The 71,870-nt window shown below is 47.5% G+C and overlaps 1 protein-coding gene across 1 annotated transcript; it reads right to left on the reverse strand.

Moving 5' to 3' along the window:
- Nucleotides 1-12,689: 12,689 nt before the first annotated feature.
- On the reverse strand, nt 12,690-56,635 carry HSPA4 (heat shock protein family A (Hsp70) member 4). The gene is made up of 19 exons (XM_058677310.1): nt 56,203-56,635; nt 43,159-43,216; nt 39,245-39,385; nt 34,681-34,803; nt 31,189-31,288; nt 30,195-30,328; nt 29,446-29,690; nt 27,099-27,175; nt 25,357-25,508; nt 24,797-24,903; nt 24,345-24,478; nt 23,234-23,415; nt 21,890-21,982; nt 18,112-18,264; nt 17,114-17,239; nt 16,268-16,375; nt 14,342-14,461; nt 13,086-13,247; nt 12,690-12,934 (listed from the first exon to the last, which is right to left on the reverse strand). The coding sequence occupies exons 1-19, from the start codon at nt 56,307-56,309 to the stop codon at nt 12,731-12,733; spliced, it is 2,526 nt and encodes an 841-aa protein (XP_058533293.1). The 5' UTR covers nt 56,310-56,635; the 3' UTR covers nt 12,690-12,730.
- Nucleotides 56,636-71,870: the final 15,235 nt, after the last annotated feature.

Below are 71,870 nucleotides of genomic sequence, written 5' to 3' on the forward strand. Positions count from 1 at the left end.
GCGATTCCCACAAACTAGCAAGCCACGGTCGGCTGCTGGGCCGCATTAAGTCTCTTCACAGCGGCCTCCCCAAACTGCTGAGCCAGGTTCCGGAACACAACATGGCCACTGCCCTCTGACCCGGAACTCAATCTCGCTGGGGCCTCCAAAAGCTTGCGGAGAGTGAGATCACACTGGACACAAGTGGAGGGCATTACGAGGAATCTATTTGCCCAGCGTAGTGTCGGCAGCTCCTGCAACACTCCAGGAACCACCACACCACATGGTCGAAGCCAGGGGTTTTTAAGCTCTCATTAACACACAGCAGCCAGGGATTTCAAATCAACTCCGGTGTTACAAATCAATCAGCTTGCCTCTTAGGTCAATCAGGTACACAGAGCAGATAGCTGTGCTTGCTATGCTTGGAGCCCAGTGCTGCCTTGGGGTGCTGTGAACCAGCTGCGCCCCACTACAGACTCACCTCTCAAACTCAGCCTGCCTTTCCATGGTACATCACTGTAAATTTTTTCCCCTTTAATGTCAAAGTTTTCATTATTTAATCAGAAAAAGCACAGTGGGACCAGTGTTGCAGCACGACAGGTTAGACTGCCACCTACCACACTGGTCTCCAACACGGCCAGCAGTTCAAGTTCCAGCCTTCCACTTCTTTTTGTTGTTGTTGTTAATTTTTTAATTATTATTATTGCAAACTCAGATATAAAGAAAGGAGGAGAGACACAGAGGAAGATCCTCTTTGTTGATTCACTCCCCAAGTGGCCGCAACGGCCGTAGCTGTGCTGATCTGAAGCCGGAGCCACATCCAGTCCTTGCACATGGGTACAGGGTCCCAAAGCTTCAGGCCGTCCTCAACTGCTTTACCAGGTCACAAGCAGGGAGCTGGATGGGAAACGTGGCCACCAGGATTAGAACCGACACCCATAAGGGATCCTGGCACATGTAAGGCGAGGACTTTAGCTGCCAAGCTAGCGCGCTAGGCCCGCCCCTCCACTCCTGATCCAGCTCCCTAATATTGTGCTGGGAAAGCAGCAGAACGTGGCCCAAGTGGCTGAGTTCTTGCATCCATGTGGGAAGCCCACAGAGGAAGCTCCTGGCTCCTGGCTTCAATCTGGCCCAACCTTGGCTGCTAAAGCCATCTGGGGATGAACCAGCAAATGGAAAGTCTCTGTTTCTCCTCCCCAAGTTTTCTGCCTCTAAGAAATACACAATTGTCTGCAGATGAAGAGGAGTAAAACACAGGTTGGCTGTGACTCGGGCTGCGTGAGTGCAGATCGTAAGCCACCTGGAGAAATTGCCTCCCCCTCCACTGACGGAAGTAGCCGGGGGTGTGACAGGCTGTTCTGGAAAGAAGTTGCAAAGCTGTGGAGCTGCAGACACAAAGACCTGAGCAGAGGGGAGTTCAAAGGGCTGCCAGGAGGCTGGCTTAGCAGGGGCAGTGCGAGGTGGAAAGATTGAGCAAGAGCCATGAATGCGATGCAGGAAAGAAGCAGATGTGGGGCTGTGGACACCATGACGGGAGCTGTAGCTCTCCCCCGATGTCGGGCACATCACAGCAGGTTCTGAGCAGAGAAGTAAAACGGCCCAGGTCACCCCGTGACAGGGCCGATTCCCTGCTGGGCTCAAGGCCAGGACACTCAGGAAAGGGCTGAGGAACCACAAGGAGCCTATCCTCTATGCACTCCACACTAAGGACGGAAGGTTCCAGACTGCGTGCAACTTTACAAGGCAGCCCTGAAGACTCTCCATCTGAAGTCACTAGCCCTTCCTGAGACGCTGTCAGACGGGCACATTCTTGCCAAGTAGATGTCAAAGAGCTTTCATCTCCACTTTGGTCGGAAATGACCCATTCCCTTCCTAATGCAGAGAGATGGTTTCCGTACCTCACATCTGCCCGGTCAGATGCACCGCACATCATTAGTCATTGTGAGACGCTTACAAGCAGAGCCATAAATCGGTGCGTCGACAGGACAGGGCGGCCGACCCCCACCCCAACATGGTGTAATGGGTTATTAGCAATACCGCCTAACTGCAGCTTTTCTCCCCTCAAAGCTATTTACTAATTATAGTTGTTTACCCAGCGATCATTTCTGAGGGTTTATGGAATGGGGCCACATTAGTTTGTGATGGGAACATCATTACACCCATTAAAGTTATTTGTGTAGTTTTTAACCTTCTGCCAGGAAGCAAGGATGCCAGGCCGGGCTCCATCTCCTCCTCCGCAACACTCTTCCCGCAGCTTTTTTTCTCACCAGAAACTTACACTCGTCCTTTAGCTCATCCGCAGCCCCAGGACAGCAGGTGCCTGAGGACCATCCCTACCGCACACCCCTCACCCTGCAACTCAGGCCGCGGCCCTTGGTCTCAGCCATCTCCCACCCGACCCATGGGCCCCTCTCACCAGCTGTTCACACTGCCAGCTCTCACAGCCCCACCAGCCGGCCTGGTCGTCTCCCCAGAAGTGTCTTCCTCAGAGTGACTGTGGCCTGACAGACAGCAGGCACTTATCCCTGTGTGGCCATCCAGGGGACCTGGGACAGGCAGAGAAGAGAAAGATAATATGGCTGGGTCCCTCAGCCCCAGGAAGAGTAGGTGGCCATGAACTTCTCCTACCTCTATGAGGCCTCCCCCAGAAAGGAAGCTTCCAGCAACTGTCCATTCCATCACCAAAAATTTATTTAAAGTAAAATGGCATGTCAAGAGACTGGCATGATAATTCGATGGCTAAATCCTCACCTTGCACACCTGGGATCCCATATTGGCACTGGTTCATGTCCCAGCTGCTCCATTTGCCATCCGGCTCCCTGCTTGTGGCCTGGGAAAGCAGTACAGCATTGCCCAAGGCTTTAGGAACCTGTGCCCACAAAAGAGAAGCAGAAGAAGCTCCTGGCCCCTGGCTTCGGGTGGGCTCAGCTCTGGCCATGGCGGCTACTTAGGGAGTGAACCAATGGACAGAAGATCTTTCTCTCTGATCTCTCCCTCCTTCTGTAAATCTCCCTTTCCAATAAAAATAAATATTAAAAAAAATACTTTCAAAACTTCACAAAAACCGGTTGTTACGAAAAACCATAGATTTCCAAAGTATCATGCTAGAACAAACTTGTTTAATTCCACACCTCATAGCATGAACTCACAGAATGATCCTGAAACAATAACACTCACAGATCACACTGGAATCTAAACATTCACCACCTGCATTTTTTTTTAAAGTGGCTAAATCCTTTCCTTGCCCGTCCCATGATCCCAAATGGGCATCAGTTCAAGTCCCAGCTGCTCCACTTCCCATCCAGCTCCCTGCTAATGCTCATGGGCAAACAGACGATCCAAGTGTGCAGGCCCCTGCCAACTCACACAGCAGATGCAGATGGAATTGCTGGCTTCTGGCTTCAGCCTGACCCAGCCCAACCATTGTGTGGCCACTCAAGGAGTCAACCAGCAGATATAAGACCTCTGCCTGTTCCTGTCACTCTGCCCTTCAAATAAATAAATCCTAAAAAAAAAAAAGAAGAAGAACCCTCGAGAGTCCTCCAGTTTCAGGGCTTCACACCCCCGATGGCTGGGTGATTCTGTTTCCTCGCAAGCATCCTGTCCTGGAAGGTTATTCATCAGTGTTTGGAAAAGGCAGGCTGGAGTAGATCTCACTGATGACATTAGCCCACGGAGAGACGGAGAGAATCCTGAAGGTGACAAGTTAAATCACTGCTCTGTAATTTACTAAAACAAAACTAACATCCAAAGAGATGCTTTCTCCCCCATTTTATAGCAATTTCACCATTAAGCTGTCTTTGATTGCAATTCATAACAATGAATAAAGCCAACGCAGAAGAGTATCCTTGGCTCTGCTGAATTTGTTCTAAACATTAACGACTCTCCTCCTAAGCCAAAGCACTGGACGTCATTTTCAGAGTGGACACAGCCTGCTCTAAATGATGAGCAGGCGGGGACAGGGCCATGGAGGACACCACCTTGCTCCCTCCTCCGCAGCGGAGCCACCCCAGGCTTGAGGCTGAAGCCAGGGCCTGGCTGCCCTTGCCCTGTCCTTTTGTTACCATGTACCTGCCAGGCACAGCAGCCTGGCTACCTCACATTCTCAGCCTTTCCCCCACATCCCTTGTCCAGAGCACACACCTGGTTGTATGAATGTTTTCCTAGGCAACCACACTGGCCTCTAAGCCCCATGGGCAGCTGTGGGCATCACTCCCCTTAAGTAAAGGATGGTCAGAGGTGGATAATGAGCGAGTGTTCAGGTTCCAGCGGCAAAGCATCCTTCCTCAAACGAAGCTCAGCTTCTCCTGCCTCAGCTCAGAGGGCAGCCCCGGGGAGCTTCCGAGATGGGCCCTTGATCCTACACATGCACGGCCCTCCTCCTCATGGAGGTGTGTGATGGCGACAGGACTGGTTTCAAAGCGCCCCCAGAGGGCTGGCAGAGTAGTATTGCTGGATGTAGATACACACACACACCCCTCAAACATCACAACTCAAGCTATCCAGCCCTTCAAATCCTGGGGTTTGCACCAGCAGAGCCTGGGTTTACAACTAAATATTTAGGAAAGCCTTCAGCTGTCCTGACTCGGAGGCGTAAGGGCTTGCTCATTTGTTTTAAGGTTGACTTACTTATTTGAAAGGCAGAGTCATAGAGAAAAAGGAAGACGCAGGTCTTCCATCTGCTGGTTCACTTCCCAGACAGCCACAACAGCCAGGGCTGGATCACATCAAAACCAGCAACCGGGAGCTTCTTCCGGTCTCCCACACAGATGCAGGAGCCTAAGGACTTGGGCCAACCTCTGCTGCCTTCCCAGGAGCATTAGCAGGAAACTGGATTGGAAGTGAAGCAGCCTGGACGTGAACCGACACTCAAATGGCATGCCAGCATTACAGGCAGTGGCTTAGCCACATACATCCCAAAGTCAACTCAAGGCTTTGGGGTTTTGACTGAGCCATGCTGCTGACTGCCCTAATTCTCCAGCTTGCTGATGTTGTCCTGAGGCTTTTGTGCTCTGTAATCACATGAATCAATTGCTTGGATAAAGCCCCTTTCATCTGTCCACCCATGCCTCCAATGAGCCAGCCACCCACCCTATTGCTCTGCCTCTCTAGAGAATCTTGGCTAATGTGCTGGCTCAGTGCTGCAGGCCCCTTGCCTGGGGACAGACACCCTAGCACTCTCCCAGGCACACCTTTCAAGCTGCCCTGAACATCACCACTGACTCAAGGATAGTCAGCATCGCCCTGCTGCTCTCCAGGAACTTTGGGGTCCACTACACCAGAGCCACCCGCCCACCGAAAGGCAGCTCCATCCTCCTTAGTCAGCTCTCACCCAACCTGCAGCCCTCAACATCCTTCATGCAAAGCCACAACCCTACGGCCCTGCAGGAAAAGCTACAAGCATGCGGCCTGGTAGGATGGGGCCCCTGCATATGCACCTGCTAAGACAGGAAGGTGACTGGCCCTAAAAGAAAGGGGGCCAGGCACAGTAAACTGGACCACAACACAAAACCTGGCAGTGAGAAAAGCCATTAGCCCACCTCCTAGTGACCATGCCTGGCAAGAAGGAAGTGAGAACAAGAGAACCACACCATCGCAGCACATTCCCAAGGCTTGGCTGACCACCTGGACGGCCCACACGGGGAAGAGAGGAAGGCGTCTGCCCTGTACCCCTAACCACTGCTCCAGGGAGAAAGAACAGGGCCCTTCTCAGTGGGGAAGTCAGCCCAGAGTCCCTGCTAGTTCTACACACATGCAGAATCCAAATGGTCCCCGAGATGTGGACCTTCTAAATCTACTTCCGGCAGACAGGTTTATGGATTATTATAAAATTGCTGAGAAGAGGTATGAACCAGGAGAATATTCAACATCCATCAGACAAATGAGGCTGCGGTCCCATTAGTCACACAGAGCCTTGGGCCCGAGCCAGCAGCACACCATGGGTGGCTGCTGGGCACACAGAGTGCACACAGAGCAGTGTGTGCAGGGCAGGCAAGGGCGAGGACCCGAGCTTCAGTCCATGGTGCTCCTGGCCAGGCCCGGCTCATGCCCTCTGCCCTTGGCCTTGAGGCTCAGAAACGCAGGAACCGAGTCCTCCTCACAACAGACTCTGAGTGAGGGTTAGCAAAGAGAATGATGGAAACCTGGGTCAGCGTGGGAGTAGCACTGGTGCCAGAAAGAGTAAGACAGAGAGGCAGACCCTACATGCATTTCACACACAGGGGACTGCGTGAGCTCAGAGCACCCGGGCGAACTCTGCCACCTGCCTCGCCACCTGCCCAGGGGACAGACCTCCCAGTGTCCACCCCTGGGGCCCGCTACCCCCGAGCCACTACTGCTCACCTTTTTTTTTTTAAAGATTTTTTTTTTTTTTTAATCGCAAAGTCAGATATACAGAGAGGAGAAGAGACAGAGAGGAAGGTGTTCCGTCCGATGATTCACTCCCCAAGTGAGCCACAACGGCTGGTGCTGCGCTGATCCGAAGCCAGGAACCAGGAACTTCCTCCAGGTTTCCCACATGAGTGCAGGATCCCAAGGCTTTGGGCCGTCCTCGACTGCTTTCCCAGGCCACAAGCAGGGAGCTGGATGGGAAGTGGAGCTGCTGGGATTAGAACTGGTGACCACATGGGATCCCGGCATGTTCAAGGCGAGGACTTTAGCCACTAGGCCACTGCGCTGGGCCCCATACTGCTCATCTTCTCTCTTCGCCCCTCCAACAAGCTAGGGGCTGCAGCCTGGAGCCGGATCCTGGCTGAACAGGGGAGGTTGGATGGCAAATGGACAGACCACGGCAGGTGCACTCAAAGCCAAATGAGCTACAGGTTCCGAGCCACTGAGCTGGGATGTGGACACCCAGTTCCCATCTCAGCATCTGCCAGGGAGGCACTGGCATGCCTGGAGCATTGGAGGAGAGCTGCTACTTCCGTTCACTGCTGATTGGCTGCCGGTGTGGATGCCCACGTACATGAGCAGTGAGCACACACCATGAAGGCAGCTGTAGGCCCTCTTGCCGCACTGCCACTGCCTATAGGGCCACTGTGCTCCAGCTCCCAGGTGAAGGGCTCCCCAAGGCAGCCAGTGCACTAACTCCTGACTGGGGCTTATTCTGAAACAGCTGGAGGATAGGCCGAATAGGTCTCTGTGGGAACCACTGCCCCTGGATTCAGTGAGGGAATGGAACTCACTAAATGGCTTCTAAATGACCACCCTCTGGCAGAGCTTACAGACACCTTACCTCCTCTCTTGCAGGCCATGGCAGCTGTGTCCCAGTCCTTCCTGCATCACCTAGCTGCACTCCACACACACCAGGCTTCTGTGAGCTCCCCAGGCTCCCTGTGCCTGGCAGCTTATCAGCCCCGACTCTGCTCAAAGCAAGAGTATTAACAAGGCCCCCGCAGGTGCATCCCGGGATGGCCTCACCTCAAAGCAGAGCCCAGGAGCCCACTGATTCCACGAGGAGTCTTCCCACCCACTCTTGCCTTCCCACTTCTCCCCATTCAGCATGACAGAAATCCAGAAGACACACCAGCCAAGCCAGTGGCAGCCCCATGGATGGGAACGCTTGGCAGGGGGGGAACCAGCCACACTTAAGGCCCAGGAAAAGCTGCCTCTCTGCTGGAGGGTTGAAACGGCCGCTCCCCTCTGCTGTGCCAGCAGGGCCAGCTGCTTCCTGGGAGACTGTGTTCCCTCCAGGGAGCCCAGCCCTGTGCAGGTGTCAGCTGTCTGTCCTTCTTCCGGACTACTCACAGGGTCACCCCGAGTCAGATGGAAAGGAGGCTGCTCCGTCTCCCCCTGCCCCCAGCGATCAGGGACGTCCACTCCGTAGGCTGCCCTTCACTGCTATCCTACTGAGGCCAGGCTACTGGCAGAGTAAGGACACAGACGCAGGTTCCTTTGCAGCCCTACAGGCAGTGGGAACTGCCCCTGACCTTGCTTGGGCAACCGCTCCTTGAAGCACATTTCAGTGGTTTTCACCCAGCCTGTCCTTGCTGGCCTCTCTTTGAAAAGGTCAGAGAGAGACAGGGGCAGATAAGAAATCTTCCATGTGCAGATTCACTCCCTAATGGCCGCAACAGCCAGGGTGGGGCCAGGCTGAATCCAGAGGCCTGGAACTCCATGCTGGTCTATTCCTGGGCAGCAGGAATCCAAGCACCTGAGGGTCATCTTCTGCTGCCTTCAAAGGTACATCGGTTGGACCGGAAACCAAACAGGCAGAACAGAAGTAGCACTCAGAGCTGGGAGCTGGCACCCCGAGCAGCAGCCTAATGTGCAGCACCACAATGCCAGCCCTTGAGCCTCTGCACACATGACGGGCAGGACGGTGCGCACTCACTGTTACAAGCAAGAATTTGTTCCTGGCAAGTCCATCGTCCCTGACCACTCACCTAGGAGCTTCCTATAAACACAGGCAGGGAGTCCTGCTCTTCCTGCTGAGCACAAATATGCATGTTCACAAGATCCCTGGGTGAGTCTGCAGGCCACAGGGCTGGGTATCAGAGCACCCAAGTCAGAGCAAACTGTTTCTTTGATAATCCGTTTCCACCCTGGGTGGTATCCAACAGGTGAGTAGCAAAAACCCATGCTAACTCGGGGCCTCTGCTTCCCAGCACCCAATCTGCTCTTGCAGCTCCCCAAGAGGAAATGACCGAATTCTCCAGACTTGTGGGAAGCCAGATTCACTGGGTGCTCTCCACCAGCAATCCAGCCAAGCAAAGAGCAATGGCGCCCTCTCGTGGCGGAACCAACTCCACAGCTCACGTAACGCAAAATCTGATCTGGCTGTAGTCAGGGGGTGTCAGGATCTTAGGGACACTCAAAAGATCCCTTTTATCCACTCTTCTGTGACTTCAGTTGCCAGTGGTCAACCACAGTTAAAAAATACCAACTGGAGAATTCCAAAGATAAATCACTGTTTAAAAAGTGTCATGTCATTCTGAGTACCGTGATGATACTGCCTTGTCCCACCCAATCCTGCTCAAGGTGCAAGGGCCCTCTTCCCACCTTGTCTGAGCTGTGCACACTACCTACCCGTTACTAACTTAATGGCCATCTCCGTTTTCTGGCCAACTGTTGCAGGAATCCCCTACTGGGCCTGATTTATAAAGGAAGCCTTTCCATAGGTATGTATGCCTGAGGAAAGTTTTTAGAGGTTGGTGCCACCCTTAGCTCCAGCATCCCCATGGGGTCTTGAAATATTCCACCCATGAGGCAGGGCTCTCTCTCTCTCTCTCTCTCTCTCTCTCTCTCTCTCACACACACACACACACACACACACACACCCAGACAGGTGTTGGTGCCAGTGTTGGTGCCATCCTCAGCTCCAGCATCCTCTTAGGCTCTTGAAACATTCCACCCGTAAGCTAGGGTGGAATGTTTTTCTAAGAATACACACACCCAACACTCTGGCCACTTGGCTTTCCGAATGACCCCTAGGAAACAGCTGCCTCTGCCCCCCACTTTCCCTCCCCCGGGAGGTGGGGGTGGGGGTAGATGCCAGGGGTTACAGTGCTGTGTTCTCCCCACTGTGACCACCCCCCTTTCTGCCTGTCACCCCTGGCTACCTGGCTCAGCCAGACTGTGGCACATGACTCACCCAGTCTGAGGCTCCCCACTTCCCCAGCTCATCTCCACCCAGTCCAGCTCACCTGTTCCTCCTGCCAACTTCACGAGGATCTTGGAGGTGGCCCCACTGACAGTGTGGGAAAGGCCAGACCACTGGCCCCATTCTCTGCTTAATCTACCTTCCGATCCTACTCAGCCTTCTGTTGTAACCATTTAAGCCTGAAAATAGAACACGTATACTAGTAAAAGTCAGGTCAAAGTCCAGGTCCTGTGGGCTACCTTCTTGTCACCCAGTAAAGGCTGACTCGCAGCACAGGTCCCACCAACTTTGTCCCTCCCTCCGTCCCAGCTATCACAGTTTGCTGCCCCCACCCTCACGGCTCATGTCCCACTAATGCTGCACTACCTCTAATCCTCCTAGATCTAAGCAAGCCTCCCAGAAACATCCTGTCACTCCTAGGTTGAGAGTTAACAGAGCAAGCTGCATTTCATTGTGCATACCAGCTTAACTTCTAAGTACAGCTTCCTACTAATACAGATCCTGGGAGGTAACAGGTAACAGCCAAGCTCCTGGGGTTCTAACACCCAACTAGGAGCCCTATATTGAGTTCCAACCTCTTGGATTCAGCCAGCCCCAGCCCCAACCTGAGCCCCAGCCATGGCCGGTATTTGGGACAGTGAACCAGCGTAGGCGCTTGCAAACCAATCAATTTTAAAATGGTGAACCCCTTGCATCAGCCCAACAGAATCCCAATCCTTTAGCCCCTCTGGCCACTTGTAAGAGCTTCCCTTACAAAACCCTTAGTGCTTGAAGAACATCTCAATACCAGCAGTCCGGTGGCTACTAGACCCTCCTCCACAGACAACTCACCACTGTGAGTTCCATCTGCAACACTGGGAAGCTCTTCCACCTTGGCAGGCACACTGGTACCCTCCTGGTAAGCCCAGGAGCCTCCCGTGTGCTCCTAGAGGAACGCTCTGTTCTCACCTTACTAGGGGTCCATTCCACTCCCACAGAGGCTTAGAAGGAAATGACTCACTGCAGGACCGGATAGATGCTGGCAGGTTAACCTGCTCTGGCCCACCAAAGGAACCAGGCCGGTGCTAAATGGCCGACCGCGGACAGCCAGGCCTCCTACCCACACCTGTCTCCTCCAATGACTTCACCCTCCTCCCCCACATTAACACCAGCACACACAGCCTGTGCACACACACCACACACCTGCTCCAAGATGTGCCCTGTGCTGGGCACAGTTATGAACCCTGATATCTCTATGAAAACCATCCACCCTCTGCCTAAGCTTTCAGTTAAGGCTTAGGCAGAGGAGCTAGATGAAGATCTCCTGACAGCAGAGGCCAATGGGGAGGCCAAGTGCGGGAGTGACCTCTACCCACCGCTGGGCAGAGCTTGAGACATGGCAAGCCGACTAGGGAACCCTCCTTGCACACACACACACTCTCAGGCCTGCGCGCGCATGTGTACTCAGCAGCCTTCATCACAAAAGGAAGGAAGCCATTCCTTAGTCTAAGACAGGTTTCTTTTTATTAGTTTTTCCTAAACTTGTCTCATGTTTACTGCATGTTTTTCTTAGTGTGAGAACGTGACCTGGAGTTTTTAACAGACCAATTGGGTAACGCAGCCGGGACAGATGCCTTGTGTTCACTCTGTGGCCTGGCACCCGTGGGAATCCATCTGGTCTGAAAGACTGGCTAGACAGACAGCAAGCAACCATCTCACCTCATTTCTAGGTATAATCTCCAAATTTATCCCATCCCAACACCCGAGCCCTCCCCCACAAACACACAACAAAACTTTAGCCTAAGAGTTGGCTTAACCCTGCAGCCGGCACGTCCCAACTGGCACCATGCCAACTGACACTCCAGAAGCCTGCCAGGTGAGTGCAGGCCTGGCCAGGGCCATGGCCCACACCCCACCTTCCTGTGTAGGCAGCTGTTCTCCATGGCACTTGAGGACTTGTGACACTCAGGAACATTTCTATGTGGACATGGACTGAAACAGAAACTATGCAAGGTATAGTCTCATTTCTAACAGAGCCCAACATCAACAGACACTCTGTTACACAGAGGAGTAGCCATTATCACAAAGATACAAAGCAAACCAACACAGTTGGAAAGGAGTTTCTAAGGCAGGTACGAGCTCGGGCCTCCGCTGCACGTGCCCCCAAAAGGCAGGCCGAGCTGCTGACATCAGGCCGCACTGCTTTCACACTCACTTCAGGCTCGGCCGGTGTGATGCGTGGCATCTTGGGTTTCTGTGTGATCTGTCTCAGCTGCTTCACACAGAAATGGGCAGACTCCTAACAGAAAGAATACTTAGCACACAGGGGACAGATGAGCTGAAGAGAACCTCTATTCTCCTGCTAGGAGTTCAAAATGTATCCGATACATACAGAACTTCTCCCACCTGAATGAACAGGCCATGACACAAGTCTTTATGCCATAATTAACAAGAACTTGACTGTGCCTACAGCAACTGTCCCTCCACACAAGGCTGCCTTTCTGCCAGAGGAACCCCAGGCCCCGAAGCTCTGGGCACAAGGAGCACTTTAAGAGGCGCAGGTCTCAGAGCTTCAGTCCCGGCCTGTTCTGGCGTGGGGCAGCACAGGGCATTGGGGTTGGGAGCTCTGTTGAGAGGAGTGGGGGAGGGAGAGGACAGGAGGCGTGGCCATAGCTCGAGAGCACACTTCTGCTCCACTGATTCCAGCCATGTGCTGGTCCAGGCCTCAGAGCCGAGGGGGACCCTGCCTCGTCCCCACGCCAAGCGGGGAGCCTTTGGGCAAGCTCCATAGCAGACTCTGAAAACGCAACTTGAGCTCCTGTCAGGCAGAGCATCGTGTAAGGGTTGCTCAACAGCTAGGTATAATTTTTGCGACAGCTCAACTTTCTAAAACAAATTTACCCTCGAAGAAGCATGATTCAACACAGAATGAGTGAAGCTTACGCGCAGGTACTCACTGGCTTCTAAATATGAAAGAGATACAATGCACTCACTCTGTATCTAACTATTTAGAAGTCAAAAGCTCCCTACATTCCTATATCCCTTTCCCCAAAGCCCCCCTAAAAACTGATTAAGAAATCTCCAGTTTCACTTGCTCTAGTTGCTAGTTAGAACAAAGTTGACAACTTAAAGCTTTATAATAGTCTGTTTTAATATAAACAAGTGTTGCAATCAATCAATGTCCATCTCAGGAAGCTTCTTGTCTGCATCGGAAGGCACAGCTCCGTCTGCACCCTGCTCGGCGGCCTGAGGGCCAGGGTTGTCACCTTGTCCGTCCACTGGTCCATTCTGCTCTGCATTTTTCTGCTCCTCTTTTGGAGGTTCCACTTTGGGTTTAGGCTTGGAAATTATAGGGTTACAGAAGCTCGTCAGCTCCTACAACAGCAAGAGAACAGTATGGTTCCTTACAAACGAACACCTCTCATGCCCCATGCTCTCCCCAGCTCCACCAGCCCTCATACCAGCAGCAAAGCTCCCTTCTCAAGGTCACCAGAAGACTGGTCAATATTTAAAAGACCCAAATTACCTTAATTTTAGCTTCAATCTCTTTTGTCTTGACCACGGGGTCCATGGTCAGGCTCTGCTTGTTCTGCAGATTCAGCTTGTTGTTCATCCATTCCATGGCCTCGTTTGTGCTCTTCTCCACCTTGGCCATGTCCGCAGCATCCAAATGCTCATACTGGTCCTCCTACACCCATCAGAGACAATGTCAAAAGACGGGACTCAGCCTCCCTGAAGCCGACTAGCTCATTACCATATTTCAAAGTGTTACAGCCTTCAAAAACTGAAGCACATGTAAAGTTTAATAGAAAAAAATTAACAAGTTTTTTAAACATTCATAAAAATTTGAAAATACATAATAAGGCAATTACATGGTTTCCAAAGTATAGGGCCCAACACGACGACTCAATTGGCTAATCCACCTCTATGCACCAGGATACCCCATATGGTCCCAAATGCTCCATTCCCATTCAGCTCCCTATTGTGGCCTGGGAAAGCAGCAGAGGATGGGCAAAACTTTGGCATGCTGCACCCACAAGCAGTTCCTGGTCCCGGCCTTTGGACTGACTCAGCTATGACCACTGTGACCATCTGAGGAATTAACCAGCAGATGTAAATCTGATCTGCTTTCCAATAAAACTGCATAAATCCAAAAGTGCAAATAAATGAAAAAAACCTACATTTTCATTAGCTATGGAAGCCAAGATTTATGCATGCTGGTCAGAACAACAATGAATACAATTTCTTAGAGAAGAACTTTAACAATCAAAATCTTTTTGCAAACTCTAAATATTGATCACTCCTGGGTTTCTTGCGTGATAATACATCAAGCACCTAGATGACGGCACACAGCAGAGTGAGCAGCACGCCACTGCTGGAGTCACGTGGCTGAACCCCAGCTCCTCAGGTTATTACTGAGTGCTGCACAAGGCCAAGGGAGAAGCTATCAGTGCCAATTCTACCAACCACCCTGTAAGCGCTGTGTGCCTTCCATGACAAATCTCACAACGCTCCAAAGCTGTCTTACTGCTGAGACAGAGCCCTTATGTGCACAAATGACCGACTCCGGGGCTAGGACATCTGGGCGTCAGCAACACTGCACACCATCGGGTGTCCTCTTTTCAAGACAAACAGCAAATTCTGTAGGTCCTCCAAGATTATATAAAGTACTACACACAATTAACATCCAAAATGACAACATAATTAAACAACTGTCAAGTAATAAAACTACATAAATGCTTCAAATTAACTACCAAAACAAAAAAATTACAGAACAGATACCTTGTTTTTGAAAGAACTGATTACTTTCATATATTGTTGGATTTGTTTCCCTAGTTCTTCAAATAATTTTGGTCTTTCTTCAGATTCCTGGAACCGTATCTTAATAGGTTGACCTAGATTCTTCACATGAGAGAGAACACAGAAATTTTTCACACATCTTAAACCACCAGAGGCACACTACACTGTTTCGGCCAGGACTGATGAGCACATTTGTTCTCCATGTGTTACTGTACAGTCAAGTAGGTTTCTCCAGTCCATCATCCACATGCAGTCACTGCAGTTTATCACCTAAGCCTGAGTTCTCAACACACAACTGGGAAGGGCAGGTGGGGACGGCAAGACACTAACTGGGCCCAGTGCAATAGCCTAGAGGCTAAAATCCTTGCCTTGCATGCACCGGGATCATACACGGGCACCAGTTCTAACCCTGGCAGCTCCACTTCCCTTCCGGCTCCCTGCTTGTGGTCTGGGAAAACAGCAGAGGACAGCCCAAAGCCTTGGAAGCCTTGGGACCCTGCACAGAAGCTCCTGGATCCTGACTTCAGATCTCCTCAGCTCTGCCCGTTGTGGCCACTTGGGGAGTGGATCCAGCAGATGGAAGATCTTTCTTTCCATCTCTCTGAACAAAAGTGGATTTCTAGTAAAAAAAAAAAGCAAAAACAAAAAAAAAACAACAACAACAACCAAAAAAACCCTAGGTGCTTTGGTATACTGACCAAAAAATTTTCTTATACTTTCAATTAAAATTTAATAAAAGAAAAATCTGAGTGTAATGGAGCTTCTGGATCCACCTAGCACTGAACCAGCTCATGTTAGATACCAGCATGGAAACAACAGCAGCAACGTCCAGACTGAGGCAGAACTAATCCAGCTGCTTCACAAAAATAAAACAAGGATAAATGGGAAACCACGGAGACTTAAAAAACTAGTAAAAATGTGTGGCTCTTACAAGGGGTCCATATTCAACCAGCTAAAATAATAATCAGTTATGAAAAAAATGACAGGAAACTGTCAGTGTCGTCACAAAGGATCCCTTAGCTGGGACATCAGACGTTGTCTTTTCCTGGAAAGGCACACTGTGGAGAAGACAACGTCAACACCTGACAGTGGCAGACGCTACAGTTCTGCCTCCGTGTCTGACATCTACCAGAACAAGAAGCAAAATGAAGAAAAAAACGAAGTTGGATGGCTCTTAAGCTTTAGTCTTCCAAGAATGAAATTAAACTGCCAACGCCCTCGTTGAGCCAGCCCACCCAGCAGGTGGTAAAAAAGGCCCAGAGAGGGCCCAGCATAATAATATAGTGGTTAAAGTCCTCACCTTGAATGCTCCAGGATCACATATGGGTGCGGGTTCTAATCCCAGCAGCCCTGCTTCCCATCCAGCTCCCTGCTTGGGGCCTGGGAAAGCAGCTGAGGACGGCCCAAAGCCTTGGGACCCTGCACCCGAATGGGAGACCTGGAAGAGGTTCCTGGCTTTGGACTGGCTCAGCTCTTATGTTCTGTTCCCTTTTCCTAAAGAATGCCCAATGTTACACAGTTCTGGTATTCTTAACTTGAAGGTGTAACAACCATGTTTTTAAAATACAAAATCAAACACTTGGTTTTTCCTGATTATTGCTCCACCCGGCTGTGTCCCCACTGCATTGCAGGAGCAGTGGGGCGGCAGTTAGGTCTTGCTACTTGTCTTTCTATACCTCGACATCAAGTACACACCATCTCTCCCATTTAGTCGCATTCTGTGAATCTACATTTTCAGTTCTTTTGTTATTTTACATGTATATTGACATAGTCATTGAGGATATATGATTTTTGAAATACAATTTTTATCCCATCTTCTCAACATGAGAATTCTCCATTTCGAGTGACTCTTCTTGGGAGCTGTACCCACAGTCAGTGTAGTTCTAACAGCCTACTCTCAACACTTACCTTTAATTCAGCCAACTTGTCAACATAGACTTGCTTTGGCTGGTCTTCACCATCCTCATAGAGCCAATTTTCAGTATCTTCTAGTTTCAAAGTAAAACTGTTTCGATCCTGAAGAAAATAACGTCATTAGGTCAAAAAAGAGGGCTGAATCAGCTATCCAGTCACAGGCTCAGAGTGGAATGATGTCCCTCAGAAATGCTCTACAACTCTGAAAGGGTGGGAAATGCAGCGATGAAGACCGGCAGGTGCAACTGGGCTTGATACACACAAGGGGTATTCTTTCATTCTCTAGGCTGTAAAGGGCTTCAAATAGATCTGGCAATTTCCATACCAAAAACTGCACTTATTTGTGACTTACACACACACACACACACACACACACACAGTGAACTGGCTAGAAGAAAAATACCAGGTTAAGTTTCGGCAGTCAAATACATAAAAAGGTGAGATGTGAAAGTGATGTAGAGACACGACTTGCTTCAACAAGCAAGGAATATGGAATATCATCATAAAGCAGCTACTGCCCTGTATGTCCTATATCAAAAAAGCTAGGGACCAGTCTTTCAGGTTTTGTATTCTTTCAAATCCAAAATCCTTGCACACACACTGCTAGTCAAACATCCCTGATCCAGGAGGCCAAAACCCACCACATCTACAGCTGTCGAGCATCGTGACTTCAGGTACCTGCTGTCAGGATTAAGAATGCTCTATTTGTGCAACTTTGCCCTTCACCCTAAAAATGGTTGGTCATTCTACTCTACGCACATAGAAGCAAGCTTCCCTTCTGTCACCTTCAAAGATGCTCTGAGAAGACACACAACAGCTAGACACACGGGGCACACTTACATCCTCACTCACAAACTTCTCATAATCACCACTAAGTTTGTCTCTCATTTCATAGACGTATTCTTCCACTGCGTTCTTGGCATCATTGCGCTCCTTCTCCAGTTTGTCCTGCATGATCATGATACCCTGAGGACAGATAAATCAAGCACACTTCAGGGAAACAGATAATTTCCTCTTCAATGCCACCACAGCTACCAATGTAGACAAACAATCTCCCCCACTTCCTTTCCAGTTCTCCAAACCAGCAAAGGGGCAACTAAAGACTATCCTCGGTTGATCTGAATTAAGTGGTTACATCAGCTGACAACACAGCAACAGAACACTCCAGCAAAAAATCTGAACAGAGTTCAACACAAGAGAATGTTAAGAAACTACTGGCTGTCAGATAATGATAATACTTTAGAGTATATCACCTTAAGTAAAATCAAGAAAAATCAAGTTTATTCATACTATAACAATGTTAACGGTATTGCAGAGAGAAAGTATTCAGTGGAAGTCTAAGAAATGTCACAGGTAACAATCCCATCCATAATGGACTCCAGAGTTCCAAACCTCACCACTCACTTTTAAATGTCATAACTGGGAATTAATGTAATCAACGCTATGTGACTTCTATTGATCAACTTCTGTGATGAATCTCCCCTAACATCCCAATCTCTAGTAAGCATACACACCCCAAAATCAACAGTACCTCCGCTAAACTAGAGATATCCTAACAAAGCTTACAAATAAAACATCCTACTAAGATAATCATAGGAGAATTTCGGCATTCAATGGGCTTTATTATTTAAACTTAGCTCATATAGAATCCATAAACCTAAACCACTTTCAATTTCTTAACAGAGATCTTATAATTAGACATCCTATTAATATAATCGTAAAAGCATTTTGGCACTCTGTAGGTTTTATTCTTTAATCTTACAGATCCCACAAATCTAAACTACTTTCTGAGCAAGATGACCACACTAGCTCCCGACTGTAAGAGACTTAATAACCACCTCATTTTCGATGTACAAATTGAGCATCTCCCTGTCTATATGCCACAATAGCTGATTCTCAATGGGCAGGTCCACAGTGCTGGTCTTCACTTTCGCTTTCTTGGCCTGAGGCGGTTGGTCCATCTTTTTGTCTTTAGATCCAGCCTGAGAGGTCTAAAGTAACATAAATCAGCAAAAACAAACACAATGACAGGTTGGAAGTAGAGAATCCTAACACACATACGGACTCTTCAAAATTTCAACATGGCCATATGTCAAAGGATCTTTTGCTCTATTAACCTGTTTTCTGGCAGTCTAAGTAATTTAGAGGTATTTTAGTACCTGAAAAATAAAGAAATACATTTGAGGTATATTTTCAGTATTGAGATCCAGAGATGGACGGAAACAGGGAATGGGGTTTGATTAGTGAATATAACTTCAGTTTTACAAAACAAAATAGTTCCAAGTATCAGCTGCACTGCAAGATATATTTACTTAATATTAACACATCGTACACTTAGTCATGACAGTAATGTCTGCTATGTGCATTTTAAAACTTAAATTAAAATCACACATATAAACACAGAACAGTCCCACAATTAATATATAATCATCCCTTTAAAGAATGCTTTCAGGGCCGGTCGCGGTAGCCAAGTGGCAAGTCCTTGCCTTGAACACACCAGCATCCCATATGGGCACTGGTTCTAATCCCAGCAGCCCTGCTTCCCATCCAGTTCCTTGCTTGTGGCCTGGGAAAGCACTCAAGGATGGCTCAAAGTCTTGGGACCCTGCACCCAAACACATGGGAGACCTAGAAGAGGTTCCAGGCTCCTGGCTTCACACTGGCACAGCTCTGGCCATTGTAGCCTCCTGGGGAGTGAATCAACTGACAGAAGATCTTCTCTGTCTCTCCTCGTCTCTGTATATCTGCCTTTCTAATAAAAATAAAATAAATCTTCAAAAAATATGTTTTTTTTCCTTTCAAGAGCTGGTGCTGTGCCGTAACAAGTAAAGCTGCCATCCGCAGCACCATCATCCCTTGAGTGCCGGTTTGAATCTGGGCTGCTCCACTTACGATCCAGTCCCCTGCTAAGGCACCTAGGAAGGCAGCAGGATATGGCCCAAATCCACGGGCCTTGCAGCCAGCCTGAGCTTGGGGAGACCCAAGGTTCCTGCCTTCTGACTTCAAATGGGCAAAGTTCTGGCCATTGTAGCCACATCTGATGAGTGAACTAGCAAGTGAAAGATTTCTGGCAAAATCTTGCGTATCTTGTTAACTATTTCAAGCAAATAAATTTTTAAAACAATAAACTTCCCTTACCTTAAGATACAAACATGCATAAAAACCTAGTGGGCAGAAGATATGAACTTTCTCCTGATAAGTAATGTGATTCCTAGAATGTAATTATTTCGTTTCTCACACAGGGGGAATTCCAATGCACCTTTTCCACAACCAGGAATTGATTTAATGTCACCACTCTGTTATTTTTAGCAAGGATTTTCAGGACTGTAATCTTCCCCTTACACTTACTACTTCTTCAAATTGCCTCATCATATTTTTTCCACTGTTCTCTTGGGATTTTACTGACTTTTCCACAAATGGTTAACTCCCCCAGGTTCTTCCCCATGTTTTTCTTACTTATCTGCACCAGTCAGTTCTGTCATCTCAATCTCTGACTTTGTCTTCACTATTAGGACTTTCATACTTCAGAACTTCCCTATCCACAGATCAGAATAATATGCAGTTTAAACATCTGGCATTTTTTAAATTTCCTTAAAGGTTTGTTTATTTTATTGCAAACTCAGAGATACAAAGAGAAAGATAGAAAAATCTTCCATCTGATGATTCACTCCCCAAGTAACTACAACTGCCGGTGCTGCACCAAGAACTGCACCAGGAGCCAAGAACTCCCTCTGGGTCTCCCACATGGGTGCAGGGTCCCAAGGCTTTGGGCCGTCCACGACTGCTTTCCCAGGCCACAAGCAGGGAGTTGCATGGAAAGCGGGGCAGCCAGGATTAGAACCGGCACCCATATGGGATCCTGGAGTGTTTAAGGCGAGGACTTTAGCTGCTGGGCCACGGCACTGTCTCTGGCATTTTGGTTTTTTTTCACATGTAAGTCTTTTACAATTCAACTCCTTCTACAATATGATGCAAAACTCCAATGTCATTTCCCCATTTTTCCATCTAAATAACAAGTCAGCTGCTAAAATTTATGTATCGTTTATATTTCACTTCCCTTGAGAACAATACTGTGAAAGGCACTACAGTTCCGGAGCCAGACTGTGGAAGCCTGAGCGCAGCCCCAGCAACCTCGCACAGCTATGCAACGCCAGCCTCCGTGCCTGTTACCCACAAACAGCAGGCACAACATACACGCCCCTGCCGTCTCCAAGCCTGCGCCACGGCACAAAGGGTTCCCCAGCTGGAAAACACATGAGCATATGAGCCAGCCAGGTAACTGAGCAACATCACTGCTTCTGGCCTTTCTCATTCTTCAATATTATTTCCACACCTCAAGGAAGTTAGCAGATGTGAAAATTCAGGTGACAGACTTAAGGAATGAAGACTCTGCCAAAGTTTTATAAATATTACAAACCATTAAAAAGTCCTCAAATGGTGGAGAGTAACACTACAAATCACAGTTTAATACTAACTTAAAATTCTTAAGTAACTTAAGAATTTTAACAAAATTCTCAATTCTTGTCAATTCTAATAGCTAATTTGAAAATCATAGGTTGGGGTACAGTGCAGTAGCCTAGTGTGTAAACTTTTCACCTTGCATGTACCAGGATCACATCTGGGCACCAGTTCCTGTCCCAAGTGCTCCACCTCCCATCCAGCTCTCTGCTTGAGACCTGGGAAAGCAGTCAAGGACGGCCCAAAGCCCTGGGACCCTGCACCCACATGCAAGACCTAGAAGAAACTCCTGGCTCCTGGCTTTGGATCAGCTCAGCTGGTTGTTGCTGCCACTTGGAGAGTGAGCCAGTGGATGGAAGCTCTTCCTCTATGTAAACCTGACTTTCCGATAAAAATAAGTCTCAAAAAAAAAAAGTTACAGAAATTATAGACTGGCAAATACTCAAACAAGTTACATAAGTATTCTGAAGTAAATGTATTATACCTATTATTTATTCAATACACTTAAATGTATTAAATTTTCTAGCAGTAAAAATATGAGTCAGGAAGTTCAAAGATTTGGAAAGATTCCAAATTCATTATTTTGCTAGTAATGAGTAAGTGATAGTTTTAACTCAAATCAATCAAAGGCCTCAATTTCTAGTTTTGAGTGTTTTCTTCCAGGCACCAACAAGAACAGAATTCAGGGCCTGGAACGGTAGCCTAGTGGTCAAAGTCTTCACCTTGAATGCACCAGGATCCTGTATGGGCACCGTTTCCAATCCCCAAGACCCCGCTTCCCATCCAGCTCCCTGCTAGTTGCCTGGAAAAGCAACTGAGAACAGCCAAAGCGTTGGGACCCTGCACCCGTGTGGGACACCTGTAAGAGGCTCCTGGCTTTGGATCAGCTCAGCTCTGACCACTACGACCGCTTGAGGAGTGAATCAACGGACGGATGATCTTCCCGCCTCTCCCCTTCTCTGTATGTTGACTTTCCAATAAAAATAAAATAAATCTTCAAAGAAAAATAATAGAGTTCAAAGTACCTTCACAACATACTACAAAATCTTTCAGAAAATTACTGAAATGTATCAAGAATCACTAGAGTAACTATCTTCAAAGACAGTCCCTTATCAAAAAGCACAACCATTAATTCAGCTTCTATAAGACAACTCATACCTCCATTTCTTCAGATTCTGTCTTACTTTCTGCTGGGGTCTGCTGCTGCTGCTGCTCTTCCACAGGCGGCTCCTCCTGGTCCACTTGCATCTTCTGGAAAACAGAGCCAAGCAAATCCTGACACCAGAGAACACGACTCAGAGAGTAACCTTCACGACACACTGGCAGTTACAGAGCACCAATTCCCAAGGAGGCTCTACCAGTAGCTCTTGCCTCAAATTCCAGCTATTCCACACAGCTAGGCCACACAGGCTAGCTATATAAAACACACAGGATGGGCCCGGCGGCGTGGCCTGGTGGCTAAAGTCCTCGCCTTGAAAGCCCCGGGATCCCATATGGGCGCCGGTTCTAATCCCGGCAGCTCCACTTCCCATCCGGCTCCCTGCTTGTGGCCTGGGAAAGCAGTCGAGGACGGCCCAATGCACTGGAACACTGCACCCGCGTGGGAGACCCGGAAGAGGTTCCTGGTTCCCGGCTTCGGGTTGGCGCGCATCGGCCCGTTGCGGCTCACTTGGGGAGTGAATCATCGGACAGAAGATCTTCCTCTCTGTCTCTCCTCCTCTCTGTATATCTGGCTGTAATAAAATGAATAAATCTTTAAAAAACAACAACAACAAAAAAATCCCTCTACATCTTAGTTACCAGTCTATACAACAGGACTGTGAAACTGTGTTGTAAACCATCAGTACTCGTAGTATACTACGTGGCATCACTTAACACCATCTACAAAATACAATCATGAGAACAAACTTGAGTTCCTCAAAGGTTCCTCATGATTGCATGTCTCAAGTCTTCTCCAAGCAGCTCCTAACTCATCCTTTTCACCCTCAAAAGTACAGTCATTACATGGGTCAGAGCAGCAAGCCTCACAATACTGACGAAGGGAGCATTTTGGGGAGAGCCTCAATACCTGCAGCAAGTCAGAATCACCGGACAGCTCCCACCACTACTCGAGCGGGGCTCCAAGCCAAGGCACAGCAACCCCAATCTGTAGATCTGACTCCAGTCTCGGGAAGCACTGAGACACAGTGAGGACAATGCCCAGGGTTCATTCCAATATGTAAGTGAACAAACTACTCTACTCATTAAAATAATCAAACGTGACATGGGACCTTCCCTTCAAGAACTACCAAGAGTCAACATAAGCTGAAGGAGACAGAAGCCAACTTTAGTATCCTTTCCATACACGCAAACTCTGTGTAAAAATCTTCTGTCCCCTCACTGCCAAGGGAGCTATATATGCCCCAGGTGTGTCACCGTGCTCATCTGTCACCTGTCCACTTGCTAGCATTTCTCCCCAAGTTACCTGGGGGCATCCTTCACAGCCCAAAACACCCAAATTACCTCTTCCTCCTTTGCATTCTGATCTGTTTCCATTGGCTCTTCATTTTCCTCAGATTTATGAACTTCCACTAGGGATGCACTAGACACACTGAAGATGCCATGCACATTGACTCGAACTTTTACTTTCACTTTGGAACTGGAGCCATCAGACTGAGGAGTGACTTTCTGAACTGAAAACTGAGCTATGGACATGAAAGAGACAAAAAAAGAACAACCCAAGAGGATGATTTCAAACATCAACACATCCACAATGCCAAGTGATAGCTACTTCTGCGTGTTGGCTCAGTAACTAATAGGAGACTTCAAATAAGCAAAGTGAATACTCATACAATCACACCAAATTATCACAATTTTTCTTGATCTTTTACTTTTAGGCATATTTATCCCCAATTAAGGACTCAATCATTTCTAATTTGTTCCCTATTCCGTTTCATTATTTCATATTGATGCTGCTGTCAGGAAAATCTCCAAGACACACATTGATCCTTCTACAAGGAAAAATAAATAAGGACTCCACACTACTGCCAGTTACCCAGAAACTGCCATTCCTAGTAAATCCAGTTATTAAGATCAGGGTTTTGCTGTCGTTTACTTCCACAATTCTGTTTCAGAAATGAGAAAAATCTTTCTGCTGCTTCCCAGTATCACTCAGCATATTGCTAATACGTCCTGCATGTATTTCAGATATTGGTCACGTACTTGAGCTTCTCTTCTCAACCAGCACTATTATCAAATCGCCAGAGTCTCCCCGGAGCCTAGCGAAGACCAAAGCAGGCTGGTCCCAAAACCATGGTCTGTTACTAGTGTACCACGCTCTCCTGCTGAGCTGTGTGCACCCTGTCACACCACTGGAGCACGGGGCCCCGCCTCTCTAACTCCTTAGTCTCTAGAAGTGCCTTACACAAAGGCAGAACTCCAATGTGCGTTATCTGAGAAACACTGCCCAGAAAACAGCAACCCGATTCTGAGGCTGTAACAGAACTGGAAGAGGTTTTGTTTGGTCACCTCAAGTATCTCAATTTCAGAATAACGTACTTGTTCTTCCAGCTACGCCTGTTCTTCAAGTGCAGAAAAGCTAGCTATGTCATGACCCACCCTACTCTTCACTCACCTATAGCAGGGTCTGGGTAGGGCAGATCCTGAGGGGAGCTGTAATAGGCCTCCAGAGTGAAAGGTTCCTTTCTATAAAAAGTGAGCACTTTCGAGAAAGGAGCAGCATGATTTTTTGCAAAAACCTCACAATCACTGCATGGGAGGAAACAGACAAAAACACAAATTCAGGGTGTGTCCATTTTTCTCTCTTCTCAAATAGCATTGTTTCCAGATTCTAAGAGTAATGTCTTTATAGTCGATAAAAAAGGAAATGTACTTCAGAGAGCAGAAAGAGATGCCAATGCCTGCATCAGGATCAGCAGAGGCAGTGAGAACGTAATTTATCTACCCCGCGTAATAAGCAATCACTTTTCATTACACATCACAACAAAATATTACAGCTTTATTTAGGCAGGAAGGTAGGGAATACAGTAGTTGCCACAGCGTAAGAGTGAGCAATAAACACATTACCTTGACCCTTCCTCTGCTGGAGAATTCCACCTCAGGGATATGGGGAATGGTACCACATCGGTGATAGAGAACTCTCTGACTTTGAAAGCAGGCGATAAGATTGCACACTGAAATAAAATGTTTGAGAACTGCATTTGGCAAGCATACACAACAGAAATTGACAAAATCAGTAGAATCATAATGATGAACCTCAGCAAGGTCCATCAATGGCCTTCAAGTTTCTAATTCAATAATTCAATGCTACCCAAGCAAGCAATTTAATCAACTTCTATCACTTGTCAAATCACCTGTCTAATCCAGTACTCCTTATAATTTTTTCATTAAATTTTCACCCTTAGGTAGCTGTTGCACAATAATACCTTATGTACAGACAGAAATCACATGAGTATCTATGACATTTAAATGAAGCCCAGAGTTACCTATGTGTCTAGTGAATTAACTGAAAGACTAGTTATTTAAATGACATCAATAAATTGGTTCAGAATCTTACACCTTGCAATGACCACAAGCTAACCACCACCGCCTTGTCGCAATGAGCCCTGAACTGAAGGAAAACCCACCTGCAAAGCACATCCTCGGGTGACGGCTTCGTCGGCATTGAGTGTAGTACTAAGCTCTTTACCAAAAAACTTACTGATCTTTTCCTTTACTGCGGGGATTCGTGTAGCACCGCCAACTATCTCCACTGCATAAATATCTTCTTTCTTTAACTCTATTTGAAAACAGTTACACATCTATATTAAAGAACCTTTAAGTCAGCACTGAACTAATAAAAAGAGTAAGACCAACAGTAGTTCTCACAGTCATGTACCAACTTGTCACAGCACACACTCACACAAGAATACGTATGTAGAAACAAGCAGCTGCTCTGAGTCTGAAAGTACCGGGCAGAGGGTAGCACAAGCATGGTGGGATCCAGGAGGCTTAGGCTGGTAATATTCAATGTCCTGCAACATCTGACAGTGTCCTACAAGAACTAATGCTCCAGGAAAGTGAACAACAGGCCCCTGCACCCACGTGTGCCATCTGGGGGAAGCTCCTGGTTCTTGGCTTCAGTCTGGCCCATCCCTGGCCATGGTGGCCATTTTAGAAGTACATCAGAGGATGAAAAATCTCTCTCCCTCTCTCTGCACACTTTTCCCTTAACTCTGCCTTGCAAAGAGATCAAATACACCTTTTCTTAAACAAAAACAAAAAAAAAAAGGAGGTTTCCACAATCCCCCAAGCAGTCTACATTCCATCCACAGCAGCATAAAGGTTCCACCTTAAAACAGTCGCCACACAAGGCCTATAGCAGAGAAGCATGTCCCAAAGCTTGCTCCCATAAACATCGCTGCTACTGCCTGCTTTCCTCAGCACTCTCTACCAGCCACCCACGGACAACCTCCTAAGACAGTATTTAAAGAAAGGCGATATACCCCGGTAGGGGGCAGGGAAGAACACACCCGCCTCCCACCACTTTGACTTAAGAGCAAGGCGTGTGCCAAGCTGGCAGAACATCAACACTCCGAAAGACTTAGCAACCAACAAAACACTGAGCACTCAGGAAATATTTGTTAGAGCAGGCTTTAGGAAAATTAGTAACACATTCCTAAATCAAACTGTCACACTTTAGCGTAACACAAAATTGAAATGTTCTGCCATCAGAACAGGCTGTATCTTTCACGCAGCTAAAGGATTCACTCACTGACAGGAAGGTTTACAAGACTACCAAGTCAGCAGGCACTAGCGAAGCAGTTTACATCCATCCCCAAGTCAAAACCAGTATCTCAGGGAATTTCATTCAAGTTCCCCTGACACTTAACTCTTAGATTATGGGGCAGAGAAAGATGTCTCTAAAAGAGAAATAAAGCAGCTTAAAAATGGCACTGAATGGGCCCGGCGCCGTGGCCTAGCGGCTAAAGTCCTCGCCTTGAACGCCCCGGGATCCCATATGGGCGCCGGTTCTAATCCTGGCAGCTCCACTTCCCATCCAGCTCCCTGCTTGTGGCCTGGGAAAGCAGTCGAGGACGGCCCAATGCATTGGGACCCTGCACCCGCGTGGGAGACCCGGAAGAGGTTCCGGGTTCCCGGCTTCGGATCGGCGCGCATCGGCCGTTGCGGCTCACTTGGGGAGTGAATCATCGGATGGAAGATCTTCCTCTCTGTCTCTCCTCCTCTGTGTATATCTGGCTGTAATGAAATGAATAAATCTTTAAAAAAAAAAAAAAAAAAAACAGCACTGAATCTATCTAACTACTTGGTGTAAAGCAAAGAACATTGTCCAGAGAATCTAATAGACAATTCTACCAAAAACACTTACTAGCTTGATCCAAAACACTACGAAGCGGTGGCTCCACTCTAGCGAGAAGATCATCACACATCTCCAGGAATTTGCTTCTATTTAAAAATAATAATAATAAAAATTTAAAAGCAGGCAAAATTATATCCTACTTATACATGAAATATTCAGCCAGGACTTGAACCCAGGACAAAAACCAGAACTCCAGCACCATAACCTGGTAACACAATACTAGTCACTTCTTTTAATAGCTTGATAGTTCACTGAGACTTTTACACGAGGTAATGAAAATGAAGTGATGCCTACACAGTTATATGAAAATACTAAAAAGTGTTGGATCACATACTTTAAAAGCACTGGGGCGGGCCCGGCGGCGTGGCCTAGCGGCTAAAGTCCTCGCCTTGAACGCCCCGGGATCCCATATGGGCGCCGGTTCTAACCCTGGCAGCTCCACTTCCCATCCAGCTCCCTGCTTGTGGCCTGGGAAAGCAGTTGAGGACGGCCCAATGCATTGGGACCCTGCACCCGCGTGGGAGACCCGGAAGAGGTTCCTGGTTCCCGGCTTCGGATCAGCGCGCATCGGCCCGTTGCGGCTCACTTGGGGAGTGAGTCATTGGACGCAAGATCTTCCTCTCTGTCTCTCCTCCTCTGTGTATATCTGGCTGTAATAAAATGAATAAATCTTTAAAAAACAAAAAAAAAAGCACTGGGGCAAGCATCTGGAGCAGCAGATACGTTAACACACGGCTTGGGACAATGTGTGGGGTTCAAATTCTGCTTATGTTTCTCATTCCACCTTCTGCTAATGTACATTTTAAAAGGCAGCAAGTAAAGATTCAAATACTTGCATCATTCAAGTAGGGGACTCAGACTGAGTTCTGCTATCCTGGTTTGGCAGAGCCAGGCTCCAGCTATATAGGTTATTTGGGGATATACAACCTGAGAGGAAAAAACCTTTCTATGCCTTTCAAAACAGCATTTTTAAAAAAATTAAATTACTTCGGAGCTGGCAGAATACATCAATCTTCCGCTTACAAGTACTAGGATCCCATATGGGCACCGGTTTGTGTCCCAGCTGCTCCACTTCCCAATTCAACGGCCTGGGAAAGCAGTGCAGGAGGGCATAAAGCCTTGGGACACCGTACCCACGTGGGAGCTCCAGAACAATCTCATGGTTCCTGGCCTCAAACTGATTCAGCTCCAGCCATTACGACCATTAAGGAAGTGAACCAGTGGATGGAAGTTCTTTTTTCTCCTCCTCTCTCTGTAAATCTGCCATTTCAATGAAAATTAATCTTTAAAAAAATAAACTGGCCTTCACAAATTACATCTAAATACAGTAAAAGTATAAAAGCAGCCACCAGAATGAAAAAAAATCAACATTACTAATGCCAACACTGATGAAAAGGTAGTAACAAATTATTACATGTGAAGAGCCTAAAATGGCAATTTATTCTCAACAGCAAATGACTAAAGAAATCTAGCTTTTAACAGTAACTTACAGTGGCGCTTAGCAAGCAACACACGAGGAGTTGCTAAACAGACGTTTATGCTAACGTACTATGACTCCATTTCTAAGTAGTTCTAGAACAAATAAATATAACCTACACCCAGAAAGAACAAATATTGCAGCCAAGGCTAACCTAGTAGAGGAAGGCTGGAGCAAATGCACACTGATGACAATCTATTTCAAAATAAGGGTACAACTGTCGAGGCACGGCAGCTTAAGCCGCCATTTGAGACTCCAGGCACTCCACGTTTGAATGCCTGGTTTGAGGCCAGGCTACCCTGAACTTTAGACCCACCTTCCTGGTGATGCACTTGGGAGCCAGCCAATGAGGGCACAAGCAGCTGCCCTAGGGTGAAATGCCAATTGCAGTCCGAGCTGCTCCACTTCTGATCTAGCTCCCTGCTAATGAGCCATAAAAAGTAGAAGAGGGCCCGAGTGTTTGGGCCTCTGCAACCCAACTACAAACTCCTGGCTTTGGCCTGGCCCTGACACAGTGTCTGCAGCCAGGTGAGGAGTGAAGTAGCACGGGGAAGATCTCCCTGTCTCTCTGTACCTCTGACTCGCAAATAAATCAATCATTAAAAAAAAGCACTTTGCTCCTATTTCATAAAAACTGGCAATAAATGATACATGCACATATGTATGTATATGTGTGTGTGTGTGTGTGTATATATGTATATAATGAACTTAACTGATTTGGAATTATCAAACCCAACCTTCACATAGAAGCAAGATCTGGAACAGTCCCTAATTTACACTTTGAACTAAAATTATAATAGTCATGCAGATTTCAGCAAGTTGCTAATTAAGGTCAAACAGAAATCACAAATTAGCTTATCAAAATATTAATATGCTTACCTATTCATCATTCCAGATACATCGACATCGTTCATAAAACACTCAATGTTCAGGGGGAGGTCTGAAGCGTTTGCACTCATCAGCTTCTTGAGCTTCTCACACTCTTGGGAGAGTCGTAACAATGCTCGGATTTTGGACTTTATGTCTAGCTTGTATTTCTTCCCAAATTCTTCACAGAAGTGATTTACTAATACCTCATCAAATTTTCTGCCTCCAAGGGTTGAGTCAAATGCTGTGGCCAGGACCTTTGGAAAAAAAGGATAATTAATCTAACAATTCAATTTTAAAATAATACATATTTAACTAAATAAATCTTACCAAAAAAAATCTGCAGTACTAGTCCAGTGTAGTTTCTCTTACATCTAAGCTCTAGTACTAAACTTTTTCCAGGACACTCATAATAACAGCAGAGGGTTGAACACGCTCCCTCAAACCTCCTATGTAAAAGCAGTACAAGACTGCTTGCTAAAAGCCGCCTATGGCGTAAGCATTATTGCTCCCATTTCACAGATGAAAAATAAGACTCAAGGATCTTAACAGCTTTTTTCTTAAGGTCTATGCACTAAACTTGACACCCTACCAATGCTTGTTTAACCATGTGAAGTCAATAGCCTCCACCTTGCCCTCACTTCCAGTTTAGATGGTTCCCAGCAGTGAAACAAAATCCTTAGCCAATTCTTTAAGCTTTCTCTCAAAAACGTATCACAGTTTAACACAGTTACAGAATTCTGGAAAAGAAGAATACTTACTTTCAGTTTTCCTTTATTAAAGGCACAAATAGAAACTTGATAAGCAGAATGCCCCATATCTACAAACACTACATTTCTTGGTTTCTCTTCTAAGGCAGGAAGGTCTTGCTTATAGATTCCATATGCAAGAGCAACTATAGAAGAGAAAAAAATAAACTCAACATAATAATACCATCTAAGTAATAAATAAAATTTGCTTAGGTAGTAAAAAATATTCTATGGTGAACTGTACCAAATTATGGATTGTTATAGAAAAAAATAAGTCTTGATTAGCCCTGTATAATTATACATACATGACATACATTAACTCACCAGAGTTACTTATAGAGATTTACAATAGAGCCATTTCCCCACATCCTAACTACAACTCCTGGTTTTCTTCTCCCCCCGCCCTGCCCCCCCACATCACATTAGCATTTCCACAATGCTTTACACCCCATGAACCCAGTCCATCAGCATACTGCACACAGCGAATTCCTCTCCTAACAAGAATGTAATTAAAAAGCAGAGTCTGTGTCCTTGGTAGGATAGGTCAAAGTAATTCCTCATATATGACATAAAATCCAAAACATTCTATGACACACAAGTGCTAAGCAAGAATGGCAGTGCTGGGGCCAGAACTGGCTCAACTGGCTCATCCTCTGCCTGCAAGTGCCAACATCTATTCATGTCCCAACTGCTCCTTTTCCCATCTAGCTCCTTGCAGGGAAAAGCAGTAGAAGATGGCCCAGGGCTTGGAACCCTACACCCGTGTGGGAGATCCAGAACAAGCACTCAGTTTCTGGTTCTGGATCAGCTCAGTTCCAGCTGTTGCAGTGATTTGAGGAGTCATCCAACAGATGGAAGATCATTCTGTCTCTCTCCTCTTCTGTAAATATACCTTTCCAATAAAAACAAATTAAATCTTAAAAAACAAAAGGCAAGAAGCCCAAGCACTTCAAGATTCTGCAACCTTCAAGATTAAACAAGTCAAAAAAGCCAACAGTCCTCTCACCTGCAGTAGTCTCGTTCATCAATCGCAAACAGTTCAGACCAGCAATCTGTGTGGCATCCATCACTGACCGACGCTCTGCATCAGTGTAGAAACAAGGAACCTACCACAAAATCGTCCCAGTTTACTCTATTGAGAGCCTCACTATGGCTTATAAAATTTCAACAACACCCTCAAATACCTCCAGTAGCATATTCTGACTCATAAAAGAAGTATCTGCAAATGGTAGGTAAGAGTCAGACTTCCCAGTCGGCAACCCCAGGGAGAAGGCACAATACCTACATCCCGACACTGCATTTTTTTTTTATTAATTATTTTGCATTATGTGACAGTTTCATAGGCTCTGGGAATCCCCCCACCCCTCCCCACGCCCCTCCCCCCTGGTGGAGTCCTCCACCTTGATGCAGTATTACAGTTCAAATTCAATCAAGATTCCTTCCTTGCAAACGTATACCAAGCATAGAGTCCAGCTACTTATTGTCCAGATGGGTTGAATAGTTTCTTGGAGAGACCATTTCTGGTCCGAAGTTTGAGCTGGTAGAATATCGTCCCAGTCAATTAAGAGTCCCAATATAACATCAACAGCAATTTGCAACATTATGGAATTGACATGGTTTTCAATTTTAGTTTATATACAGGACTGGCTGCTATATACCTTAAAATGGCTATAAGGTACCATTCAGCTGTCTCGTGTCTATTTCATTTTAGTATTTAGCCATTTGTTGTGTTGAAGTATAATTTTGCTGATCTTGGCAGATTTTAGGATAATCTAGACTGGCTTGTAACTCTAACAAGACACATGTTGACAATTAAGGTGCAGAACATTTTTTTTTGGGGGGGTGTGCAGGAAAGTCCCCAACACCACGGTGAAGAGTGACTAATCTTCGTGTCCCACCCAGCGAGGCATGAGCCAATCCATGCCAGCTCTTTCCGGTCAGATTCCAAGCTCTACTTTTTGTTGTTTGTCTATTTATTTTAGGTTTTTTTTAGTTTGTATGATTGTTTGTTTGCTATGAGGGGTTTTTAGAGCGATCCCGATGGTCATTGTGAGGGAGTGTGGGGGTCCAGAGGTGGAGCCAGGCTCGGACCAGAGAAAGCTCTCCTCCCTGGTCCCGAAGGACATTTATTGTTCTTCTGTTTCTGCGGACCGCTCAGGGCTTCTGGTTGTCTTTCCAATGACGTTGGTTTCTGCACGGTAGTGTTTGGACTTCTTCCATCCCCTGCGGAAGCTCCAGTTGGGGGTGGGTGACCTCAGAGTACTCGGCCTCCGAGGGCATCCAATTCCCTGTGGCCTCCTTGGCAGCTGGGATATAGTCCTTGTTGCTCGTATTAATAGTTTGTGGTGAAGGTCTGGGAGTCTTCATGGTTGGGATCCAAGCTTCCTCCTTACCACCTGCTCCACTCTGGAGTGCCCCCCTGCTCCACGCACATGACCTCCTGTTAAGAGGTCCGACACTGCATTTTGTAGGAAGTAGCGACTACACAGGACAGTTCACACAGAGGCAGAAACTGCTACTCTTACACAGGTTGACCTGACAAGCTGGCACTTGCCTGGCATCTAGGAATGACCTCCCTTCACATTTCAGAGTGACTCACCATGCCTACCCATTAAACTTGGATGCGTCTGAGACGTCAGTAACACACTAGGAACATGACTGACCTCCCAACAGACAGAAGGCTAAACCTTCTAAGCATGTAATGCAGAATAAGTCACAGATTATTCTAACTTGTCCCTAGACAGTTAAATGTACCCCACCTGCCTCTTGAGCTGTGCTTGGTTTTGTCATGGGGCATTTTCCTTTGTTAACTTTGTCTTACATCCTTTCACTGCGAAGTACTTCTACAAGTATATGCCTAGTTTTCTCAAGTCCTTCCAGCCAATCACCTCAGCTCACTGTCATCTGGAGATCCTCCATACATGACTAGTTTAACTAGATCCCCAAACCAGGAAAGCTACTCATCAATCTCACTCTGTAACTACTTCAAATAAATAAATCTTAAATAAATAAAAAGAAACAGAGGGGCCGAATCAGGCTGCAACAACAGCCAGTTCACATTAGAGCTGGGACTGAGGTCTAGCCGAACCTGGCTAGGCTGCAGCACCCATCAACATGAGCTAGAAATTGGGGCAAGCTGGACTGTAGTACCCACTGGTGAATAAAAGATGAGGTGATCCATGCGAGTCTGGGGGAGGTTGGTGCTGGGTCTGTGAGCCCTAGGGGCGGGGAGTCTAGCACAGCCCAGGTTACCTGGCCTAGGTCCTTGGGCCCACCTGCTCAGTGAGTCCCAGGGGTGGAGTGTTCAGTGAGGCCCAGGTCACCTGGCCCAGATCCTTAGGTCCATCTGCACAGTGGGTGCCAAGCGCATGAGCCCCAGTGGCAAGGTGCTGGCAGTGCCTAGGTTGTATGGCCCAGGTCCTTGGGCCTGTCTGCACAGTGGGTGCTGGGTCCCTGAGCACCAAGGTCAGGGGTCTGGCGGGGCTAGGTCGTGTGACCCAGGTCCTTCCCACTTGCAAGAACTGGTCCTCCTCAGTAGAAAAGACAGAGTAGTGAACAGCTGGACCTGATCCACATGGAGGATATGGTAGCCCACTGAGGCCTGCAGAAGACATCTGCATCATGCCAGAGGAAGGAGGGCAAATTGAACAACACTCCACCCAAATGATAACAACAAGTATCCGAGCAAACGGAAACTCTAAGGTCAACTACATCACCAATGGACATGGAAAGGGTTCCCTCATCCTTATATCAGCAAGATCAACAACATTTCAGAACTATCGAAGCCACCTGGGCAGAACCCTCCGATCATGCGCCACACTGGGACCCTGGGTTGATATCAGGTGGCCATTCCCCATCACTGCATACTGGGACGGTTGGGAGGCGGGTATGGCTTCTCTCTTTATACCCCCTACCTCCCAGAAACAGGAAGAAAAAAATAGAACACTTGGAAACTGATCACTCCTACTTTTCCCTAACCCTTGATCCATCCAACCCTGACCACCTATGTTAACGTCATCTAAAATTAAAATGCTTAAAAAAAAAGAAAGAAACATAGTGCCGGCTATGGAAACTGAGTACTTCCAAAAAAACCATGCATGAGCTTTAAAAAATTTTTACAACAAATATTTACCAGTTTTGTTTTTCCCATAAGTATTTTTATGTATTCTTGCAAACAGACATGGAAAAGCCAAAATAAAGTTGAATGTTGCCATGTTTGTAGTACTGGTCACAGCAAACAGAAAGACAGTCTTTGTATTTAGGGCAATTCAACTCTTTAGAAAACCACCTAACTACCCTGAGCCAAGCAAAGACACCAGGAGAAAGCAGGCTTTGAGATCCCTTCAAGGACAGACAGGATTTAAACAGCAAAACAATGCAAGAGGCCTGAGAACAAGTGAGGAGCCAGAGAAATACTTAAGAGCATAAAGGCCTGCCTTGGAACTTCTCAACAATTACAACAAAACAAAAAACAATCCTAACACTAAGATAAACTCACCGAAACAACACAGTCAACAACAGGCTTCTTAAGAATGCTTTCTGCTGTCTCCTTCAATTTGGACAAAAGCATAGCTGTCACTTGCTCAGTGGTAAAATGTCGTTCTTCTTCCATATATGTCACCTGCAAAGAAAAACAAAAGTGTCTAGACTTCTTTTATTTCTTCATTTCATAGTCCTGAAGGTCTCAAATGAGAAAGCTTCACCCAAACAATACAATGCACCAAGCAATACAATACAATGCACCAGGTCCAATATGACGTTTTTTAAAGACAAAGCTGAAGAAAGCGAATTTTAGAAGCAATAATAACTTGATGGTCACTTTGAACTTTTTAGCATGCTCTCACATTATTTCAAGATGCAGGACTGCAACTTAAAATAGAAAAACCTGGGCCCAGCACTATAGCCCAGTGGCTAAATCCTCGCCTTGTATCCATCCACCAGGATCCCATATGGACATTAGTTCCTATCTTGACTGCAACACTTCTCATCCAGCTCCCTGCTTGGGGTCTTGGAAAACAGTAGAGGGCCCGGCGCCGTGGCCTAGCGGCTAAAGTCCTCGCCTTGAAAGCCCCGGGATCCCATATGGGCGCCGGTTCTAACCCTGGCAGCTCCACTTCCCATCCAGCTCCCTGCTTGTGGCCTGGGAAAGCAGTCGAGGAGGGCCCAATGCATTGGGACCCTGCACCCACGTGGGAGACCCGGAAGAGGTTCCAGGTTCCCGGCTTCGGATCAGCGCGCATCGGCCGTTGCGGCTCACTTGGGGAGTGAATCATTGGACGGAAGATCTTCCTCTCTGTCTCTCCTCCTCTGTATATATCTGGCTGTAATGAAATGAATAAATCTTTAAAAAAAAAAAAAAGAAAACAGTAGAGAATGACCCAAAGCCTTGGGACCCTGTACCCACGTGGGAGACCCGAAGAAGCTTGTGGCTCAGCTCGGGCCATTATGGTCACCTGGGGAATGAACACCAGTGAACAGGAGATCTTTCTGTTTCTACTTCTCTCTGTAAATAAGCCTTTCCAATAAAAATAAATAAATAAGTAAGTAAACAAACACCTAAGGCATTTGTAAGGCTCAGACATCTAAGCACACAGCCCACACGGGGAGTGCCAGAGTTTGCTTCCTGACTGCAGATTCTTGTTCACCAGCCCCTGGAAGGCGGCAGTAATGGCACAGGGGACTGAGTTTCCTCCACCCATATCACACCCCACCTGGATGGAGTTCCGAGCTCCTAGTTTAAACCCCACACAGGAGACCTGAAGATGGGAGCAAGCAAGCAAAACCTCTCACTTGTTCTCCAACTCTCAATAACTTAAATTTAACAAATTCAAGATAATTCCCTGAACAGAAGCAAGCTGGTGCAATTCACCAAGACCTGCAATGCCCCTCCATACAGGGAACAGTGGTGCTAACTACCTTGCCAGCTGACTTATGCTTTCTTTACTGTGTTAATGTTATTATCTACCTTTCCAGCCAGGATTCACTCAATTCAACCTTGAGACAGCTTCCTCTTTGACTTGCTCACTACTCCAATACCTTGGAACAGGACTTGAAATGACATTAGTTAAAAGATAAATGATCATCAGTTCTTCAAGATAAAACCCCATGGATACAAGTCTACCATTTTGGTGACTCAAAACAAATTTCAAATGCTGTAACAATGACAGAGATAACCTCATCTTATGCCCAAACAGCAATTACAAGGCAGATCAGAAAATGTTGCTCGTTATTTCAAAGAAAGGCACAGTGACAAAGAGGGGAAAAGACCCAGAGATATTCCATCTGCCACTCCACCCTCCTCTCCTGTGGCCACAAAAGGCAGGGCTAGGCCAGGCTGAAGCCAGGAGTCACAAACTTCATTCATGGGGTTTACCAGCTGGGTAGCTGGCACATCAGGAGTTGCTCCAATGTATAATACCAGAGTTGAAGGCAGCAGCTAAACGTGCTGCACCACAATGCCAGCCCCTAAATCGCATCCTCACGCTACTACTTCCTTGGCACTGAGTCAACTGGCTCCACAAATGATACAAACGATCTTCCTATCGTTTCTCCTTTGGATCTTGTCATGCTATGATTCAACCAAACAATGCCCATTCTATTCTTATTTTAACTATGTCCTTCATTTCCCTTGTTCTCTGCTTTTCTTGCCCCTACATGACAGACTACCCCCCTTATTATGCTATCAAACTGCTCCAATCACAGATATTCCAAGTAAACTCAGTGAACATGCTTTGATGAACAGGTTTTGCACTTTATTTAATTGGAAAATCACATTTACACAGAGGAAAAAGAAAGATCTTCCAGCTACTGGTTCACTCCCCAAGTGGCCGCAACAGCTGGAGCTGAGCTGACCTGAAGCCAACAACCACAACCCAGCAGGTTCTTCTAGGTTCCCAAAGTAGACACAGAGTCCCAAGGCTTTGGGCCATCCATTCCTGCTTTTCCAGGCACAAACAGGAAGCTGGAAGGGAAATGGAGCAGCTGGAACACAAACCAGTGCCAATATGGGATCCCAGCAGATGCAAGGTGAAGACTTAGCCACTAGGCTATCGCACCAGACCCCAGGTTTTGCACTTCTCAGGTAACTCAAAAAACCAGCTACAATGACGACTCCTTCTTTCACAGCCCTCACTACCTCTTTGCTGCTGACATTGTTCTCATAATTCTTACTTCTCCAACATGAAAGCCTCAAACTCCTCTCCTCCTCTAAGTTACCTTGGGCAAAACCTCCTCCTACCTCCAGGATTCCCCCACCAACCTGAAGACACCTCACTCCCACCTCGCAAGCCTGTTACTTCTCTTCCATGATCAGCTGGCTCACAGAACATTTCAGGAATAGCATCCTCTTAATGTTCCAAATGACTCACTTCTCTCCAAAAGAAAAGTGTGTTTCGGGGCCCGGCACAATAGTATAGCACTTAAAGTCCTCGCACTGAACGCGCCGGGATCCCATATAGGCGCCAGTTCTAATCCCAGCAGCCCCGATTCCCATCCAGCTCCCTGCCTGTAGCCTGGGAAAAGCAGTCGAGGACGGCCCAAAGCTCTGGGACCCTGCACCACATGGGAGAACCGGAAGATACTCCTGGCTCCGGATTGGCTGAGCTCCAGCCACTGTAGCCACTTGAGGAGTGAACCATTGGACAGAAGATAATCCTTTCTGTCTCTCCTTCTTTTTGTATATCCATATTTCCAATTAAAAATATATAAATCTTAAAAAAAAACTATGCTTTTTTCATATATTAATTTACTTATTACTACTGGAAAGGCAGATTTACAGAAAGCAAGAAAGGGAAAAACGAGAGAGAGAGAGAGAGCCCATTTCCTAAATGGCCCCAAAAGAATGGGCCTTTCCTAGGCCAGGAGCCTGGAGCTTCTTCCAGGTCTGCCATATAGGGTGTAGAGGCCCAAGAATTCAGGCACTCTTCTCTGCATTTCCAGGTCATTAGCAGAGGGTTAGATCAAAAGTCCAACAGCCAGGAATCCAGCTGTTGCACATATGGGATACTGGCACCACAGGCTGAGGCTTAGCATGCAGTGCCAGTCCCACATGTATTTTTTTTTTAAAGATTTATTTATTTTATTACAGCCAGATATACACAGAGGAGGAGAGAGAGAGAGGAAGATCTTCTGTCCGATGATTCATTCCCCAAGTGAGCTGCAACGGGCCGATGCACGCTGATCCAATGCCGGGAACCTGGAACCTCTTCTGGGTCTCCCACGAGGGTGCAGGGTCCCAATGCATTGGGCCCTCCTCGACTGCTTTCCCAGGCCACAAGCAGGGAGCTGGATGGGAAGTGGAGCTGCCGGGATTAGAACCGGCGCCCATATGGGATCCCGGGGCTTTCAAGGCGAGGACTTTAGCCGCTAGGCCACGGCGCTGGGCCCCCCACACGTATTTCCAACCAAAGTCCTACGGCCAAGAACAGAACCGTAAATCCTGACACTCTTCCAAACGCCATTCCCTAAAATCACATCAAAAAGGTCACTGCAACACTAAGACAAACAACACTGGCAGGAATAACTTTAAGTCACTGCTCCCCAAGGTCCAACCATATCAACAGACTCAACAGTGACAACAAAACAAGAGATAGCTCATGTTTTAAATTGTCAAATGACAGCCAACAGCTAACCCTCCACCTCCAAACACCACATCCCATTCATGTCCCAGCAGCACCACCTCCCATCTAGCTCCCTGCTTGCGGCCTGGGAAAGCAGTCAAGGACGGCCCAAAGCCTTGGGACCCTGCACCCGTGTGGGAGACCTGGAGGAAGCTCCTGGCTGCTGGCTTTGGATCAGCTCAGCTCCAGCTGTTTTGGCCACTTGGGGAGCGAACCAGCAGACAAAAGATCTTCCTCTCTGTCTCCTTCTCTCTGTAAATCTTTCCAAATAATAATAAATATTAAATAAATAAAAATCCAAATGACATTTACCAGCAAAAGCATTTCCTAAGAATCTGTAAGCATTTTCAATACAATTTGGCATATGGTTTGGCACTGCCAAAATCGTGATTATATTGGTAACACACTGCATTTAATTATAAAGCTCTATTTTAACAACCTTACCTTTATACCTGTTAATCCAGTGGGCAACTGCACGATGTCATACGCAAGGTTCGATTTTTCTGCCTCCACAAAGGGATCAGAGAACGCTCGGCCATGGAATCTTTTAAATCCTTGGACTGTGTTTTTTGCATTGGAGATTACCTAAGCCAAAGCATATCAAACACAAATATTACATTGTATTTTACTTTTAACTGTCTCAGACTAAATGACATCGTGTCACCTACCAAGTCTCCTTACTGGTTTTGGCTTTCATCAGACAACAAGCACTTTGCCTGGTGCTCAGCAGCATGCAAATGAGCACTCCGATCTGCATGGGCGCCTGGCGGCAATGCTGAGGCCAGAGTCCAGTTCTTCCTACTCTTCCACAAACCCAGGCCAGTAACATTTAACTAAGTGTTGTCTCTTCTTAAAACTTCTCATAACACAAAATTCTTAAAAACACCAAGATGTTACAGGTGAAATGAGCCCAGGAAAGTTTCTCTATCCACAACAAAGCATAAAGTACATGAACAAATGGAAAAGGCAATTTTACAGAAACAGAGGGTTGAGAAAGTAGGGGAAAGCACCTGAGAGAGCAGCCAGGCGAGCTCCTGCAGCAGGAAAACCTGCTTCATTAGACACTCATGCCAAGGAACACTTTTCTTAAGAAACTTGGCCTAACACTGACCTTATTGAACAGGCTTCTGACAATTACTCAAAGTGTATGGTTTAAACTTTCCAGGAACCAAAGTTAACACATATCAATTCACAAATCATAGTTGGGTCCAGCAAAGTAGCCCAATGGCTAAAGTCCTCACACTGCACGTGCCAGGATCCCACATGTGATGCCAGTTCGTGTCCCAGCTGCTCCACTTCTGTTCCAGCTCCCTGCTTGCGGCCTGGGAAATCAGTAAAGGACAGCCCAAATCCTTGGGACCCTGAACGCACGTGGAATATTCAGAAGAAACTCCTGGTTCCTGGCTTTGGATCACCTCAGCTCCAGCTGACATGGTCACTTGGGGAGTAAAAATCTTTCTACCTCTCCTTTCTGTAAATCTCATCTTCCAATAAAAAAAATTGTAGTTAAGTAATCTGTCCACAAATGTAGAAGGGCATTGTGACCCTAGAAGGTCAAAATTACAATTAATTGGACATCATTTGTATGAGAACAACTGGATGGATACCATTTGTGTGACTGACTGGACATCATTTGTATGAGAACAACTGAGTGTGTACCATTTGTATAACTAAACGGGTATCACTTGTATGAGAACAGTTGAGTGGACAGCATGTGAATGAGAACACCTGGTGGAATATACAAAACAAGAGTCCCAAACGAAAGTAGACAAACAGTTGATGGGTTTTGTTGATAAGCTCAATACCACTTCCCTTACCCCTTATGACCCTCAGTGTATGAAGTATGATGCCACTAATAAGCCATCAGTAGAGTCCACGCGTGTTATGATTGGCTCCGTGCACCAAGCCCATTGCTGCAGGACAGCGACACACACAAACAAAAAAAATGTCCCACCGAAGTACACAAAGATAGAGCTGGCATTGTGACACAGCAAGTTAAGCCTTACCTCCAACACTAGCATCTCATATGGGCGCCATTTCAAAACCTGGCCATTTCTAATCCATCTTCCCTGAACAAGCCTTGGAAGGCATCAGGAAACTTCCCAAGCGCTTTGGCCCTAAACTCTGTAGCCATTTCTGGATTGAATCAGTGGATTAAGAATCCCTGAGTGTCTGTCCTCCTCTGTCTGCAACTCTGCCTTCCAAATAGTTACTTTTAAAAAAAGGAAAGAAAAGTACAGTAAGCTAATCCTCCACCTGAGGCACCAGCATTCCATATGGATACCAGTTCTAATCCTGGTAGCTCAATTTCCAATACAGTTCCCCGATTATGGCCTGAGAAGGTAGCAGAGGATGGCCCAAAACCTTGAGCCCCTGCACCCACAAGGGAAGACCTAGAGCAAGCTTCTGGCTCATGGCTGCAAAGCAACTCAACTCTTGCTGCTGCGGCCATTTGAGGGGTGAATCAGTACATAGAGGGCTCCTTTCCCTGTCTGTGCCACTCTGTAAATCCGCCTTTCAACTACAACAAGTAAATCTTTGAAAAAAAGAAAAGTACAAGAGGTGAATGGACAGCAACACAAGACTGGAAACACCCTGGATGGGTTTTCAGAATTACAAAATTTCTAATATGATCTCAGGTTTTTGTTTTGTTTTGTCTTGTTTTGTTTGAGGTGTGATTAGATTGGCTAAGGATCCCCTTAAAAATATAAGGATCCCATCTGGGCACCAGTTCATGTCCTGGCTGCTCCACTTCCCACCCAGCTCCCTGCTTGTGGCCTGGGAAAGCAGTACAGTACGGTCCCAAGTCTTGAGACCCGCACCCAATGGGAGACCTGAAAGAAGCTTGTGGTTCCTAGTTTAGGATGGGTTCAGCTTTGACCATTGTAGGGAGTAAAACCAGCCAACTAAAGACCTTTCTGTTTCTCCTTCTCTCTGTAAATCTGCCATTCCAATAAAAATAAATAAATCACTAAAAAAAAAAAAGTTCATTTCTGGGCCCAGCACAATAGCCTAGCAGCTAAGGTCCTCGCCTTGCACACATTGGGATCCTATTCAGGCATGGGTTCGTGTCCTGGGTACCCCACTTCCCATCCAGCTCCATGCTTGTGGCCTAGGAAAAAAAGGCAAGGAAGGCCCAAAGACTTGGGATCCTGCACCCACATGGGAGATCCAGAAAAAGGTCCTAGAGTTCCTGGCTTCTAATCTGCTCAGCTCCGGCTGCTGCGGCCATTTGGGGAGTGGACCAGTGGATGGAAGATCTTTCTCTCTGAATCTCCTTCTTTCTATAAATCTGACTTGCCAATCTAAATCAATGAATCAATTGAGCTTTAAAGACTTGAAGGCTCCTCTGCCCACAGTCAGAGCTGTAAGAGAACTAACTGCACACCAGAAATCAGAGCTCCTCTGAAGCAAGGCAGACACAGCAGTCCTGCCGGGAGACAATGGAGGGGTCCACAGCGGGCCTGCAAGAGTGAAACTGCCAAGGTGGAACTGTAGCCCAAGAACCTTGTAACCCTGCCCTGCCTGGCAGGTTAGTGCAGTAACTGTTCTCAATAAGAATGCCAAGTTTAGAAAGAAAAGTGTACTATACTATAGTCAAAAGACATTTCAAAGTAGGCCTACATTTACCAACTACCACTTTCTTAAAGCAGTGTCAATATTTTCAAAGGAAAACTATAAACAACAAATTTAATTAAAAATCAGTCAAGCATGACTTCTGTAGAGATTCAAAGGATAAGTCCTGCCCAGGGAAGAATCAAAAAAATGCAACACCCACCTCCTTCTTTCTACAGATATCACAGACACCCCAGCAGACAAGACTCCTATTGCAAAAAGTCCATGGAAAACAGAACCAAAAGGCTAAGTTCACTCAAAGTGCCAAATTTTTGAAATTCAGACCTATTTTTTAACACAATATACATTTTCCATTAGTTTATAAGGACATTTCCTAAATGGGATCTCAATAATTTTTTATTCCAAAAATAAACTTTTCTGTTGTTTTTAATACCAACTTTTTGAAAGGGCCCTCAAATGGTTTAACATAAATCCTTCAACCTTTTTCCACAACAGTGTTCCTCTTCAGAAATGTAGATGAATAGGCACTAAACACAAACAAGAGGAAAGGTCCAAGGAGACAGACTGCAAGCAGCAAAGATTCCCGAATGGAGGCGCTGCTACTGCTGTGGGTAGGCTAACTGCTCACTCACGCACATGTGAACAAAGATCGGGTCTCTGAGCTGGACACCCAGGCCCTGCCTCTGGGAAGCACAAAATAAACAGACAACCAGTAGCTGAAAACATGGCTGCACAAACCAGAAAAATAAAACATTTTGGGAAAAAAGGAAACAAAACTCTACCTGGCTTTTAGCTGCTGCTCCAATTGAGCGATTCTTAGGACCAAAGGAAATGCAAGCCCTAGAAGATAAAAAGAACCTGTAAGAATCAAACCGTGTCGCAGTGTTATTACACACCAAACCATAGCAGGCATCATTCTGAAGAGTCAGAGATTGCATAGTACTTGGTAGATCATTTTTGCCCCGACTCTCCACGGAAGGGAATGCCTAACATCATAACCGCCTGTTGAAGAGGAAGGAGATTCGCCAGTTATCACCACATTGTAATTCTCCAAGTCCTGTGTTCAAAATCCCAATACAATCCAACATACTCTCAAACTAGCATCATTTACACGTTCTTGTTTTTAAGATTGCTAATCACGTCACCAACAATACAGCCCACAAATCTTGAAAACCAATTCTGGCCTGATTGCATGTAAGAATTTTTTTTAGAATGAGCTCCCAAGGACTCAGAATTTCTGAAAAGAAACTTCACTTCCACTTGGAACATACTCTTCTAAACCAGTTCTTACACTGTCTGCTGCTTTCATGTCATCGTTGCTCCTTCTAGAAGGCAAAAACCGAAACCCTTCTGAAGATCAAAACTCTGCCTTTAAACTTGAAATTCGGGGCCCAGCATCTAAAGTCCTCGCCTTGAATGCGCCAGGATCCCATATGGGCGTCTGTTCTATTCCCGGCAGCTCCACTTCCCATCCAGCTCCCTGCTTGTGGCCTGGGAAAGCAGAAGAGCTTCTGGCTCCGGATCGGCGTAGCACCAGCCATTCTGGTCACCTGGGGAGTGAATCATTGAACAGAAGATCTTTCTCTGTCTCTCCTCCTCTCTACATATTTGACTTTCCAATAAAAATAAATAAATCTTTAAGAGAGAAAAAAAAAACTTGAAAGGTCAGTAGTTGTACTGGAACTGATGTTTTTACTAATCATGACCCCATGTTTCCCTCTATGCTTTTCACTGCAGCCCATCCAGAACCTTGGCCTATGTTCTTCTACTCAGCATTTGTCACCTCTTTCCAGTAGATGCTTTACCCCAACCTAAAATAACATCAAATTTTACCCACAACACCCAAAAAATCCTGAAAGTTAAAACTTGCCAGAGTCCTCCTTTCCTTCCCCTGCCTTCTTTCTTCAAGGTGACACCGAGTGCTTCTATGAATCAAACTCTCAGAGCATCCTGTCTGCACATCTCCTTACAGGACAGGAGAGGAAACGTAAAAGCATTAAAAAATAAACTTACTCAGGGTCATTCAACCTTGAGGTGACGGCAGGAGGACTAGATGGTGTCGCTCCACTCCAGTTCTGACCCTCTCATCCTCCAAACTCCTTGACCAGCGGAGTAAGGGCAAGGGCTCTGTCTTGGTCCAAATATGACAAGATACATGAGGTGACCTGTCCCCTTGGTTATTTAACTTCAATCAACTTACCATCTTTGTGCAAATGTATAAAAGGCTAGACCTCTCTAGAAGCCACAAATCGTTTCTAACCACTGTGAGTCAATGTTCCAGGCAGCTGTAGCAGAGTTGCCCTGAGCTAACTGAAGCGAAGCGAAGTGCACAGCACAGCCCGAAAGCTCTTCAGCCTGTCAGTCTCCTAAGCTCTTGGGGCCTACTAAGTGCTGGGGTAGTGACTTAACACTGTGACAGGGTAGTGACGCAGCAAGCTACAGCCAGTGCTAATGTAAGTAGGTACCAGCACCAGCTGATGCAGCAGTGACAGTCACCACATGGAAGTCACAGCAGGAGCTCCTCAATCCTTTGCAGGAGTGTATCAGCAGCTGGAAGACTATCTCCTGTGCCTTTCAACACACTTTAAAAAAGAGGGGAGGGGAGGGGGCAGGTGGAGACGAGGTATATAAAATATACACATGCTACCAATCACAAAAGCTTGTAAAACCAGGGCTGACGTGATGGTGTAGCTAATCCTTTGCTGCAGTGCTGACATCCCATATGGGATACCCAACAAGAAGCTCCTGCCTCCTGCCTTCACACGGGCTCGCTCAGCTCCAGCCACTGTGGCCATTTGAAGAGTGCCTGAAGACCTGTCTCTCCTACTCCCTGCAATATCTGCCTCTCAAATCAAAAGGTAAAGCTTTAAAAAAATAAATTAAGTAATACCTCCTGATACCATTTGTCCCTCCTATCACAGTCCGTATTACCCTGGAGCAAACTTTCCAAGGCACCCTTATCCATCCAACTGACTGGCCTCACTCTAAAAAGCTACCTACCAACTCAATCTTTCTGAAAGGAACAGCAGATCTGAGGGCCAGTACCTCCACCTACTAGCTACAGCATCCCATGTGTGCTGGTACATGCCCCAACTCTCCATTTCTGATCCAATTCTCTATTTAAGGTCTGGAAAGCAGTGGAAGATGGCTCAAAGTCTTGGAACCCTGCACCCACGTGGGAGACCAGAAAGAAGCTTCTGGCTCCTGATCAGCTCAGCTCTGGTTGTTGTGGCCATTTAGGGAATGAACCAGCAGATAGAAGATCTCTGTTTCTCCTTCTCTACCTATAAAATACGCCTTAAAAAAAAACAAATCTTGGGCCCAGAGTCATGGCCTAACGGCTAAATCCTTGCCTTGCACATGCCAGGATCCCATATGGGCACTGGTTCATGTCCTGACTGCTCTTCTTCCCTTCCAGCACCCTGCCTGTGGTAAAGGAAAGCAGTCCAGGATGTCCCAAAGCCTTTGGACCCTGCACCTGCAGAACAAGCTCCTGGCTCCTGGCTTCAGAGAGCCTTAGCTTTGACTGTTGCAGCTACTTGGGGAGTGAATCAGAGGACAGAAAATCTCTCTCTCCTTCTCTGTAAAGGTACTTGTGCAATAAAAATAAATCCTTTCAAAAAATAAGCTCTAATGTAAACCTAATACTGTACATGAAAAAGAAATCTTCAGCTTCTCTTCTCAGCTATCACATGAACACATGCACACACAGTACAAATAATTCTAGAACACAGCCTGTCCAAAGATCTGCCTTTCTAGCTAACTGACCTATGTTGTTAATCTCAGATTCAATATGCTCTTTTTTTCCCCTTAAATATTTATTTAATTGAAAAGCAGAATTATAAAGAGGGAAGAACAGAGATCTTCTATCCACTGCTTCACTCTCCCAAAGGCCACAGGGCCGGGCTGGGTCTGGGCCAGGCCAAAGCTAGGAGCAAGAACCACTTCTTGGTTTCCGCTGTGGGTGCAGGGTCAAAAGCACCAGCTGTCCTCTGCAGCTCGCCCTTGCTCACCAGCAGCGAGGACCAAAGTGGAGCAGCCGGGACTCCCACAGGCGTATAGAGCGGAGGGGAGATCAGCAGGAAGAATCGTTCTCCACCACAGCACTATGTCAGTTCCTACCTGTAAGGTTGCTAGAAATCGAATCTAGGAGATACGTTTAGAAAGCTTGTGCCAGAGACTGGCACATAATAATTAGCAAAAATGAAGTACTGCTTCCAGGAAGACGACAAGATGGCAGAGGTGGAGCGAAGAAGCGGATGCCCCACAAGTTCACCTACTGCAATGTGGACCTCGACCAGCTGCTCAACACGTCCTATGAGCGACTCATGCAGTTGTGCAGTGTGCCAGCAGCGGTGGCTGAGCCGGAGCCTGTGCAGGAAGCAGCAATCATTGCTCAAGCAGCTGCGCAAGGCCAAAAAGGAAGCCCTGCCATGCAGAAGCCCCAGGTGGTGGGCAGCATGGTGGGCGTGTACAACAGCAAGAAGTCAACCAGGTGGAGATAAAGCCTGAGATGATCGGCCACTTCGTGGGCGAGTTCTCCATCACGTACAAGCTGGTGAAGCACGGCCGGCCCAGCATTAGCGTTACCCACTCCTAGTGCTTCATCCCCCTCAAGTAGCCCAATAAAGGGGCACTGCTGCCTACACGCCAAAAAAAAAAAGTATTATTACAGCTGCAATTAAGCCATGCTCTATGTTTCATACAGAAATACACCAACTGGGCCCGGCGGCGTGGTCTAGCGGCTAAAGTCCTCGCCTTGAAAGCCCCGGGATCCCATATGGGCGCCGGTTCTAATCCCGGCAGCTCCACTTCCCATCCAGCTCCCTGCTTGTGGCCTGGGAAAGCAGTTGAGGACGGCCCAATGCATTGGGACACTGCACCCACGTTGGAGACCCGGAAGAGGTTCCAGGTTCCCGGCATCGGATCGGCGCGCATCGGCCCGTTGCGGCTCACTTGGGGAGTGAAACATCGGATGGAAGATCTTCCTCTCTGTCTCTCCTCCTCTGTGTATATCTGGCTGTAATAAAATGAATAAACCTTAAAAAAAAAAAAAAAAAAAAAAAAAAAAAAAAGAAATACACCAACTGGGCCAGGCTTGGTGGCTCACAGGTTAATTCTTAACCTGTAAGCACCAGCATCCCATATGGGCACTGGTTCATGTCCCACCTGCTCCACTTGCAATCCAGTTCCCTGCTTATGGCCTGGGAAAGCAGTGGAGGATGGCTCAAGTACCTGAGGCCATGTACCCATGAGGGGGATCTGGAAGAAGCTCCTAACCTTAGATTAGATCAGCTCCAGCAGGTGAAGCCATCTGGGGGAAGATACATCCTTCTCTCTGTAAATCTGCCTTTCCAATAAAAATAAATAAATCTTTAAAAAAAAAAAAAGAGGGGAGTTAAGTGTAATGCCTCAATGGCTAAATCCTCACATTACAAGCAACAGCCCCACATATAGGGGCATGTTTGTGTCTCAGCTGCTCCACTCCCCATCGAACTCCCTGCTTATGGCCTAGAAAAGCAGTAGAAGTCAGCCTAAGTCCTTGGGACCTTGCACCTGTGTGGGAGATCCAAAAGAAGCTCCTGGCTCCAGGCTCTGGATTACCTTAGCTCCAGCCACTGTGGCCATCTGGGAGTGAACCAGCAGATGGAAGATCTTTCTCTCTCTCTCTCTGTAAATCCGTATTACCAATAAATAAATTTTTAAAAAAGTTGCCCAAGGGGGCCCGGCGGCGTGGCCTAGCGGCTAAAGTCCTCGCCTTGAACGCCCTGGGATCCCATATGGGCGCCGGTTCTAATCCCGGCGTTGCGGCTCACTTGGGGAGTGAAACATCGGATGGAAGATCTTCCTCTCTGTCTCTCCTCCTCTCTGTATATCCGGCTTTCCAATAACAATAAAATCTCTAAAAAAAAAAAAAGAAAAAAGTTGCCCAAGGGATTGCATCATCTTCCACTGAAGATCTAGTTATCATCTTTAAAATTATTTAATGTCTACTATTAAGGAAGACAGCTGAACAGCAGTAATACGGTGATTTTACTAGGCCAAATTAACATGGCAAAACACACACACAGAAGGGTTTTGAAATCTAAAAAACTAAAAAATTTACACAAAGAAACCTAGTATTTAACTGAGAAGGCAACCAAAAAGATTTAACTCTCAGGGCCAGCACTAGAGTTACTCATTTCTTTCTGGTGCAAGTTCAATACAGAAGCCAAGGGAACAATGAAGAGGATGAAAAACAGATAATCCCTCCATGCTCCCTCCTGCCACAGAGGCTCACTAAGTACAGGCAGGTAGACACTCCCATGCCATCCTACTAAGGGAAGCGAAATTCCCTATTCAGTTTTTTCCTTCTCCATCAATTTCTGCAAAGCTGTCTGAAGCGGAATTATTCCCTTGGGAATCTCTTTTTCCAACAAGGAAACATCGAGGTTTCTGGAGGGTGGTCTCAGAGCAGGCTTGAGCTCCACACTCTTCCCCCAAACCCTGGTCCCTGCAAAGAGTCACGACAAAGATGCACAAAAACAAGCTACCCTGAGGCCTGCGGCTCTGCAATGTGGAAAGCCAAGGACAAAGGGGCCAGCAAAGCTGTGGGGGAGACGTGGCCCTGCCTCCAGGGGCGGCCCTCGTCTTCCCTTCAGTGACAGCAGTGAGATCAAACACTCCTGAGCGGGTTTGTAAATAGCACAGCTCACAGGATGGAAGCTCTCAGCATTTTTCCACTGGGCCTACAAAAAACCAGATGAACCAGATCTGAGAAATTTTTTCTTAAAGCAATCAACCCCTTTATGAATCATTGCAGGTAACAGAGTACTTCGTGCATACAAAGTTATGCTAAGTAATCAATTACTGGGGTAAGCTCTGCCAGTCCCATTCCTGATAACAGCTCCCCACTAAAGTGCCCAGGACAGCAGAGGACAGCTCGTGTGCTTGGGCTCTGTCACCCACATCAACTCCAGGCACAGAGCTTCAACTGGCCCAGGCCCAGCCACTGGGCCACTTCGGAAATGAACCAGTGAGTGGACAATACATCTCTGTCTTCTAAATAAATATATCTTTTTAAAAATTAATTATGATCTAAGTGATTTTAAATCAGTAACATGGAGAGGCCAGCTTTGGGCAAGCTTTGGTCTTCTATGGTGTCCTAAAGCCAGCTGCACAGGGGGCAGGATTAAATGCTGACAAGTTTTCTTGTATTAGACCCTCTGAGCTGAGAGTTCCTCAGTGACAAAGCGCAGCTGCTTTAAAGACTGGGCTGCTTTGTTTTTGTGGATTTGTGCTTCTTCATTTCACACCCTCAATGTCCCTAACAAATCCACTTCAACTCAGAAACAATAAAACATGTACCTACGGCTTGCTCACTCACCAGGAACCTCCAAAATCGGCAACCTGCCTGCCCAGCCCTCATCTATGCCAGGAAACGTGTTTCACCCGACCAAGGGACGGTTCCTCCTTCCAGCTCACTCACTACACAGCCCTCACAGGCCAGCGGGGCTGTACTTCCTTCCAAGGCCTGATACTGCCCAACACTTTGTGAGAAAAGAACTAAAACTGACCCCACTTTAACAAGAAAAATTAATTCATGTCATTGTGCCCGGAAATCTAACTAGTTAACATTAATGGCCAAGGTTCACAGTCAGATTCTGATTCTACACATGTTCCTGGCACCGTTCACATAGCTCAAGCCAGCCCGAGGACCGATTCCTCGTACAGGCTGGCCAATCCTCTCGCCCATGTATTCTAAATCTCTGTGCTCAAGTTCCACTGCTGACCGTCCTCACTGTCCCAGCCCACACTGAGCAGTCTCTCCTCAGATCATGGCATTTTAAGTCTGCTCTGTGTAATGCTGTCCAAAATAATGCCTTCTTTCCATCCACTACTGCTTTATTTAATTCCTTGGTCCACCTGGAGTGGTTTCATCTCTACTCAGTCACAATCTTTATGCTTTCTCTAGTCTCCACATGCCAGAACATAAGAAATATACACTTACTGCTTAACGTAATATTTCATTCATCCCAAATGACAAGGAATCTTCACAGAAAATCAGATTAAGCCCCAGACCCCTCTGTTCTCATACTTAAAGCCTCAACACAGGCTCCTTCTCCGCACACACAAGCTCTCCCTTTCCTTGGTAAGACGCAAATTTCCTGTGCACTCTCACAGAGGACATGGTCAGTGTCACGCTGTCAGTGTGTGTAAAAGGCTCTGCCGACATCAGGACTGCTGGTGCTCCAAACACTTGAAAAAAGGAGAACACACGGTAACCATCCCACACCCAGGAGGAGCTGCAGAGGCCGGGTTGCCGCAGAATGGCCAAGAATGCTGCCGCAAGGGGGAAGGGGGACTGAAATATGACAAGCTAAGCCAAGTCCCAGCTGCTCCCCTTCCAATCCAACTTCCTGCTTACAGCCTGGGAAAGCAGCAGAGGATGGCTCAAGTCCCTGGACCCCAGCATCCAGGTGGGAGACCTGGAAATCTATCCAACAAAAATTGAGAGGCAGGAATTAGGCCCAATGCAAACGACAGCAACTCAGGACTCCCACGTCAGACATCACTGAAGAGACCGCACCTGTAGCCAGTGCCTATTTCTGCGAACACACTTCCACAGAGCAGCAATGGCTCAGGAGCCAGGCTGTCAACTTCCAGCTTGGAGACAGGGACTAAGCTTCAGCCCTACAACCACGTAGGGATTTGAGGAGCACAGCAGCAAAACAGTCTTTCAAATAAGCAACATTTCAAAAATAAAATTAACATGTTAAACTACTTAATGAAAATACTAGTTGAAGGTAGTATTACAAAAGCAAATTTTAAAGGGCCTGGTGCAGTAGCCTAGAAGCTACAGTCCTCTCCTTGTATGCACCAGGATCCCATATCAGCGCTGGTTCGTGTCCTGGCTTCTCCACTTCCCATCCAGCTCCCTGCTTGAGACCTGGGAAAGCAGTAAAGGACAGCCCAAAGCCTTGGGACCCTGCACCCACGTAGCAGACCCAGAAGCTCCTGGCTCTGGTTCAGCTCATTTCCGGCCACAATGGCTGCTTGGGCAGTGAATCAGCAGAAGGAAGAGCTTTCTCTTTCTCCCCTCTCTGTGAAGCTGACTCTCCAATAAAAAAAAAAAGGATATAAACTGAAAATGTGTCCCATCCATAAAATGGAGTATTACATTCTCAGGAAGGTGAATTCATCCACAACGGCTCTCTGCAATGTGACAAGGTGTAGGCATTCACAGCATTTCAAATACTGGGGGTTCCAAGGCCATATGCCTCACTGGAGCGCCTGTCCTCCTGTCCTGGCTCTGCCAACTCCCTGCCGACACCCAACCTCAGCAGTGGGCAGGATGGCTCTGGTTCCCATGACTGGAACTGCCCCCTGGGACCTGCCCAGCCCTGCCTGCTGCAGGCTCCTGGAGGAGCAAACCAGCAGATGGGAGCTCATGACTTGCTCTCTGCCTCTCACATGATTTAAAAAACTGTTTTATAGGGCCCGGCACAATAGCATAGTGGTTAAGGTCCTCACCTTGCACACCAGTGATTCCATATGGGTGCCGATTCTAATCCCAGCAGCCCCGATTCCCATCCAGCTCCCTGCCTGTAGCCTGGGAAAAGCAGTCAAGGACGGCCCAAAGCTTTGGGACCCTGCAACCGTGTGGGAGACCCTAAAGAAGCTCCAGGCTCCTGGCTTTGGATTGGCTGAGCTCCAGTCGTTGCAGCCGCTTGAAGAGTGAACCATTGGACAGAAGATCTTCCTCTCTGTCTCTCCTCCTCTCTGTATATCTGACTTGGCAAAAAAAAATAAAATAAATCTTTAAAAAAAAAAGAAAAACTGTTTAATACAACTTAAAGAGAGCAGTTACAAAAGAGTGTAAGCCTCCTGTTAATGTTTGTAAACATCATGGAAAGGCATACCAAGGGTCCAGCAGAAAGGACAACCTTCAGCACTTCACTGTCCTACAGTACACAAATATGTTGCATGTTTCTTTACTTAAACACCACGATTTGGGATTTAACGACATAAAATTCTTCATTTAGCCTGAAGCGTTGGTTAACAAAGTAACTTTGCTTTGATTCCAAAAGTCCCAAGTTATCCTGCCACTTTTATGAGTTGCACCATCTGTGCGCACACACAGGCAAGGGATCCAGGGTAATACTCCAGCTATGAGGGGCCTGAGGCTAAGCCTCCAACTGACCAGAAACCACACACACTTCTCAGCCTTTGCTCTCAAGGGCAGTTATTAATAGATGGCTTCATGGCTTCAAATTCCTAAAACGTGAGTATTGTTTTATTTTGTGTCCCTAAAAGTGATAATATAAGCAATTCATCCACAGGTTCCTAGTAACTCAATTCTAGCCCATAAATTGTTCACACAAAGTATGTCCCAATTAACTCTGGTTATACTTGGCAGCACAGTGGCCATTTCAGTCTAAAGAACCTTTAAGGTTATACTCTTTCTACTGCAGTAGTAACTCAACACAAAAAGAGGTCTCTGTTAAGACCCTAGAATCATAAAAGCACCAGCAGTCTTCACTTAAACCTCTCCTAATGGGGCCCGGTGCAATGGCCCAGCAGCTAAATCCTCACTTTCATGTGCCAGCTTCCCATATGGGCACTGGTTCATGTTCCAGCTACCCCACTTCTCTTCCAGCTCCCTGCTTGTGGCCTGGGAAGGCAGTGGAGGACAAAACAAGGCCTTGGGACCCTGCAACCACATGGGAGACCCTGAATAAGCTCCTGGGTTCAGATCAGCTCAGCTAGGCCATCGTGGCCACAAGGGGCAAGATCTTTCTGTCTCTTTTTCTCTCTGTAAATCTACCTTCCCAACAAAAATGAATAATACCTTTAAAATAAAAAAAAAACCTTTCTAATGTATCTCATTGCCTCACTCCTGTCTGCCATGCTAGCACCTGAGTGGGAAACAGCTGCAGGAAACCAAGCATCCTCCTCTTGGGCTGCTCAATCGGCTGCTGACACAGTGCAACTCCATGTGAAACATCAAAGCAGACTTCATGGTCCCTCCCTATGGTCCTCACCAAGACTGGCTGGCCAGTACCCAGCGCACTCTGCTGATACTTCTCAGATGTTGAGCCCCCCTCTCAGGTGGCTCCAGGGTGGCCTGATCCTCTTAGTCTGCAAGAGTGCAAAGTTCTTCCTGTCGCCATCTTCCCACTCATTGCTGTCTACCCCTGAAAGCCACCAAGACCTCCCTGCTAAATGGCTACACAACCACCCCCCAGATGCTAAGTGGCACAAGACACATCCCTGTCCATCCCCCGCCCAGTGTGAACTGGGTCTCACTGCTGCACTCTGACAATACCCAGTACTTTTCCACCTTGTCCCTTCCCAGTAATCATATACTTCTGTTTAGAATCTGGCTTTTTCAACCAGTCACATGAATGACACCCACTCAACAATACCTCCACTGCTCAGCATGGACAGATACTAGATCCAAAGCAATCAGAAGATGCTAAAATCAGGCCACAATTCAGCGGGAAGACAGGCTCTGTGCTGGGGCAAACTCCGCAGGCTTGGCCAAACCTGAATCCAGATTGTTACAGCCACAATCTGAAATCAAGGAGGCGCCTGTATTTCCTTTCCACTCACAGTGAAACATCACTTTCTGTGAGTCTGCACACACTCTGCCTAACACAATCAGTGTTTCCCATTTCTCAGCTCAAGAGTCAAACCCAGGGCCCTGCGAGGTGGCCTAGCAGCTAAGGTCCTCGCCTTGCATGCGCTAGGATCCCATATGGGCGCTGGTTCCAATCCCTGAGGCCCTGCTTCCCATCCAGCTCCCTGTTTGTGGCCCAAGAAAGCAGTCGAGGACAGCCCAAGTCGTTGGGACCCTGTATGCACGTAGTAGACCCAGAAGAAGCTCCTGGTTCCTGGCTTCGAACTGGCTTTGGCTCCGGCAGTTTGGGGAGTGAATCAACGATTGGAAGATCTTTCTCTCTGTCTCTCCTAGTCTCTGTATATCTGACTTTCCATCAAAAATAAGTCTTTTTTTTTTTTCTCACAGAGTCAAACCCAGGAAGTTCATCAGTAATTCAAAACTGACTTGGACATTTGGCCTATCTCTAATGGAGGATAGAAAGGAAAACACAGTGGAAACTTAGAAAATTTGTCACAATCACATGGTGTATCTGGTTGCCTACCACTTTCTGTTTGAGGTCAAATTAACTGCGATGAAGAATAGATTCTTTCATTTCTAACAACCCTTTCAGTTTCAAATGGAATTCGCAGGGAAACTGTTGTAGCTACTGTTTGCCTAGAAAGAAATGGGGAAAAGGAGGAACATGGCAACAGTCTAGAGACAGCACACTGTTCTCAGGAGTTGAGACGCTTTTCCTGTGACCCTGTTAAGAGATAAAATCTATCCAAACCAAGCGGAACCAAGACAGACAAGTTCCATGTACAGCTCAGGGAGCCAGGCTCAACTCCTTCCAGGTATTCTACACATAAAGCAAGCCGTAATTCCCACAGGACAGTATTAGAACAGTAAAGCTAACGTGCTTCAAGACAGGCCCAAGCTGGGGGGCTGCACTAACCCAGACTTACAGGCCCAAGCTGGGGGGCTGCACTAACCCAGCCAAGACAGGCCCAAACTGGGGGGCTGCACTAACCCAGCCACACAGGCCCAAGCTGGGGGGCTGCACTAACCCAGCCAAGACGGGCTACCTCAATGGGAAACACTGGAAACGCTAGCAGGTGACTGCTAATGGAGGAAGGGCAACAGATCCACCTTTTTGTGAGTAATAACCATCAACTGCGCATGTCACATGGGTTAACTATGGCGTATACGACCCGGATCAATGAAGTTATTACAAACCGTGTGGATGGGTTTCCAAGAGAGGCTCTTGGCGATAGGAAGGCGTCCAGCTTTCCAAGTGCAAGCCAAGCAGAGGCCTCCTGAGTGGTCAAGATAAGGCGCGTGCACAGAACAATCTACTCTGGCAAACCGTGCACAAAAATCAGAGCAATAATGAATCCAGAACCTGGTAAGTCACTACAGAGCCTTTTCAAGATTCTGTCCAAGCAGAACACAGCGGATTCAAGGGCAGGCGCGTCCACTGCACCCAACTGAAGAACTGGATGAGTCACCACTTTTTTAAGCTCTGTCTATATTATTCCCATAACTTAGCACGGGTTCTAGAAGCCAAAGCGAGTCCTGGAGCCACTCATTAACAATCATGGCTGACACCCTGGTGAGGACTGATAGGGAACTGTATGGCTTATATTAAGGAGGAGCAGCGAGGGGGCAGGGACGATGCGCTCACAATGGAAGCAGCCAAGCACCCCCATACACTTCCGCATCCTGAAACAAACTGGAGGCAGAGGGAGAAAGATCATTTTAGCTGTGCGCTCCCACCTTCAGATCCCGGGTCCACCTGGAACCTGAGCCTCCCTCCCCACTCACGTGGGCCCCTACCCGCTTGGGGCTCGCACGGCCCTTCAACTCCAACTTGCACCCACGAGCCTGCGGCGTGCGAAGCTCCGGGCTCGGCGCTGGGTTCAAGAACCGTCATGACGCCCTGAACCAGGCCCTGTGTGTGCCCTTTACACTTTGGGGAGGGGGGCGCCCTAAGTCCCAGGCCCGCCTTCCCTCCCGGTTCCTACTGCGTCCCACGTTCTCAAAGCCTTCTTGGGGCCGCCGGGAGAAGTCCTCGTGCCTAACGCCAAGACCCACGTCCATGGCGGGGGAGACCCCGAGTGACCCGGCCACCCGCTCCGGGCCCGTGGAACCGAGGGTCCGCAAGCCGCGAGGCTCGCAGACTGCAGCGGCCGCTCCCACCGCCGCCCCGCGCTCGCGGCCCCCAGGACCGGCCCACACTTACGGCGTGCAGCGGTCGCTGTACTCGTTCGCTATCGTCTCGATGCCGCCGGCGCGAGCCACAGCGACGTAGCAGCTCTGGAAGCCCAGGTCGATGCCCACCACAGACATGGCGACGGCTAACTCCTCGGACTCGGGCCCGGGGCCGGCCGCCGAGACAGCACACGGACCCCGGCGGGGCTGGCGCGCGGAGAGCTGGCCGCGTGGGCTAGAGGACGGAAGGTGCTGGGCGGCGCCGGCGAGCGCTGGAGGCACGCGCGGCTGTCCACGCGAGCCCCCTTGGTCCTTGCACAAGGCACCGCAGCCAAGGGCGCTGCTCGGGCCGGCTCCGGCTCAGCGGCCGCAGAAGGGGCACCGGGAGCGGGGGCGGAGAAGATCTCGAAAGATCTCGTTGCGACGGGAACCGAGAGGCAGCGCGAGAACAGCGAAGGAAAAGAATGTTCTCGCGAGATCCCGACTCCGCCGCTTTTTTTTCTTACCCCGCTCCCGAGAGCCCGCCCCGAGCACGCACGGATGTACGTCACATCCTGGCACGAACCCTTGAAGGAGAGCGAAGCTGGCCCACGGAGCCTGCGCAGAGAACTTGCGCAGCGGCTCTGCGCAGCCGCGGCCAGCTGTCGGACACCTGGCCCTGGCGGAAGGAAGGAGGTGGGGCGCTCTGAGCCACTTCCGCCGTGTTTGTTTCTTGGAAGGAACTTCCGGTGGTTGCCTCGACCACGGGCCGCGTGTTAGGCCTCTCCGAAGGTGGACGCAAGTCCCCTCGGGCCTCGGTTTTCCCTCGTGGAGGTTGGTCCACTAATGGGAAAGACCGCTGTTGGTCCTCGTCCTCAAACATAGCGCCTTCAGCAGCGCGGGGCGGGAACCCACTGCCAGTCACTGACCTTTTTTGTTTCGTTATTTCCCCACTGCGTTTCTGGAAACCGCGCGTCTCTGGCTCTTACACCTGGCGCGGGGCTCGGCCCTGGATGCACGGGCCACCACAGAGAGATGAAAGCTCCCCGGGCCGGAAAGTCGGCCACCGGCGGTAGCGTGGCGGGTGTACATGCAGGGGATTGCTACAGTTACGGAGTGTTCGAGTAGAAAGAAGGGAGCCAGCTTGAGCCCTGGAAGCACAAATGGAAAAGGGATTGTAACTGTGTGTGCGTGCAAATTATTTTGGTTTTTGGAAGGGAGAGTTAAAGAGGTTTTACATCTGTTGATTCACTGCACACACGGCACAACCAACCGGGCTGGGCAAGGTCAAAAACAAGATTGAGGAACTAAGAAACAGCTTGCAGGCCAAACAGCGTCCTTGACCTTTAGCACTAATGGACAAGCTCCAGTTCTCATAAATCATGGCCCAAGTCGTTATCTCACAGGTGGCTCCAAGGAATGAAGTGGGTCGTTAACCTTAATTGCTGGACCAGAGCGGAGCCAGGCATGGGCTGTCCAGCCGGTGGGGAATGTGTGCGATTTCCCCTTCACCTTGGAAGCTATTGTGGACTGCCCGTATAAAAACCCTATGAATGTGCTTTTTAGGGCTGCTCTCCAGTAAGGGGTGTTGGTGTAGGCTGCCTTCTCAATCAAGTACCCAAGCATGGACATGCCGAGCATGAATAAACCATCCTTTGTGCACTTGTGTCAATTTAAGACTCCTGATGATTTCTGGGGATCTCAAAATCTGGGTACAACAAGATCCAGAAGCTTATGCCAGGCTGGCCAGAACCAATGTCCCAGTTCACTGCTTTCCCAAGCACATTAGCAGGTAGCTGCATCAGAAAGTGGAGCAGCCAAGAATAAAATCAAAGCCCATATGAAATGCCGGGCCTGTAGGCCATTGCTTAACATCCCATGAGAGCTAGCCCCCAAATATTTGTAATTTTTTTAAGACTTATTTTATGGTCATTGGAAAGGTAGATCTGCAGAAAGAGAGACAGAAATCTTCCATCTACTGGTTTACTAGTCAAGTTACCACAACGGTCAGATCTGAGCCCATGCAAAGCCAAAAGTCTCCTTCGGGTCTGCCACACAATTGCAAGATCCCAAGACTCTGGGCCATCCTCCACTGCTTTCCCAAACCATAAGCAGGGAGCTGGCTGGGAAGTGGAACATCCGGGACACAAACCGGTGCCAATGTGGGATGCCACACTTGGAGGTAGAGGATTAGCCAGTTGAGCCCATACACTGGATACATATATGTGATTTTTTATTTTTATTTATTTTTTTTTAAAGATTTATTCATTTTATTACAGCCAGATATATACAGAGGAGAGACAGAGAGGAAGATCTTCCGTCCGATGATTCACTCCCCAAGTGAGCCGCAACGGGCCGATGCGCGCCAACCCGAAGCCGGGAACCAGGAACCTCCTCCGGGTCTCCCACGCGGGTGCAGTGTCCCAATGCATTGGGCCGTCCTCAACTGCTTTCCCAGGCCACAAGCAGGGAGCTGGATGGGAAGTGGAGCTGCCGGGATTAGAACCGGCGCCCATATGGGATCCCGGGGCTTTCAAGGCGAGGACTTTTAGCCGCTAGGCCACGCCGCCGGGCCCATATATATGTGATTTTTTAAAGCAGTGTTTAACAGGGCCTGGCGCAATAGCCTGGTGGATAAGATCCTCACCTTACAGACACAGGGATCCCATATGGGTCCCAGTTCTAATTCCAGCAGCCCAGCTTACCATCCAACTCCCTTCCTGTGGCCTGGTGTAGAAGGACATTGTGACCCTACAAAGTCAACGAGCACAGGATTACAGTTGATTGGATAACATTTGCATGAGAACAACTGAATGGGTACCTTTTGCATAACTGGGCAATATTTGTATAAGAACAGCTGAGTGTGTATCATTTGTATGAGAACAGCTGAGTGGACAGCATGTGAATGAGAACACTTAGTGGAATATATAAAACAAAAGGAGTTCCAGGGCTCTGCGCAATAGCGTAGTGGTTAAAGTCCTCACCTTGCACACCCCGGTATCCCATTTGGGCACCAGTTCTAATCCCGACAGCCCTGATTCCCATCCAGCTCCCTGTCTGTGGCTTGGGAAAGCAGTCATGGACGGCCCAAAGCCTTGTGATCCTGCACCTGCGTGGGAGATCTGGAAGAGGCTTCTGGCTCCTGGCTTCAGATTGGCTCAATTCCAGCCGTTGCGGTCACTTGGGGAGTGAACCATTGGACGGAAGATCTTCCTCTCTCTCCTCCTTTCTGTTTATTTGCCTTTCCAATAAAAAAAAAATAAATCTTAAAAACATAAAGGAGTTCCAAACCAAAGTATCGAAACAGTTAATGGCTTTTGTTGATAAGCTCAATACCCTGATCTTCCCTTTCCAAGAGAGAGATCAGTGTATGGTCTGCTGCGCATGGAGGCCTGCAATCTCCAGGCGCAGTGATGAAGCCCAGATTATTTGCCTTTACGCTTGCAAATTACCATATATTTAGGCTAATGCAAATCTGCTTTTTTGTTAAAACAAGTATGAGGTGCCACCTGTAAATGAATAATTGGGTGAAAGGTGCCGGGAATAGTAAGCATGTTTTTTGACCCACATTCATAACAGTTTATTCATAATTGCCAAAAGGAAAAAGTAATTCACATCTGTTGATGGATGAGTGAGGTTTTTTTTTTTTAAGATTTATTTATTTTTATTGGAAAGTCAGATATACAGAGGAGGAGAGACAGAGAGGAAGATCATCTGTCTGTTGACTCACTCCCCAAGTGGTCACGACAACCAAAGCTGAGCCGATCTGAAGTGAGGAGCTTCCTCCAGGTCTCCCATGTGGGTGCAGAGTCCCAAAGCTTTGGGTCATCCTTAACTGCCCTCTCAGGCCACAAGCAGGGGGCTGGATGGGAAGCGGAGCCACTGGGACACGAATAGGCACCCATATGGGATCCTGGGGCATGCAAGGCGAGGACTTTAACCACTAGACTACCACCCTGGGCCCAAATGAGTGAGTTTTTAAAATATGTTGTAACATACAGAATTATTCAGCCTTTAAGGCAAATGAAAATTTAATGCAGTCTACAACATGTGTGAACCTTCCATGTTGAAAACAGACTAACCAAATAATAATAATAAAGTAATTACAAATAGGTTTTTCAGATCCCACTGTATTTTTCACCTAGTGTAGGCAAACATGTGGAGATACAAGGGGGTAACCATGGCTCCTGGGCCTGGGGTCAATGGAACGGATGGCACAGTCTCCATATGGATTGATGAAAGAGTTCCATGGACTGTAGTGCTGGTTACACATTTTAAGTGTACATAAGTGGCACTGATTTGTACCCTGAAAATGATGGAAGTGATCATTTTTACCTATATTCCAGGACAATTCTCCAAAGCTGAAAAATGTCATCGTCTGTATCTCTTATTTTTCTCGTGGTGGGAGACATGTCAGTGACACCAAGGATCACGGTGCTGAATAATCCTGCCCCCCGTGTTGATCTCAGCTGTTAAGTACTTGGCAAAGCTGACTGGACCTCGAAGATGGCCGTCCCCCTCTTCCTCCTCGGGGAGGAGCACCTCAGTCTTCACCAAGCTGACCGAAGCCCAGCGGCCTCTGTGCTCCAGCTTCGTTGGTGTGCCTCCCTTTCCAAATTCCATCAGCCATATCCATCTTCTCAATGATCTGTCCTTCTCAAAATAAAACCTAACTCACATCAGTCACAGAGCGTACTCATCCTGCTATAAATGGTTTCCTGGATCATCAAACTTATATCTCAAGAGGCTATTCTGGGACATCTAAATAGATGAAGTCAGAAACAGTTATTTGAGAATTCTCAGGAATCCATGGTGGCACAATTCCAGGAATCACAACTGTGAGGCAGTAAAGGTCCCAGAACAATTCGGGTTGGAGGCGTCATGATCAGAGCACTTCTTTCTTTCTTTTTTTCCTTCCCTTTCCTTTTGTTTTGTTTTAGCTGACTATGGCATCTTGAGTATTTTCACAGCAGGAAGTTGCTAAATGCCTTTCTCTGGTGCAAAGGTTACTTTGAGTTCTGAGCCATCACGGTGGCGTTTGCTGGTTTTGAAACCGGTAGTGTTCACAGGCTGCCGTTCCAGAGACAAAAGGTGCTCAGCCAGCTGGGAACTGGCAGTCTCCACCGCTCAAGATGCTTTAGAGAGCTGTCCTCCAGGCGGGGGCAGTGTCTGCAGCGGTTTGCTTGCTGCGCAACATGGAAGCTGCGTGCTCAGGTATTGGAGCGTCTCTGGCCCCCCTGGCCTCCGAGCCAGTGTCCCAGTGCCCTCTATCGAGACAACATCCCTCCCGAAACTCTGCACTGTGGAAACACAGCAGTAAGGCTGCCTCAGGACCTTCCTACTCTTGTGCCTCTGTTTCCTCCCTGTCATTTACTCTTCACATCTTTAATTTCACAGACAACATGACCAAGAACTGAGAAGAAACTTGTTCAAGGTCATACAACAGGTTTCTTTTTTTTTTTTTTTTTTAAATTAAAGATGTATTTATGTATGTATTTGGAAGGCAGAGTTTCAGGTAGAGAAGGAAAGACAGATCTCTCATGTTCTGGCTCACACCCTAAATTGCTGCAAAATTGCTGAGTCACGCAAAAGCCGGAGTCAGGAGCTGCTTCCAGGTCTCCCACATGGGCGCAGGAACCCAAGGACTTGGGCTATCCTTTGTTGCCTCCAAGGCACGTAGCAGGGAGCTGGATCAGAAGTGCAGCAGCTCGACCTCAAACCAGTGCTGGCACAGCAAATGGTGGCTTAAAGCAATGCGCCACAGGACCACTTCTCCCCCCCAGCTTTTATTCTTTTTATTATTTTAAAGCTATTTTTAAGAATAGCTTTATTCTTTTTAAGAAGTTTTTTTTTTTAGATTTTCTTGTTTTTATTGCAAAGTCACATATACAGAGAGACAGAGAGGAAGATCTTCTGTCTGATGATTTCCCAAGTGACGGCCATTACTAAAGTCCGAAACCAGGAGCCAGGAACTTCCTCCAGGTTTCCCATGTTGGTACAAGCTCCCGAGGTTTTGGGTGTCCTTGACTGCTTTCCCCAGGTCACAGGCAGGGAGCTGAATGGTAAGAAGGGCTGCCGGGATTAGAACCAGTGCCCATATGGGATCCCGGCACATTCAAGGCAAGGATTTTAAAGCCTTAGGCCACCATGTCAGGCCTGAAAATTTATTTATTTTTATTGGAAAGGCAGATTTACAGAAAGAAGGAGAGACAGAGAAAAATCTTCCACCCACTGGTTCACTCCGCAAGTGGCCGCAGGGCAACAGCTGAGCTAATCCGAAGCCAGGAGACAGAAGATTCCTCTAAGTCTCCCACGTGGGTGCAGGGTTCCAAGGCTTTGGTTCATCTTCTACTGCAGGAAAGGAAGTGGGGCCTCCAAGAAACAAACCGGAACCCATATGAGATCCTGAAGCTTGCAAGGCAAGGACTTTAGAAATTAGGCTATCCATACCACACCCCCACACAGCTTTTAAACCTCCAACTTTAACACTGGGGTCTGCTACAACTATACCAATGACTTATTTTGGTTTTTAAACTTTTTTTCTTTGTATAATCGCTTTAAAGTAAATATGGAAAATAGAAAACTAAGAGAAAAAAAATCAATCCAAGTAATTTATCATTGACATTTTAAAGAGATTTCCTTTTCAGTATTGTAGTTGTATGTAACTGGATGTGACTTTTTAATTTTTTTTTTTTTTGCTCTTAGTTTGCATTAATTTGAGAGAGAGAGGGAGAGAGAGAGAGAATTAATTGAGGACATTGCCCCTAAATGTCCTCAGTTGTACCAGGGACTGGGCAAAAAGCAGAGCCAGGAACCAAGAACAGAACCTAGTGATCCCTTGTGGTGGTAGAAATTCACTCTTCAGGCCCGGCGGCGTGGCCTAGCGGCTAAAGTCCTCGCCTTGAAAGCCCCGGGATCCCACATGGGCGCCGGTTCTAATCCCGGCAGCTCCACTTCCCATCCAGCTCCCTGCTTGTGGCCTGGGAAAGCAGTTGAGGACGGCCCAATGCATTGGGACCCTGCACCCGCGTGGGGGACCCTGCCCCCGCGTGGGAGACCCGGAAGAGGTTCCTGGTTCCCGGCTTCGGGTTGGCGCGCATCGGCCCGTTGCGGCTCACTTGGGGAGTGAAACATCGGATGGAAGATCTTCCACTCTGTCTCTCCTCCTCTGTGTATATCTGGCTGTAATAAAATGAATAAATCTTTAAAAAAAAAAAAAAGAAAAGAAATTCACTCTCTTAAGGCAATAGTTACTCTCAGTACTGGTCGACATTGGCAGGAAGCTGGAGTTAGGAGCCAAAGCCAGGAACTGAAAGCAGGCATGGTCATATGGGCTGTGAGCTCCCTACTGCTGGGCTGACCCCTCCCGCCTGCACCTGTTATAGTGTTACATTTTTTTTTAACCATTATTCATTTTTTTAAAAAAGAAGGTTGTCACAAACATAATGCCAGTAAGATGGGTTATCATTCCTTATTTGCACACTTTTCAGAGTTCTTTAACTTTATTATTATTTTTAAAATTTTACTTCTTTTTATTATCTTTTTTTAAGATTTATTTTTATTGCAAAGACAGATATACAGAGAGGAGGCGAGACAGAGAGGAAGATCCTCCTTCTGATGATTTACTACTCAAGCGACTGCAACAGCTGGAGCTGAGGCAGTCCAAAGCCAGGAGCCAGGACCTTCTTCCAGGTCTCCCATACGGGTGCAGGGTCCCAAAGCTTTGGGTCATCCTCAACTGCACTCCCAGGCCACAGGCAGGGAGCTGGATGGGAAGCGGGGCCGCCAGGATTAGAACCGGCACCCATATGGGATCCAGGAGCGTTCAAGGCGAGGACCTTAAGCATTACGGTATTGCGCCAGGCCCAATATTATCATTTTATGATACAGTTCCAAAGTCCCTGGGATTTCCCTTATCCCTTCTCTCGTCCCCTCCCCCCCACTGAGTTCCCCTATATTATTACTGTAGTGTAGTTCTTCACAAAGAGTCCTATGTTCATCATTGTGGGCAGGGACAATGGCAGAGTCCAGCCTTCTATTGTCAAGATATAGTAAACAGTTTCATTGGGAGTCCATCTTTGATCTAGAAGTAGAGATGCATACTGCATTGTATCTTCACATCTGGATATGATCATCTCCATTACGCAGTTACTATACATCCCCTTAAATGAAAAGCCATAATATAAAATCAACAACAGGAAGAAAAATAGAAATTTACAATGCCATGAGGTTAAATAAGATGCTAGTAGTTGAAATTCATCTCATGCCAGAGTTGCTCTACTTTACATCCAGCTCCCTGCTGATGTGCCTGGCAGCACAGCAGAAAGCAAGCCAAGTCCTTAGGCCCCTACCCTCTACCTGGGAAAGCTGAACGCAATTCCTGGCTGCTGGCTTCTGCCTGGCACAACCCCAGCTGCTGTGGCCATTTGGGTAATGAATCAGTGCATGGAGGATCTCATTCTCTCTTTGTGACTCCCTCTCTCTGTCACTGTGCCTTTCAAATAAATAAAATCCTTAAAAGGGGTGGACGACAGTGAGACTGGGGGCAAGGATTGGCACTCTGGTATAGTAGGCAAAGCTGTCACTGCAACACTGGCATTTCTTGCTGTTCTACTTCCAATCTAGTTCCTACTAAAGTGCCTGGGAAAGCAGGAAAAGATGGTCCCAAGCGCTTGGGCCCCTGTACTTGGCCCAACCACATGGGACCCAGAAGTTGTTCTGGCTACTGTTATCAGACCAGCCCAGCTCCAGTTGTTGCAGCTATTTGGGAAATAAACCAACGGATGGAAGATTTCTCTCTTTCTCTAACTCTGCCTTTCATATAAATAAATTCAACGAATCAATCTAGAAAGGTGGCATAGCCAGTAAGCCACCACCGACATTATATGTGTACCTGTTTGTACCCCCATTTTTCTACTTCGGACCCATCTTCCTACTAATGTTGTAGGAAAGCATCAGAAGATGGCCCAAATGCTCGAGTCCCTGGCACCCACGTGGGAGACCCACATGCAGCAGCCTCTGGCTCCTGGCTTTGTCCTGACCCAGCCCTGGCCATGGGGTGAATCGGGAGATGGAAGATGCCTGCTCCCCCACACCTCAATCTGTCTCTCCCTTCCTCTCTAACTCTGAATTTCAAACAAGCAAGTCTTTTTTTTTTTTTTTTTTAAGATTTATTCATTTTATTACAGCCAGATATACAGAGAGAGGAGGAGAGACAGAGAGGAAGGTCTTCCGTCCGATGATTCACTCCCCAAGTGAGGCGCAACGGGCCGGTGCACGCCGATCTGATGCCGGGAACCTGGAACCTCTTCCGGGTCTCCCACGCGGGTGCAGTGTCCCAATGCATTGGGCCGTCCTCGACTGCTTTCCCAGGGCACAAGCAGGGAGCTGGATGGGAAGTGGAGCCACTGGGACATAAACTGGCGCCCATTTGGAATGCTGGTGCTTGCAAGGTGAGGATTTAGCCAGTGAGCCACCACACAGGACCTCCCTCCCCACACCTGTACATTTTATTTATTATTTATTTTTATATTTCAGTTTTGATGATGCTTATCTGATGTAAAAATTGCTGCCACAGGACCCTGCGTGGTGGCCTAGTGGTTAAAATCCTCGCCTTGAACACGCCAGGATCCCATATAGGCACCAGTTCTAATCCCAGCAGTCCTGCTGCCCATCCACCTCCCTGCTTGTGGCCTGGGAAAGCATTCAAGGACAGCCCAAAGCCTTGGGACCCTGCACCCGTGTGGGAGACCCAGAAAAAGATCCTGGCTCCTGGCTTCAGATTGGCACAGCTCTGGCCGTGTTGGGCACTTGGGGAGTGAATCATTGGACAGAAGATCTTCATCTCTCTCTTTTCCTCCTCCCTGTATATCTGAGTTTCCAATAAAAATATAAAATAAATCTTAAAAAAAAATCGCTGCCACAGTTCACTCTTAATCCCAAACTGGCTAAAATACTTGGCTGCCACCGGAGCACTCCGATCTCACAGTGTGAGCCTTCCCGATCCACTGCTGCACGTGAGTTATAATATCATTAGCTTTTTCCTTTTTTTTTTCCAGTTTTATGATTTGTGTATATATTTATTTATTTATTTTGAAAGAATGCCAGAGGGAACAAGCTTTGCTGGCTCTCTCCCCAAGTGGCTACAACTACCTGGGTTGGGCCGGGTCAGAGCCAGGAGGCCAAGAACTCTGTCGCAGGTGCATTCTGCTTTCCCAGGCAGATGACTAGGGAGCTGGATGGGAAGTGGAGCAGCCAGGATGGGAGGCAGCATTTGGACTGGGATGCCAGAAATGCAGGCTCACTTTGCTGCCCGCTTCCCTCTTTCTAATCTTAAAATGTTGGGTGAACTTTGCACAAGTATCTGCAGGCCAATAAACTATAATGATTTTGAAATTTTAACCTCTTCACTTGGGTCCCTTGCTCCCCAGTCCTTCCCCACTCCACCCCAACCACCCCCACCCCCGCTGGCCTCACCTCACAGGTTCCTCACCCAGCAGCCCCACCCTCTCCGTTAAGCCACTCCTGCCTGGGCCTTCCTTCAAATCAAGCAGCTGACATGCCAACTCCAACCAGCCTCCTGCCCGCAGGTCTGGTCGGCTGAACCAACCGAACCGGACTCCCTCGCCCAGCCCAGCTTGGCTCCGACTTGGCCGGTTCCTGAATCTGGAGCCACAGGGAGTGCTGCTAGCATAGCAGCTGTTGTCAGGCCATCCCTCCAACTTACAACAGGTTTCTGAGCCCTGGGCTTTAACGCTCAGCTCCCCAGCACACTGCGGTTCCCTCTGCTGGCTTCTCCTCGGTTGAAGATTCATTTGTCTCAGGAGAACGTGCTCTCCTTTCTTGGTCTAAGACTAAAGACAATGATGTGAAAAGCCCCTGTGGCCCCTGGCAATTACTCATGTTTTGAGTCTCTTCAGTAAAGAGGAATCCAGAGTGAATAGCCAAGATTGGTATTACCACGTGCAGCCTTCAGGTCACCAGGCATTCTGCCCAAGGATTGCTTCATAGCCAAAGGAGGGCCGTTTATTTTCTTGTTGACACATAGTTAGTGTTCAAATGTAATGTGAGTTCAAAATCTAAATATATCACAGACGATTACAGCTTGACATCTAAATGTCAGAAGTGCAAGCCCTAACGCAGGCGAGAGTGACTAACACCACTTCTCCCCCAGGGAATGGCAGAGGAACACAGTCCCTCCTTGCAAACAGAAGCCTCTTCCAGACAAAAAACAAAGGCCAACCCTGGTGAAATAACCTGGCCTCACCCAGAAAGCACTCCTTCAATGGAGACACTGCGAAACGAAAAAAGAATGTTCTAGAAGTCGCTGTGATCTTGAAGTACCTCAACAGAATGAGCAGCTGAGCAGAGAGCAAAAGTAGGATGAAGTTATTTTTCATCAAAACAGGATGATTGGCCTTTAAGGAATCCTCTTGGGTCTATTAAACGTGGGTCGGTTTTATGACATTTCCACCAAAGGCAAAAGTTTACTTTAGCAAGTCAAGCAGCAGCCCTGAAGATTTTTACTGGGTTCAGCAGCTTAAGCAGCAAGCAGAGCTCAAGGTGCACCCTTTAATCCCTGCAGCATCAGCACATCGGGGAGTGGCCAGGGAGCAGGAGCCCATCCACCTGGGTGCGTCCTTAGCATCCCTGACAGGTGGTCCAGGGCCCCCCAGGGACCTCTCCAAAGTTTTCAGAATAGCACCCGAAAGGTCACCTTCTGAGGCTTTCTCGGATGCTGACCCTCAAGACTTCCTCTCTCCAAATAAAATTCCCTGTGACATGCTGGCATCTCCGTGTGTGTGGAGAGACTGTGCCACGAGGGGATGGGCAGCCAGCTAAGCTGTCAGGGAGGGCTGAAGACCACAGGTACGAGAAGGAAAGCTCAGGGGGAAAGGAGAAGGAGCACAACAAACCTCACACGCCGCCCCCAGTTAGCTAGGAGGAGCTGAGCATGCTCCCCAGGAGCACAACCCAGTCAGGCTAGACTCCGCTTGGTGAGGAGTGCCCCAAATCATCAGTGTCGCTGTTCTGCAGCGATGGACTTGGTGCACGGAGCAGATAATAACACGCTTGGACTACTGACTGATGATCAATAGCCAAAATTTATTAGGGGCAACAGACTTTATATGCTGAGGGTCATACAGGATTAGGGTAGAGATACTTAGTTCATCAACAGAACCATTAACTGTTTCTATGCCTTAGTTTGGAAGTCCTTTTGCCTTGTATATTACTTCCCACTCAACTGTTCTTATACAAATGATATCTCATCAGGTATACAAAAGGTAGCCATACAGTTGTTCTCACGCAAAGGATATCCAATCAGTCACACACAAGACATCCATTCATTTGTTTATCATACAAATATTGTCCCATCAACTGTAATCCTGTGCTCGCTGACTACGGTCCTCCTACAATCAGTTCATGCGAGTCATGGAACAAAGAAACGTAGCGTTACATGGCAGCATACAGAGTCCTCCTGCAACCCTGTCATAGATCAAATCATCATTGTTTGTTTTAGTTCTAAATCACCAGAAGCCAGAATGAACCAAAAAAGGATTCACTGCCATGTCCATGCAGAGCACCAGGCCCAAAGACCTTTACCTCCAGGTGCATGCTACTTCGTCTTCATTATTTTAAGATTTATTTATTTTTATTCAAAAGACAGATTTACAGAGAAAAGGAATGCTAGAGAGAAAGAATTTCTATCCGCTGGTTCACTCCCCAAGTGGCCGCAACGGCCAGAGCTGAGTCAATTCAAAGCCAGGAGCCAGGAGCTTCTTTTAGGTCTCCTATGCTAGGGTTACACAGTCCCAAGACTTTGGGCCATCTAGCACAGCTTTTCCAGGCCACAAGCAGGGAGCTGGATGGGAAATGGAGCAGCTGGGACACCAACAGGTGCCCATATAGGATCCCACCACATGCAAAGTAAGGATTTAACCATCGGGCCATTGCAGCAGACCACATCACTACTCTTCATTTGGATGTGGTTTGGTCAATTCTCAGCCTAGAATTCAGATGGTTCATTGAGTAGCTTCAAAGAGACATTGGAAGGGCCAGATTGTTGGCTCAACCAGCTATTCCTCAGCCTGCAAGCACCAGCATTACACATGGGGTCAATTCTAGTCATGACTGCTCCACTTCTGATCCAGAGTCCTGCTTCTGATCCAGGAAAGCAGTGGATGGTAGCCCAGTTCCCTGAACCCCTGCGCCCACACGGGAGGCCCACAAGGTGCTTTTGGCTTCAAATCAGCTCAGCTCTGGCCAGTGTGGCCATCTGGGGAGTGAAGTAGCAGAAGTAAGATCTCTGTTTTTCTCTCTGTAAACCTGCCTTTCGAATAAAAATAATTAAAATATTTAAAAAGAGAGCGAGAGAGAGGCAGAGGGCCTGGCATGACGGTTCAGTGGCTAAATCCTAGCCTTGTAAGTGTCAGGCTCCTGTATGGGCACTGGTTTGTATCCCTGCTGCTCCACTTCCCATCCAGCTCCCTGCCTGTGGCCTGGGAAAGCAATCGAGGATGGCCCAAAACCTTGGGATCCTGCACCTGCGTGGGAGACCCAGAAGAAGCGCCTGGCTTCTGGCTTTGGATCAGCTCAGCTCCAGCCATTGTGGCCATTTGGGGAGTGAACCAAGAAATAGAAGATCTTTCTCTCTGTCTCTCCTTCTTTCTGTAGGTCTGCCTTTCCAATAAAAATAAATCAATCATAGAGAGAGATACCTTGGATGTGAAGTTGGAAGCCAAAGTGCAAAGGCACTGTGAATTTAGAGTCACAAGATCAATTGTGGGTGTGTGGCATGCAGACACAAGTTACTGCAGGGAGAGACAAGGCCTGTGGGCTGAGCTTTGGGTTATTGGTGCTGACGGGGCAAGAAGTGAGATTGGAGAAAGAAGAAACAAATCAGAAAGCAAAGAATGAAGAGCAGTTTTAGCATGGTGATATTGGAAAACCGTGTTTGTGCTTCTGCCTGGCAGATTACACACTAAGCACTCAAATTTTGAGCTTGTGAGAAATAATTCTCAGAAACAAAAAGTTCTTGTGCCGACAGGCACCTGTGGCCAGCTTGTATGTCTCTGGGATCTCACCACATAAACAGGTGGAAGAACAGGCAGGAGGTGTGGCCTCAGCTCAAAGGTCACGGCCTAAAAAGGGGAGGTGAGAAGAAAGGAGTTGAAAGGGAAAATACAGAGGAGACAGAGGTCCTCTTCTGAGGGGCCCTGAAGACAAGGATTTTATTGATTCGCCTTCTCTGAGCACACAGGTCTGCAGGTTTACTGTGTTCCCACATCCCCTGACACACACAAACACACACACACAAACACACACAGAGCCTGCCTCAGCATCTGCTTTCTGGCTCCTTGGTTAGTGTCTTTGTCCAGGATTTGTAAGGAAATATTATAAATTGTTCCACACATGTTCACTGCGACTTGGGAATTATGGCTAACCACAGCCCTGCCCCGTGAGGACCACCATTCTCTGTTAAGGGTGTATCTGTTGACTGACACCTGTCAGGAACACGAGAAGGCCTTGCATTTGGCCATCCAATCGTGATGGCTTCACCACATATTGCACTGCCAAGATACCACACCCAGCTCAGGCCAACCCCGGGAGTAGCAGGTGATGGCTCAGGAAGTTACACTGCCATCCATGTGGGAAACTCACAGTGTATTCCAGGCTCCCGGCTTGGACACAAACATGTCCTGGGTATGGCATGCATTTGGAAAGTAAGCCAGTGAACAGTAACTTTTTCTGTCTTTCTGTTTCTGTCTCTCTCTGACACTTAAAAAAAACAATAAAATTAAAAATTTTTGGGCCCGGCGGCGTGGCCTAGCGGCTAAAGTCCTCGCCTTGAACGCCCCGAGATCCCATATGGGCGCCAGTTCTAATCCCGGCAGCTCCACTTCCCATCCAGCTCCCTGCTTGTGGCCTGGGAAAGCAGTCGAGGATGGCCCAAAGCTTTGGGACCCTGCACCCGCGTGGGAGACCTGGAAGAGGTTCCTGGTTCCTGGCTTCGGATCGGCGCGCACCAGCCCGTTGTGGCTCACTTGGGGAGTGAATCATTGGATGGAAGATCTTCCTCTCTGTGTATATCTGGCTTTCCAATAATAATAATAAATCTTAACAAAAATTATTTAAAAAGTTGTGAGAATACAGTGTTCAAAAACAGTAACAATTAGAACTGTGACATGAATATCAGCAATTACCGGAGCAAACTGAGTGGAATAGAAATACAAGTCCAAAATGTACTGTGTGACAAATGACATTTCCAGTGGACAGTTAAAGAATATGGTTTGGGGCCCGGCGGCGTGGCCTAGCGGCTAAAGTCCTCGCCTTGGAAGCCCCGGGATCCCATATGGGCGCCGGTTCTAATCCCGGTAGCTCCACTTCCCATCCAGCTCCCTGCTTGTGGCCTGGGAAAGCAGTTGAGGACGGCCCAATGCATTGGGACACTGCACCCGCGTGGGAGACCTGGAAGAGGTTCCTGGTTCCTGGCTTCGGATCGGCGCGCACCGGCCCGTTGCGGCTCACTTGGGGAGTGAATCATCGGATGGAAGATCTTCCTCTCTGTCTCTCCTCCTCTGTGTATATCTGGCTGTAATAAAATGAATAAATCTTTAAAAAAAAAAAAAAAAAGAATATGGTTTGGGGACATTAGCTAAGCATGTGGGAAAAAATTTTTTTAAAAGATTTGTTTGTAGTGGAAATGTGGATTTACAGACA

This window comes from Ochotona princeps, chromosome 19 (assembly GCF_030435755.1).
Source record: "Ochotona princeps isolate mOchPri1 chromosome 19, mOchPri1.hap1, whole genome shotgun sequence".
NCBI lineage: Eukaryota > Metazoa > Chordata > Mammalia > Lagomorpha > Ochotonidae > Ochotona > Ochotona princeps.

What these genes read in the sequence shown, in the direction of transcription:
- HSPA4 (XM_058677310.1), bottom strand. Translation starts at nt 56,309, where the DNA reads ATGTCTGTGGTGGGCATCGACCTGGGCTTCCAGAGCTGCTACGTCGCT. An exon ending in TTGTTGACTGTGTTGTTTCG is followed by an intron (nt 31,289 to 34,680) that starts GTGAGTTTATCT and finishes ATTTTGTGGTAG; the next exon opens with GTTCCTTGTTTCTACACTGA. An exon ending in GTATCTGGAATGATGAATAG is followed by an intron (nt 27,176 to 29,445) that starts GTAAGCATATTA and finishes ATTTTTAAATAG; the next exon opens with AAGCAAATTCCTGGAGATGT.